A 62,598-nucleotide genomic window follows, 5' to 3' on the forward strand; every position below is an offset into this window, starting at 1 on the left:
GGGTTGCCATGCCTTCTTCCAGAGGATCTTCCCAACCCATGGATCAAACCCAAGTTCCTTATATCTTTTGCATTGACAGACTGGTTCTTTACCACTAGTGCCACCTGGGAAGCCCCCTTGTCTCCTCTCAGTTCAGTTCAGTTCAGTTCAGTCGCTCAGTCGTGTCTGACTCTTTGTGACCCCATGGACCACAGCACACCAGGCCTCCCTGTCCATCACCAACTCCCGGAGTTTACTCAAACTCATGTCCATTGAGTTGGTGATGCCACCCAACCATCTCATCCTCTGTCATCCCCTTCTCCTCCTGCCTTCAATCTTTCCCAGCATCAGGGTCTTTTCCAATGAGTCAGCTCTTCATATGAGGTGGCCCAAGTACTGGAATTTCAGCTTCAACATCAGTCCTTCCAATGAAAACTCAGGACTGATCTCCTTTAGGATGAACTGGTTGTATCTCCTTGCAGTCCAAGGGACTCTCAAGAGTCTTCTCCAACACCACAGTTCAAAAGCATCAATTCTTCAGGCAACCCACTCCAGTACTCTTGCCTGGAAAATCCCATGGACGGAGGAGCCTGGTAGGCTACAGTCCATGAGGTCGCAAAGAGTCAGACACGACCAAGCGACTTCACTTTCACTTTTCACTTTCATGCATTGGAGAAGGAAATGGCAACCCATTCCAGTGTTCTTGCCTGGAGAATCCCAGGGACGGGGGAGACTGGTAGGCTCCCGTCTATGGGGTCACACAGAGTTGGACACAACTGAAGTGACTTAGCAGCAGCAACAGCAGCTTTCTGTACAGTCCAACTCTCACATCCATACATGACTACTAGAAAAACCATAGCCTTGACGAGACGGACCTTTGTTGGCACAGTAATGTCTCTGCTTTTTAAATATGCTGTCTAGGTTGGTCATAACTTTCCTTCCAAGCAGTAACCGTCTTTAATTTCATGGCTGCAGTCACCATCTGCAGTGATTTTGGAACCCAAAAAGTCAGCCACTGTTTCCACTGTTTCCCCATCTATTTCTCATGAAGTGATGGGACCAGATGCCATGATCTTAGTTTTCTGAATGTTGAGCTTTAAGCCAACTTTTTCATTCTCCTTTTTCACTTTCATCAAGAGGCTCTTTAGTTCTTCACTTTCTGCCATAAGGGTGATGTTATCTGCATATCTGAGGTTATTGATATTTCTCCCAGCAATCTTGATTCCAGCTTGTGCTTCATCCAGCACAGCATTTCTCATGATGTACTCTGCTGCTGCTGCTAAGTCATTTTAGTCATGTCCAACTCTGTGTGACCCCATAGACGGCAGCCCAACAGGCTCCCCCATGCCTGGGATTCTCCAGGCAAAAACACTGGAATGGGTTGCCATTTCCTTGTCCAATGTATGAAAGTGAAAAGTGAAAGGGAAGTCACTCAGTCATGTCTGACTCTTCGTGACCCCATGGGCTGCAGCCTACCAGGTTCTTCCGTCCATGGGATTTTCCAGGCGAGAGTACTGGAGTGGGGTACCATCGCCTTCTCCAGATGTCCTCTGCATATAAGTTAAATAAGCAGGGTGACAATATACAGCCTTGACGAACTCCTTTCCCGATTTGGAACCAGTCTGTTGTTCCATGTCCAGTTCTAACTGTTGCTTCCTGACCTGCATGCAGATTTCTCAACAGGCAGGTCAGGTGGTCTGGTATTCCCATCTGTTGAAGAATTTCCCACAGTTTGTTGTGATCCGCACAGTCAAAGGCTTTCTCTCCCCTAGGTCCATGAAAAACATTGCTGACATTGACCCAACTGTCATTATAATTCCTTTTAATTCCATCCATTTTTCTAACTCTAGCTTCTTTACCCATACTTAGTAACTTTATTCTCCTCTTTTAATTGTTTGAACATGGCTCTTCAGCAACCCTTAAATCTCCTCTTGTCCGTACTGGCTGTAGTGGTGGTGAGAATGAGAAGCAGTAGTGACCGCAGCGGCAGCGGTGATAAGAAGGGAATGGATGGTGTAGCAGGGGCTGTGGCAATGCTCGTGGTGGAACTGTGGTTGGGGGGCCGGGGGGATGGCAGTGGTAGTAGTGGCAAAGCTGCTGAATATGATCTAGGCCGTGGCAGTGGAGGTAGTGACGGTGGGGACGATGAAGGTGACAGAGGCGGTGGAAAGGGTGGTGATGGTGAGAATCGGTGGAGCTGGCAGTGGCAGTGCTTACAGTTGTGGTGGTGTTGGTGGAAGAGGTGAAGGTGATCGGAGTGACAGAGCTAATGGAGGTAGCAGTGGTGATGGTGAGAATGAGCGGAGGTGCCAGTGATAGTACTGGGGATGTGGCAACATGATGCTTTTGTAACAGATGGTAACATATAGTATTTGGCGTTTGATGTCCTATGGAAAAGAACGGCGCTATATACATGGTGGCAGTGGGGCTGGAGATAATGAAAATAGAGGTGTTAGGTTAAAACTAGGCACATTGCAAAAAGCAATCTAGATCTAGGGCTGATTACCCTAGATCCAAAATCCCTCCCCTATTTTTGCTGCAGCCTTTGGGTTAGGACAAGCAGAAGGAAGGGTATGTGAACTGGAATGAGGGCAGCGATTAGGATGATACTTCCCAGACAGGTCTATAGGACTCTATTCATCCCTCCCCAATCACAGCTGTCTGTTCTGGATCTCAGCCTCCCTTGTCTATTGTATTTCTGGTTTGTCCACTATGACAATTTCCCATACGCCTCTGAAAGAAAGAAGAATGGGAAGAAAAATAAAGTAAGTCTGCCAAGGTAGGCCCTTAGAGTCTCTTAGCCCACCCTAGGCAAGCCTTGAACAGACCTATGAGAGCCTGGCCCTGCTAGCTGTTATTTCCTACCTGGAGACGTCAACAAATAGGAGTGTGAGGCCACATTCCAGTGATGGCAGCCAGGCCCCAACAGCCACACCTGTTCAACACCCCCACAGACACTGAGCCCTGCAGAGGGATACTCAGCCTGTTCTGCCACAGATAGCAAGGTGCACAATTAGGGTTGGGAATCAGAAACAATATATTTTAAAGAATAACAAATCACTGTGCCTATAACAGAGTACCTAAACAGAGCCACCATAGCAGCCATGGAATCTCTGGAACTCACTAGCATTTCTGACACTCATTCCAGCAAGACAACAATTACGTTGAACTTGAACCAGTTAATTCCATCTGAAGCATCTCTGTTGTCTCACATTTGAGTCACTGGGAGTTTAGGCATTAGAAAAGCATTTTTTTTTCTAACAATTTTTATTTATTGTATTTTTGGCTGCACTGGATCTTCGTTGCTTTGCTCGGGCTTTCTCTAGTTGCGGGTAGTGGAGGCTACTCTTGACTGCTTTGCAAGGGCTTCTCATTGTGGTGGCTTCTCGTTGCAGAGCACAGTCTCTAGGTGTGCAGCTCTAGAGCTCGGGCTCAGTAGTTGTGGCACACAGGCTTCGTTGCTTAAGCAAGGCTCAGGATGAAGTGTGGCTTCCCTATGTTTTTCTGTAGCCAACTCTTAAGTGGTGATGATAATGACGCTGAAGTTAGTGGTGCCCCTAAAGGCTCCCAACCAGCACTGGATGACCTACTCACCAGGACAAGCTCATCTTCTGATGAAATAACATCCTCCTCAGGCCACAAATTGCAAGAATCTCCTAAAATTATTACTCTTTCCTTTTATACTTTATTCTCTCCAAATTCTAATTACCTGCTCCCTGTTGGGTTCAATCACCTTGGTTATGATGTTTCCCTCATTTTATCAACCCCCCTCTACAGGGCACCACTATATGACAGACACTGGGCTAAGTACTGGAGGTTCAAGGATCAAGTTTCAGTTCTACCCTCAAGGAGACCTTAGTCCAACAAGGGAGACAGATATTAACATATAGTGTAAACACAATACAGAAAATGATTTTTTAAATAATAATCATAAGCTCAGAATATTCTAGGGGTTCAGAAAAGGGGCACCTAGTGTTAGAAGAGGCTTTATGGGATGGGTAATATCTGACTTGGCTGAGAACTTCTTTTCCATCCAACCCAAAGCCAGGTTGACTTGGGGTCCGAAGTTCTGGACATCCCCTGCTGGAGGGAGCCACAGTGGTTTCCGTTATCTTATCATGGAAGCTTAATAAGTCAGCCTGAATTCCAGCTTCGAAAGATACTTGTTTTCTGGGATGCTCAGACATCTTGGCCTGAAAGGAGATTTGTGTATGTGTATTTTGTCCCTGTTCAGAGAAATATGAGATAACTGGACAGCTCTCAGGAAATACTAGCTGATGCTAGATGTTGATGCAGAATTGTGTCACACAGGATGGAAGAGTTTGAAAAACTTGAGTTTTGGAGTCAGACAGACCTGCCTACAATCCTGCTCAGTTACTTTGGAGTGTATGACCTTGAGCAAGGCCTTTATGCTCCTCAGACCTCACTTTTGTCATCAGTAGAATGTGGGTAATAGTCTGTCAGGGTGTGGTGAGGTTTAGATTAATAAACACTAGAGTATTTAACATAGTGTTTGTCACGCAGTATGTGCTCAACAAACAGTAGTTGCTATGATTGCTAATAATAGTGTTCAGTACTAAATGAGTGACTCAGAGAAGAACATGGGAGAGAAGTGGACAAAGGGACCAGCTAGTCAAACCTTCAACCCTAAGGAAGGTAAACTCATGGAGAAAATCTGCCAGGAAAAATTTCCCCAGATCTCTTTTCCACTGTCATCCTCTCAAGGACTCCTGACATTTCACCATAAGAGCTTCATCCTTTCCACTATAATTCTGATCCTAATAAACTGTGTGCCCCAGTGAAGACCCATTTAAACTATCAGATGTCTATACTTTGATTTAAATTAATTGTACAATCTTTTCTTGAATTCAACAAGCATCAAATCAAACACTATTTTCTAATAGATTTCCAGAATAATAGATATTTTTTAATCCTCACAACATCCACAAAACACAGGCAGAGCAAAACCAGGTTACCCATGAGGAGATAGACTCGGAGAGATTCAGTCACACTATGTGTGGTCCCACAGCTGGCTAGTGACGACACTGGGAGGCTGCCTCACATTTCCTGACACTGATTCAGTCCCCAGGGTCTCATCACAACCCACTTTTGAGAATGAATTGAAGGCAGAACAGAAGAAGCTGAGGCACAAGACTTAGGACTAGGGTCCCAGAGGATATGCAGCCTGCTTCACGGTGTGTCTGTGTGAAGTGTGTCTTCTCTGGCCTGCCTCCAAAAACAGATGCTCCTGAATCTGCATCTCCCTCAGGTCAAGGAGAGAGAGAGGTGGACTTGCCCTCACACTTCTGACCCTTCCCTCTGTCCTTAACTAAACATGGAGACCAGACTTCTACAGCACAGTCTGCATAACCCAGCACAGTCTGCATAACCCAGGAGGATGTCTGGAACCCTCCAAATGGAGACAGTAGGGTCCACATAGTAGTCTAGGGTTTCTGAAACCTCAGTAATTCACATACCTCCTTCATAGGTTTTCCCATATCCATGCATCATCTGTATTATTAATACTTTTCTCTAGGTTGACTCATTGTGTTTACTTAGCCAAATTTATTGGAAAAGGTATATGGTTGCATATTACTTTCTCTTTCCTCATTCTAAGCAATAATACCCATTGTTGTTGTTCAGTCGCTCAGTTGTGTCCTACTCCTTGTGACCCCATGGACTGCAGCACACCAGGCTACCCTGTCCTTCACCATCTCCCAGAGCATGCTCAAACTCATGTCCACTGAGTCAGTGATCAGTGATACTATCTAACAATCTCATCTTTTGCCACTTACTTCTCCTTTTGCATTCAATCTTTTCTTGGGGCACGTGAGATCTAGTTACCTGTCAGTTCAGCTCAGTTGCTCAGTCGTGTCCAACTCTTTGCAACCCCATGGAATGCAGCACACCAGTCTTCCCTGTCCCTCACCAACTCCCGGACTTTACTCAAACTCATGTCCATCAAGTCAGTGATGCCATTGAACCACTTCATCCTCTGTTGTCCCCTTCTTATCCTGCCCTCAATCTTTCCCAGTATCAGGGTCTTTTCCAATGAGTCAGTTCTTCTCATCAGGTGGCCAAAGTATTGGAGTTTCAGCTTCAGCATCAGTCCTTCCAATGAATATTCAGGACTGATTTCCTTTAGGATAGACTGGTTGGATCTCATTGCAGTCCAAGGGACTCTCAAGAGTCTTCTCCAACAACACAGTTCAAAAGCACCAATTCTTTGGTGCTCAGTTTTCTTTTTGGTCCAACTCTTACATCCATACATGACTACTGGAAAAAACATAGTTTTGACTATATGGATATCCATAATAATATCCACAAAAGTCATAAATCTGTAGTGCTTGTTCTAATACACATTAAAAGTAGTACATAGCTATAAACATTTCTGAAAAATATATCAAGTGTTATAAAATATCACCTTCATGCATTCTATTCATGGCATGAAGAAATGATTAAAATAAAATTTTAGTTTGACAATCTATCCATATTAGCAAATAAGTGAAAATATTAAGCTCAGTAAGATCTTTTTGAAGGTCAGAAATAACATTTAAATGGCATTTTCTTCATTCTCTGCAAATTATCACTCAGTTATATATTTACACCTGTATAGTAAATATTTCCTACCTCTTCCCACAATCTTCAAACATAAGTCACTTTTCCAAGAGAGGGATGGGGATAGGGAGGGAAAGTACCTCTTCTCTTGCTTCTCCTTTGCAAGCACTCAGTTGAGTGGTTTATATTCCCAGATTGAATTTCCTAATCCTCCCTCCCAATTAAGAATGTTCATTCTCATATTTCCTGGAGGAAGATAATTCCAAGTGAAATGTACCATTGACCTCAGGGACTCTGAAATTCAGAAACTGGAGGTAAACGTCCAACTGTGAATGAAAAACTCTCCTATAGACTTGCATAAGGTACTAGGTATTATATAAAGATCTAAAGGAAAATGTTTATAATTTTAAAAAATAAAAATGCACACAGAATTCTACTCAATACTCTGTAATGGCATACATGGGGAAAGCATCTAAAAAGAGTGGTTTAGTCACCAAGTCATATCCGACTCTTGTGACACCATGGACTATAGCCCACCAGACTCCTTTGTCCATGGGATTTTTCCAGGCAAGAATACTGGAATTAGTTGCTATTTCCTTCTCCACTAAAAGACAGTGGATATATGTATATGTGTAACTGGTTTGCTTTGCTGTAAACCTGAAACAGAACAATGTAAATCAATTAAGTGTATGTATGTATGCTCAGTCATGTTTGACTTTACAACCCTATGAACTGTGGCCCGCCAGGCTCCTCTATCCATGGGATTTTACCAAGCAAGAATATTGGAGTGGGTTGCCATTTCCTCCTCCAGAGGAGCTTCCCGACCCAGGGATCCAATCCATGTCTCCTGTGTCTGCTGAATTGCAGGCAGATTCTCTACCACTGAGCCACTGAAGAAGGCTAAGTCGATTATATTCCAATAAAAAGTTTAAAAAATAAAATTCACTCATGGTCTAAGGTTGGAATTTGGCTTTCTCATATGCTAATCCAATAACTGTGAGGTTGAAATTATTTTACATCTTGTTTTAAGGTAAAGTCAAGTGACTTACCTCAAATTCCAAGATTAGTAAGAAAAGAACTCAGTCTCCAAACACACAGTCTAGCACAAACTTCAGTGTTTTCCTAAAAGAAAAAAACTAGTGCATAGCTACTAAAATAAGGAGGCCACGTGATTCAGCAGTGGCAAGCACACCTCACTGTATGTAACTCTTCAGTAATCCACACAGGATCCAGTGGGGATTATGAGGAGTAAAACATCATAATGAATCATAGAGAACAAGTAAATACATGAATAATTTAATCATATATTAATCAGTCACTTCAGTCACTCAGTCGTGTCTGAATCTTTGCGACCCCATGAATTGCAGCACGCCAGGCCTCCCTGTCCATCACCATCTCCCGGAGTTCACTCCATCTCATCCTCTGTCGTCCCCTTCTCCTCCTGCCCCCAAATCCTCCCAGCATCAGAGTCTTTTCCGATGAGTCAACTCTTCACATGAGGTGGCCAAAGTACTGGAGTTTCAGCTTTAGCATCATTCCTTCCAAAGAACACCCAGGGCTGATCTCCTTTAGAATGGACTGGTTGGATCTCCTTGCAGTCCAAGGGACTCTCAAGAGTCTTCTCCAACACCACAGTTCAAAAGCATCAATACTTTGGTGCTCAGCTTTCTTCAGAGTCCAACTCTCGCATCCATACATGACCACTGGAAAAACCATACCTTGACTAGACGGACCTTTGTTGGCAAAGTAATGCCTCTGCTTTTGAATACACTATCTAGGTTGGTCATAAACTGTCTTCCAAGGAGTACACATCTTTTAATTTCATGGCTGCAATCACCATCTGCAGTGATTTTGGAGCCCCAAAAAATAAAGCCTGACACTGTTTCCACTATTTCCCCATCTATTTGCCATGAAGTGATGGGACCAGGTGCCATGATCTTCGTTTTCCGAATGTTGAGCTTTAAGCCAACTTTTTCACTCTCCACTTTCACTTTCATCAAGAGGCTTTTGAGTTCCTCTTCACTTTCTGCCATAAGGGTGGTGTCATCTGCATGTCTGAGGTTATTGATATTTCTCCTGGCCATCTTGATTCCAGCTTGTGCTTCTTCCAGCCCAGCATTTCTCATGATGTACTCTGCATAGAAGTAAAATAAGCAGGGTGACAATATACAGCCTTGATGTACTCCTCTTCCTATTTGGAACCAGTCTGTTGTTCCATGTCCAGTTCTATCTGTTGCTTCCTGACCTGCATACAGATTTCTCAAGAAGCAGGTCAGGTGGTCTGGTATTCCCATCTCTTTCAGAATTTTCCACAGTTGATTGTGATCCACACAGTCAAAGGTTTTGGCATAGTCAATAAAGCAGAAATAGATGTTTTTCTGGAACTCTCTTGCTTTTTCCATGATCCAGCGGATGTTGGAAATTTGATCTCTGGTTCCTCTGCCTTTTCTAAAACCAGCTTGAACATCTGGAAGTTCACAGTTCACATATTGCTGAAGCCTGGCTTGGAGAATTTTGAGCATTTCTTTACTAGCATGAGAGATGACTACAACTGTGCGGTAGTTTGAGCATTCTTTGGCATTGCCTTTCTTTGGGATTGAAATGAAAACTGCCCTTTTCCAGTCCTGTGGCCACTGCTGAGTTTTCCCAATTTGCTGGCATATTGAGTGCAGCACTTTCACAGCATCATCTTTCAGGATTTGAAATAGCTCAACTGGAATTCCATCACCTCCACTAGCTTTGTTCATAGTGATGCTTTCTAAGGCCCACTTGACTTCACATTCCAGGATGTCTGGCTCTAGGCCAGTGATCACACCATCGGGATTATCTGGGTAGTGAAGATCTTTTTTGTACAGTTCTTCTGTGTATTCTTTCCATCTCTTCTTAATATCTTCTGCTTCTGTTAGGTCCATACCATTTCTGTCCTTTATCGAGCCCATCTTTGCATGAAATGTTCCCTTGGTATCTCTAATTTTCTTGAAGAGATCTCTAATCTTTCCCATTCTGTTGTTTTCACCTATTTCTTTGCATTGATCACTGAGGAAGCCTTTCTTATCTTTTCTTGCTATTCTTTGGAACTCTGCATTCAGATGTTTATATCTTTTCTTTTCTCCTTTGTTTTCACTTCTCTTCTTTTCACAGCTATTTGTAAGGCCTCCCCAGACAGCCATTTTGCTTTTTTGCATTTCTTTTCCATGGGGATGGTCTTGATCCCTGTCTCCTGTACAATGTCATGAACCTCCATCCATAGTTCATCAGGCACTCTATCTATCAGATCTAGTCCCTTAAATCTATTTCTCATTTCCACTGTATAATCATAAGGAATTTGATTTAGGTCATACCTGAATGGTCTAGTGGTTTTCCCTACTTTCTTCAATTTAAGTCTGAATTTGGCAATAAGGAGCTCATGATCTGAGCCACAGTCAGCTCCCAGTCTTGTTTTTGCTGACTGTATAAAGCTTCTCCATCTTTGGCTGCAAAGAATATAATCAATCTGATTTCGGTGTTGACCATCTGGTGATGTCCATGTGTAGAGTCTTCTCTTGTGTTGCTGGAAGAGGGTGTTTGCTATGACCAGTGCGTTCTCTTGGCAAAATTCTATTAGCCTTTGCTCTCTTCATTCCATATTTCAAGGCCAAATTTGCCTGTTATTCCAGGTGTTTCTTGACTTCCTACTTTTGCATTCCAGTCCCCTATAATGAAAAGGACATCTTTTTTGGGTGTTAGTTCTAAAAGGTCTTGTAGGTCTTCATAGAACCATTCAACTTCAGTTTCTTCAGCATTACTGGTTGGGGCATAGACTTGGATTACTATGATATTGAATGGTTTGCCTTAGAAATGAACAGCAATCATTCTGTCATTTTTGAGATTGCATCCAAGTACTGCATTTCAGACTCTTTTGTTGACCATGACGGCTACTCCATTTCTTCTAAGGGATACCTGCCCAGAGTAGTCGATAATGGTCATCTGAGTTAAATTCACCCATTCCAGTCCATTTTAGTTTGCTGATTCCTAGAATGTCGACATTCACTCTTGCCATCTCATGTTTGACCACTTCCAATTTGCCTTGATTCATGGACTTGACATTCCAGGTTCCTATGCAATATTGCTCTTTACAGCATCGGACCTTGCTTCTATCACCAGTCACATCCACAGCTGGGTATTGTTTTTGCTTTGGCTCCATCCCTTCATTCTTTCTGGAGTTATTTCTCTACTGATCTCCAGTAACATACTGGGCACCTACCAACCCGGGGAGTTGCCCTTTCAGTATCCTATCATTCTGCCTTTTTATACTGTTCATGGGGTTCTCAAGGCAGGAATACTGAAGTGGTTTGCCATTCCCTTCTCCAGTGGACCACATTCTCTCAGACCTCTCCACCATGACCCGCCCGTCTTGGGTTGCCCCACAGGGCATGGCTCAGGAGCGCTTCGCTGACAGCTCCGCTGGGAACTGGCAGGGGGCTGAGCTGAAACCCCACGTCCAAGGAGCGGTGGCTGTGTGGGCACAGGAGGGCCTAGAGGAGCTACTCCACGTTCAAGGTCAGGAGGGGCAGCGGTGAGGAGATACCCCTCGTCCAAGGTAAGGAGCAGCGGCTGCGCTTTTCTGGAGTAGCCATGAAGAGATACCCCTCATCCAAGCCAAGAAAAATCCAAGTAAGTCGGTAGGTGTTGCAAGAGGGCCTCAGAGGGCAGACACACTGAAACCATACTCACAGATATTAATATATATATATATATTTTTTGACAGTCAAATTTTATATCATTGATTTTATTTTTTTTAATTATTAGTATTTTTTTTACTTTACAATATTGTATTGGTTTTGCCATACATCAACATGCATCTGCCACGGGTGTACACGTGTTCCCCATCCTGAACCCCCCTCCCACCTCCTTCCCCATACCATCCCTCTGGGTCATCCCAGTGCACCAGCCCCAAGCTTCCTGTATCTTGCATCGAACCTGGACTGGCGATTCGTTTCTTATATGATATTATACATTTTTTAATGCCATTCTCCCAAATCATCACCCCCTTCCCCTCCCCCCTGCCGACAGAGTCCAAAAGACTGTTCTATACATCAGTGTCTCTTTTGCTGTCTCGCATACAGGGTTGTCATTACCATCTTTCTAAATTCCATATATATGCGTTAGTTTACTGTATTGGTGTTTTTCTTTCTGGCTTACTTCACTCTGTATAATTGGCTCCAGTTTCATCCACCTCATTAGAACTGATTCAAATGTATTCTTTTTAATGGCTGAGTAATACTCCATTGTGTATATGTACCACAGCTTTCTTATCCATTCATCTGCTGATGGGCATCTAGGTTGCTTCCGTGTCCTGGCTATTATAAACAGTGCTGCGATGAACATTGGGGTACACGTGTCTCTTTCAATTCTGGTTTCCTTGGTGTGTGTGCCCAGCAATGGGATTGCTGGGTTGTATGGCAGTTCTATTTCCAGTTTTTTAAGGAATCTCCACACTGTTCTCCATAGTGGCTGTACTAGTTTGCATTCCCACCAACAGTGTAAGAGGGTTCCCTTTTCTCCACATCCTCTCCAGCATTTATTGCTTGTAGAATTTTATTTTTAATACACTCAGTACAAGGTTAATGTATTTACATAAAAGTATGTAACTCTTAACTGTAAAACTTAATGAATTATCACAGCATGAACATATTTTTGTAATGTAGCCTATAGATCAAAAAGTAAAATATTACCAACATAACAAAAGCTGCTCTCAGGTTTCCATATCACTATCTCCACCCTATCCATCAAAGAGAAAAACTTTTCTTGCAACATCTTAGTTTAGTCATGCCATGAAAACATACAGAATAGACTTTGGTGTCTGGCTTTGTGAATTCCAATGTTTGTCCCTCAAACTCTGTGATAAAGCTCAAAGACTGTTCATCTTCTCAGTCTCCTAGCCACCACTTTCTGATCATATTCTCAGCTGGTGCTTTAATTTCTAAAGTTCCCAGTGGAAAAGTGGCACAGCATGCAGGACTGACTTTGCTTTCTTTCTCTCCATGATCTTGGCTCTAAAATCTTCACTGTCTTGGAAACTCTCCAGTGCCTTCAAACACAAGCCTTTTTATATTTTGGCCACTTTTTCTAGTTGTTCTCAGCTGATTTCAGTCAGGCTAGTTGTTCAGGCCAATCTCAACACTTTATCCTATTGACTAACAATAAGCTAATCTTTTCATCAATATAAGCAGAAATCAAGCAAGTTTTTTCACATTCTTGAATTATTCTTTTAATTCTATTGGCAAATTTTATGGCACAGAAATTGAGCATTCTTGCTTTGACTCATAATCCTGTTAGAATCTCTTTCTTGTTGGTCTATCTCTCCTTCCCCAGGACTCACCTACTTACCACCTCACCTCTTCCCATAGGAAAAATACTACTTTCTTCCACAAAAAGAGATTTTCTTCTGGTGTCTATCTTGCATCCATAGTGCCTTCTGTAATCTTGAGTAACATCTCATACTTCAATCAGATGCTCATTATTCTCTCAACCTTGTTTGGAAAGAGGAAGGGAAGAGAAGGAGAAAGAATTTTAACTCTAAGAGATAAGATGAGTGCTGGTGTTATTGTTCAGTAGCTAAGTGGTGTCCAACTTTTTGCAAAATCATGTCCATTGAGTCAGTGACCCCCTCTAACCATCTCATCCTCTGCTGCCCTCTTCTCCTTTTCCTTCAATCTTTCCCAGCATCAGAATTTTTCCAGTGAGTCGGTTCTTCACATCAAGTGGCCAAAGTATTGGAACTTCAACTTCAGCAACAGCCTTTCCAATAAATATTCAGGGTTGATTTATTTCTTTTAGGATTAAAGATTTGATTTCCTTGCAGTCCAAGGGACTTCCAAGAGTCTTCTCCAACACCACAATTTGAAAGCATCAATTGTTCAGTTCTCAGCCTTCTTTATAGACCAACTCTAACATTCGTACTTATCTCACATCCACACTTGAGTATATTAACCTCTAAGGATGGGTACTTGTAGGTTAATATATATTAACTATATTGACAATGAAATCACATCAGTAATTCAAAAGCCTATCCTGACATTCACTTTAAAACTTCTAAAACTATCTAATCTCAATTATCTCCCCCTTTAGGGGCCTTATGTAATTTCTTGGAGTTGCCAGAATTAGATCAGAGAACTCAAATTTGGATAGAGAGAGAAAGATATTCAGATCAGATACAAACCAGCATTGTTATAAATCCTGAAACAATCCTGTGGTCCCTTCTTTCTCTCTTTTCCTCCATTCTCTACCTCATTCTTTTTCTTTTTTCTCTTCTCTTTTCAATAAACACTGACTCAGAGCCTAGTGCGTCTACAAGCTCCAGGTTTACTAAGAACTACAATGCCATCCCTGACCTGCAGGAGCAAGCAGTCCTGTTGGAGAGATGAAAATAGGACAAAGAGTTAATATCCACCCCACCTAGGCTGAAACAGCTACTATCTAGGTCACTGACAATTCCAGGAGTGGGCAGATGAAGAGCAATTCATTCATTCACCCATCCATTCTACACACATTTCCCTGTGGACTGTGCCAAACACTGTGCTGAATGCTTGATGTGCAGGATAGTGATCAAGATCTGGTAGCCCTTTCAAGAAGACCTCAGTCTAGTGGGAGACAGGGTCCTGTCCTGCAAGGCGAAGTGTTCTCGCCATCAGACTGGGGTGCTGGGGAATGTTTCCTGGAGGAGTGATATGTAATAGGATGTTGAAAGGAAATAGAAGCTTGGCACATTGAGGAAAAGGGGCATTCACAGGTGCAAGGAAAATCTCTGGAAAAAACACAAACCTAGCATGGCTCAGCGGAGGAAAGGGCCTGAATCTCTCTGGAGCAAAATGCTTCTCTAGGGGAATAGTCCCCTGGAGGGGAACATGGCAACCCACTCCAGTATTCTTGCAGGGAAAATCCCATGGTCAAGGAGCCTGGAAGGCTACAGTCCATGGGGTTGCAAAGAGTCGGATATGACTGAAGCGACTGAGTTATGAGTATAAGGGGAACAGTCAGAGTTGAGCAGAAACTGAACCACAAAAGGCCCTTTGAACTAAGAACCCCAGGCTTCATCCTGATGTGGGGACACTGAAGATTTTGAGCAGAAGAATGACATAATAGAGCAAATCCACTGCCATGGCTAGAGAAACAGGTCGTGATGCAAGGTGTGGGTCAGCCACACACACACAACACTGTTGTCACGGACACTGAGAGCAGGTTAACAAGTGAGGGTCGAGAGCAATCTCAGGGCCAAGAAGGAGTGCCCACAATCCTGTCCAAGGAGAGAGGGAACAGGTTCTACCAGAAAGAGTCGGGCACAGGGAGAGGAGACAGACACGAAACAGACTTATGCACACATATCACACGTACACACATACACATGAAGGCAATACGAGACCTGAAGCCTAAATCTGGGGAAACCTATCTATGGTTTTCACTGTTTTCCAATCCTAACACAAAACTCACCTCTTCCAAGAATTTTCCAGCTGCTTCCTTTCTCTGCCTCCCTTGGCCCCCTCAGGCACTCAGCTCCCATTACACTGGTGACTTTTTATCCAAATGCATATCCAAGGGCATATCCTCTGCCCTCCCCACAGCCTCCCCTCCCATATCCTCTCACACACACATTAAAAGACGTTGCTTCCGATCACATGTTCCCAAGGGAATGGTGACCCAGAAGCCTGTGAAGAGAAGATGACATTGAAGGAGACAAGATGAAAACCTCTGGAGGGAAACAATGATATTGTGGAGCTAGACAGAGTCTAGGAAAACTGAGGCACTGGTTCCTGCACAAGGAGAGTCAGGGGAGATGAGAAGTAGAGGGGGAGGATGGCACTCACACAACAAACCTTTCTTCTCCTCAGCTACTGGGCAGCCATCCTACATATAAAGTCCCACCAGCAGCCCATCAGGGAGATAACCAAGACCCAACAAAATTCAGTAATGAGGTCTCAAGGGTTCAGAGGTTCCCCGATAGCTGGAAGGTCTAAGCAGTAAGACTCAGAATGAGCAGTGGAACACAGCCACTAAAACTAGTGGTTAAGAGGCCGTGGAAAAGAGCATAGAAACTCTCCCATCTCCCTGGGTGCCAGCCCCGGGCTCAGATCAGAGGTGTTTTAGGAACACGATGGTATGCGCATGATAACAAAGTCACATGGAAAATCAGCACCCCAAACTGCGAGTTTATATAAAAGGGAAGGATAAATGAAAAAAGAGCAAGATAAAAATAATCACCAAAACCTTAACACCAGTTCTATCTGAATACTGGAATTATAGGTGACTGTTTTTCTTTGCTTTGTTTTCAAATTATTTGTAGTGAGGCTTTTTTCTTTCTTTTTTTTTTTTTTATTTGTATTTTACAGCAGAATAACTCACTACTAGAGGGTAAGAAGGCCAGTTCTACCACCAAGGGATTCACTGCAAAGGAACATTCAGGAGCCAAATTAATCCTTCCTCTGAGACCTAAAAGAATAGATGTTAATTTCAGGAGGTTCTAAAGCATCGCAGTGTTCACATGCCTTTCTTAATCCAGTGTAATTACATCCACCTTGGGTAATGATACACTGCAAATGTGACTCATAACACAGGCCAACTCTCCTCACCCAGCCCTCCTGCTGTCCCCCTTCCTCCTCCTCCATAATTAGCTCAGGGGCCGAAATGCTCTTGGGGGACAAAAGCTCCCAAAATGCCTCTGATTTGAGCCTGAGGCTGGCATCCAGGGAGATATGAGAGTTTCTATGACCAACCTAGATAGTATATTGAAAAGCAGAGACATTACTTTGCCAACAAAGGTCCGTCTAGTCAAGGCTATGGTTTTTCCAGTGGTCATGTATGGATATGAGAGTTGGACTGTGAAGAAAGCTGAGCACCAAAGAATTGATGCTTTTGAACTGTGGTGTTGGAGAAGACTCTTGAGAGTCCCTTGGACTACAAGGAGGTTCAATCAGTCCATTCTAAAGGAGATCAGTCCTGGGTGTTCTTTGGAAGGAATGATGCTAAAGCTGAAACTCCAGTACTTTGGCCACCTCATGCGAAGAGTTGACTCATTGGAAAAGACTCTGTTGCTGGGAGGAATTGGGGGCAGGAGGAAAAGGGGACGACAGAGGATGATATGGCTGGATGGCATCACCGACTCGATGGACGTGAGTCTGAGTGAACTCTGGGAGTTGGTGATGGACAGGGAGGCCTGGCGTGCTGCGATTCATGGAGTCACAAAGAGTCAGACATGACTGAGCAACTGAACTGAACTGAACTGATGCTCTTTTCCAAGAGGCCTGTGTTCTTGTCATTCCATCTAGTTTTTTCCCTATCACTACCTCTGACCCTCCTCATCGTTCCCTCCTCTCTGTCCAAAGAGTGGACTTGGCCAGGGGTGGGGGAAGGAGAGGCTACCCAAAAGGAAACCAGTACAGGACTAAGTCAGATTGACCTTATGGATGAAGAAACAGGTTTGGGGGATAGTGCATGGCCCAGACTCACAAGTCACTGGTGGTTGGTCCAGGTTTAGAGCACAGGTTCTCCCTGACCCCAAGTCAAGTCACTGGTGGTTGGTCCAGTTTAGAGCACAGGTCCTCCCTGACCCCAAGTCAAGTCACTGGTGGTTGGTCCAGGTTTAGAGCACAGGTCCTCCCTGATCCCAAGTCCTCAGAAAAGTTTCTGATCCCTACCCTTCAGAACAGAGCAGAGACTGCAAACCTCACAGGTCACCTGGCGTTGCTTCAGATCCAGCCAGAAAGCTGACCACTGGATCTCAGGTGGTCAGGATCTCTGGAAGTCATAATCCAAGGGAGATTCTGAAAATAAGAAGCAGGAGACAATGAGGACAATGAGGTGCCTTAGATGGAAGATGGGGGATGGGAAGGGAGAGGCATTTGCCATGGCCAATTTATATAAGCTACTTTCCATAGAAAAATAAATCAGATTATAATAGCCCTGGGATCATCTTCTTGGTTGATCAAATATTTATCAAATATTCACACTGAGGCCCAGCCTTGTGGAGATTTGGAGATTTAGGAGGATCTGATCTTGCCTGGACGGTGCTCATAGCGCAGAAGGAAAGGCCCTGGGAACCTACACAGATGTGAACAATGGTCCTATAGTCTCTCACCTTGGGATTCTCTGAGCACATGGATGAAACAAAAGAAAAAGTCACTAGAGACTCTGCAACCAAACTGATCATTTTCTACTCTGCAGGCAGTGAGAAGATTTGCCCCAAGTCATCCACCGAATTTCAACAGGTTCAGCTTTTGAAATTAAGAGTATCATTGGAAGGATGAACAAAAATTAAGAATAGCCAGAAAGTCTGAGGAACAAGCTTTCCTGGCCAAGACAGGGACTGGATCTAGATTCTGATCTTCAGTAGTAAATCCTATGAACAGTCTGTGAGTAAGAGAGAAGTTACACCCAAAGCCCAGGGCAGACGAGGCAATTTCTGAAAGCAGCACATAAGTACCAAAGAGGATTCAAAACCAAAGTGGAGGGAGCACTCACCTTGCCCTGCTTTTCAATGACCCCCAGAAAAGAAGTGCCTTGGCATGGTCACCTAAAGCAGCACATGCCTGAAAAACTGGGATTAAATGAGCAAAGAAGATGTGGTCCGAATATACAAAGGAATATTTCTCAGCCACAAAAAGGAACAAAACTGGGTCATTTGTAGAGACATGGATGGACCTAGAGACCATTATACAGAGTGAAGTAAGTCAGAAAGAGAAAAACATACATCATATATTAACATATGTATGTGGAATCTAGAAAAATGGCATAGACAATTTTATCTGCAAAGCACAAACAGAGACACAGACGTAGAGAATAAATATATGGATTCCAAAGGGTTCGGGGGATGAACTGGAAGATTGGGATTGACTTATATACACTACTGTGTATAAGATAGGTAACTAACGAGAACCTACTGTATAGAAGAGGGAACTCTACTCAGTGTTCTGTGTTGACCTAAAAGGGAAGAAAATCCCAAAAAAAGAGGAGATATATATATCTGATTCACTTTGCTGTACAGTAAGACACTAACACAACATTGTAAAGCAGCTATATTTCAATTAAAAATAATTTAAACAAAGGGAAAAAAACTAGGATTAAACCTTTAGGCCAAAAAGCCTTTAAGGCTATGGATTTGAAATGCTTTTGCTTTTCCCTCTGCGTCATATTGATTTCCAAGATTCCATTTGACTTGGGATTCAGTTAAAACAACCTGGATTATCCACCCACAGACACCAGTGGAGAAGGTGGTCAAAGAGCCAGCGTGCTTGGACCTGCTATCACCACCATGTGTGAAAGTCCTTAGAGGGGTCAAGCGACATTGCCGATTTCAGGGCAGGAGATCGGGCCCGCAGATGCTGCTCACTGCTGCCGTCCATGGGGTTGCGAAGAGTTGGACACGACTGAGCGACTGCACTTTCACTTTTCACTTTCATGCATTGGAGAAGGAAATGGCAACCCACTCCAGTGTTCTTGCCTGGAAAATCCCAGGGACGGCGGAGCCTCGTGGGCTGCCATCTATGGGGTCGCACAGAGTCGGACACAACTGAAGTGACGCAGCAGCAGCAGCTGCTCCTCCCTTCTATAAACTTTATGTGTAAGCCCGGGAAGTAGGCCCTGAGCCCTCAGGCTACAGAGCAGCTGCCCACCTGTGAAAGGGCTTCTAGACATCAGCAGTTAACTTCCAGGCCCAGAGGCTAGAGCACGCAGGTCCAGCAGCTTCCTTGAGTGAGTCTGCTCAGCTCTGAAAGACTTTTACTGTCATTCTAACAACTCTCTGGTCTGACTGCCGACACCTGGAGGTACTCTTGTCAGGAGAAAGCAGACTGTCACCTCTTGGGTCTGCAGTAGGAGTACTGAGCGGGGAGGAGAGACCCAGGTTCTGCTCTCGGCCCTTCTGTGTGGCCTTGGGAAGTGCGTTAGCCTCTCTGGGCTTTGGGTTTGTCGTCTACCTCTACAAATGACAGAAACTGATTGGGTGACCTCCACTGTCCTTCCAGCTGCTGCCATCCACCAATGCATACAAGAGTCCCTGGGGAGCTAGGAGAGCCCATATAAGGTTCCTCTGTCCCCTACTTCCCAGAGGGCACAAGCCTGGGCCTGACTTGAAAGGAGAGGGGGTGCAATCCCTTTGTTCTGCCTACATCAATCCAAAAGAAGAGGTATGCAGTGCTTACAAAGAACACAAGGTTTAGAATCAAAAGAACTGAGTCCAAATCCTGGCTTTGGGAATTTGAGCAATTGCATTGGCCTCCATGAGGCACTTCCTCAGCTGGGGAATGAAGATAAGATATCCCCGAGCACACAGGACCATTGTGAGACATGAATAAGACACGTGACAGCAGTCCATAAACCCAAGCGTCTGTCCAGACAGGAAGTCCGTAGGTACATGGCTCACCCCACATGCTACAAGCTCCCTGGGAATGCAGAACATCTCAGCCACCGTCCTCCTCCTCCCTGCAAGTATGCGCTCCAGGAGCACCTGAGAGAGATACATCTCAAGAGTAAACACATCCTGAGAAGGTCCCAGTGGGCCGTCAAGAACTAAAGGAGACCCTGATCTCAAGGTTTGTCAGTTGTAACTTGACAAAGAGGACAAGGCTTCTGGTTGTGCCGCTAGCAGGCTGTAAAGGTACAATCATTCCTTAAGACCTTTGAAAAGGAAAGTGGCAAGAGAGATGGAAACAATGGTTGGGATGAACCCAGGGAAGCTTCCTGGAGAAGGAATTCCAGCAGCTAGGAGCTGCTATAGTGCTGTCCTTCTGCCTGATCTCTAAGTAACAGAACCTGCTGACCAGGAGGGCTGGAGAGAGGAGACAAATGGCAACCCAGGGGGGTGTCTGGGCCTCTGAGATGCCTCCTGGTCTGTGACTAACAGAAAACTTTTCCCAGTGAATATAAACAACACCAAGGGCTTGCAAGTTCTATGCCTGACCTTCCAGTGCTCCTGAACCCCTGCCCTGTGTCCATTTTATTCTTTACAAGCCATCCATTGCCCTTTTTTCCTCAGGTAGGTTGTCAACACTAGTCATGAGAATGCAAATATGAAGATTTAGGTACTTAAAGATGGTGATGAGCAGGCTTCTATCAGATTGAGGGTTCCTCAGTTCAAGAGCTGTGATGTCCCCTCACACTGGGGATTGCCTGGGGACAGGGACCAGGTCCTGCCTCCTACAGGGCTGTAAGTCAATGAGTCTCAATAATTCCCTTCAATTTACCATCAGTATTTACTGAGCACCTGCTAATGCCTAGCTATGAAAGATTTGCTGTAAGGGCCATCCCCTCTAAGGACACAGTTATAGGCAGGATTAATGACTTCATTTGTGAGGCTACAGAACCCAGATGTACTAGCAAGCACATATGCAGATTCAAGTGTCTAAAAGCTACAAATTTTAGAAATCTGAATGTCAAGTCTTGCAAAACTCCAAATACTTAAGTGTTATAATTCTACAAACTTTCATCATTTCCTCCTTGATAAAGACAATATGTAATCATCAACCACTTCCACACAGATATCCCCCCTACTTCTGGTTGAAAGGGATAAAATGGAGAATCAGATTCATATCTCACACTTGAGGCAAGGTTAACTCAGAGCCACGAGATCGAGCACAGCTGTCAATACCATGTTGCCTCAGCCTCCTCCTCATGTTAACAAAATCCAGTTAGAAAATTTTCCTTACTAAACCTCATGCAGAGTAGCAGAGGCAGGCATGGAGTGCCCCTCCCCCAAATCTACCAAGGGGATCCATGCACAGCTCTAAAAAACTCCTCTGTACTCCTTAGCACACTGCCCAGTACACTGGTGTTGGTATTAGAGAAATTAAATGGAAGTAGTCTTGTTCAGGCTTCAGAGACAAAAAAGCAGAGCAGACCTCTGACCTTGCTTCTGACCTGCCTGGTCAGTGCCATGACTATGTGCCTGCTCATGAGTGCCCCGATTTTTTCTAGTAAAACCAGCAGCAATATAGAAAAGACAGGGAGCAGGTTTTAGAATTCTTGAGCCCCTGGAGGAAGTCTAGCCAACCACACCTGGGGCTTAACAAAACCCTCTGACTCACAAGATAAAACAAACAGTATTGTAAAAAAAAAAGATTAATGTGAAACCAGAGCTGCAATTTGTTCACAAACTGATGACGGTATCAGTTTGTGGCCTGGAATTATAAGCAGGACCCCCCAAAACTGCAATTTTGAAGTCTCACCTGTAGGGTGGATGCGTCGTCCAGTATCTTTTTCCAACTGAGACTCCAGATTGCTGTTACTGGTGGGGTTGGTGGGGCTTTCCAGCACAGTTTGAATCTGGATGCTACTTGGTCCCAGTTGGGTGATGTATGTGCTATTACATTCCTCTACTGTTTCTATTTCTCTCTTCTTTTAATGATTGCATATTGAAAGTAAGTTAGATAATTCTCTATTAAATATTGAAATTATTTATTTGTGTTTAACAAGTAGTTTCTTTTGTTAACAAATCTTTCAAACCTGAAACGAAAGTTGAAGCTTTCGGCAAAACAGTTGGCTGGATTAATGAATAAAGCATTAGGATATTAAATCTGATAGAAAGAAAATATCATATCTTTCTTATAAGAACATAAATGCTCCAAACTAATACAGGCAATTTCAAGATTATTAGCTCTTTGGAGTCCCCTGCACTTGAGGTTCCCAAACTTTAGAATTTCATAAAGAAGTAACATCGCCCTCATAAAAACTGTGATAGCTGAATAATATGATAGCCAAATTCTCATTTTGACAAATAAGGACATGAAAGAAACAACTTGGACCTCTTGTCAACATCACTTTTAAAAGGAACGAAGCCTTAATATACGCCCAAAAAAGGTAAGAGGCTCATGATTTCTGAATTAGACTTTCCTTCTCACAAACCGTCTGCTGGCATCTTTTTACTTACATTTTCCTGAGGACTAGGGTACACACAGGAAGGGGCCAACATGGGTCCACAGATCAGTGTGGGAACCTGGTCCACATCTTTTCGTCTCCAGTGAACCCAACAAAATAAAGCGGTCCTTTATTATGTGTCTTTTATTATACCCACAGCTAGTTGGAGCCTTTTTTTTTTCCCCCTCCAAAACCTCCACGATGCTTCAGCTTCAAGTTGAAACATGCTTTCTCCAGCAGATCCGGACTTCTCCCTCCTGGGTATTCTCTCAGGAGGGGAGCACCTGGGCTCCTCCTGGGCTCACCTGGGTTCATGCTCTCCAAACTGAACTAGTGCCACCAGTTTCTGAAGGCCACAGTCTAATCAGATCGTGCAGATCATTAAAACGCCACCATAATTAACCGTCAGTGTATTATTGGAGCTGTCATTTCAACACGTATCTGGGTGGAACTAACTTCAAATGTGATATCTGAAACAACAGCAGTTGAGCTCCAATGATGAAAGAAGAGGACAAAACGCTGTTTCTCATACACAGAGTTGATGCTACTGGTCCAGGGTCAGCCAGGAATTTCCAAGTTATTTTCCTAGATAAGAGCTTGCCTCACGCCATCTGTGGAGTCCCTCACGGCTTCAGTAAAACAACAGTTACCATTCTTATTTGATAGTCAAGGTAACTGAGTATCAGAAAGTTTGTTCAATAATCAACAAATGCTTACCAAGTGCCCCCGGTGTGTAGGCACTGCATAAGGTACTGTGACTTTACCCAAGGTGATACAGCTGGCAAGTAGCACAGGGAGCACCCAAATCCAGCCACCTAATCTCAAGTCCATTCCATTCCATGGCTGCCTCTTACACTGAGGTCAGTGTTACCACACAAGACAAGACCCCAGAGCTGAATGGCTTTGGTGGGAAGAACCACATGGTCTATCTCTTTAGCTTGTTCTTCTACAAGGAAAGTCAATAGTAAAGATCAGTAGTTTTAGACATTCATTGTCTTCAGGAGTAAATCAAAACTGCGACCAGTGCCCCATTACTTATGGCGCTGTCCATGCTGTGCAACCCAGAAGTGGGTGCTAGGTGCTTACACACTCTCTCTAGACAGGAAGCAAGACAGGAACATCCCAGTGAGGCTCATGTGAAACCCCGGGGGAGAAACTTGGCAAAGAAGAAAGAGCACCTCTCTAAAATTCTAAGAGGTTCCAAGCAATAGGACCAGGAGCCAAAGAGTGGGATGTGAAAATTCCTACTTCTTGGACCAAAGACTAAGAACTCCAGTGGGACTCTCTCAGGTTGCTTGAAGAGTCTGAGACCTATTCCTGAAGCACAGCCCTCTGGTGATGGCATGTGCCCCATGCCAGGAGTTTTACAAACAATGTCTAACATCCACTCTGGCTGACCATCCCTGCTAGCCAGCCTGCTTCACATTTGCATCAGAGAAGGGGCTAGTCATACAGGAGGCTGCCCATCTCAAGAATGCCAAAATCTTCATGAATGGGTCACCCCATGACTACAATCACAGGGAGGTGGGGTGACAGCCAAAGGTCACGTAACTGAGGCCAAACATGAAAGGCTGGTCCAGATCGATAGCTGATGAGTCAGAACTTACAGAGAGTATAAAACCTCAGAAGCTCCAGTGCTCCTCACACAGCCAGCAAGCATCTCCTCTCCTCACTCATCCTTCCTGGTGCTTTGGGTAAGTGTGAGTTCTACTGGCTCTCATCTTCCAAGTCGGTCTCGCCCAGGCTTACATGGGCTAGGTGGACCAGGGGACAGGTGGGCAAGGCCTCTCTCCCCTTTAGGACCTACAGGACCTCTGCTCTTCCAACTGCATCCATGTTCAGAGGGGCTTCAGGCAGGAAAGAGAGCTGAGCTACTGCTGTACAGATGGTGTTTCTGATCTGGCCAAAATGTAAATGCCACAAAGACAAGACTATCTTCCTGTCTCTCTGGCACCCCTATAAGAGACATGGCCTGTCCCTGGCATAGAAGTGCATTCTGCAGAGACTGTCCCAGCAGCCTGTGGATGGGCTGGATGGACTTTGTGGATTTGTAAGGAAGAGAGGTTGAGTGTACTTTCAGAGAACAGGAAGAATGATTCAGAGGATGCTGCAGATGGGGAGATGTTAGCAGTCATAAGAACCCATTGCTTGTTTTACACAAGATGTTCTGAGAGGGAAATGACTTGTGAGATGCTGGACACAATTCCTGCTAGTTTGGTCCCCTCAACCCAGCTTGCCTCCTTGGCAAGCATTGCTTGATATCTCCTAGTCAGAGATGTTGGTCCAAAGGATCACTGGGATCCTTTCTCCTGTTTCCAGACAGGAAAATGGGGAAGACTGCCTTTTCTGGTAACTGGTGGGTGATCCTGGCTGAGGTCAGTGGAACAGACCAAGAGTTTAAACTAATTCTGTTTTGCAAAGAATGGGGTGCAACAGCCCTCTAGCATTGGAACAAACCTCCCTCTGTTGTCCCAGGAGTGGATAAAATCCCCTACCCTAGGTGAGGTTTGTGGTAATTTTCCATTTGCACTCAGTGTTGGGATCAGAGAACAAGGAGTGAAATACTCGACCCATCTCATTTTACAGGAAATGAGGAAACAGAAAATGTGTGGGTCATTTGCCGGGAGATCACACAGCAGAGGCCTGAAGCAAAGCTGGGAAAGAAAGAGAAATGGGTACCACTAAGTGGGCTATTTAAAACTTGGTAAAGACTTTCTCAAGAGAAACACAACCCTTTTCTAAAAGCACTAATCCAGGAGTCCCAGCTGAATGCTCTTCCCAATCCGATCAGAAAGAGCATCAAGCCTGGCGGAGGCAGTGCTGCTCAGAGGATGATGGACGTTTCCATGGATGCAGCTGCCTCTGCCGCCGCATCCTTTTGCAGCTGGCCCACTGATGCTCTCTGCTCTCCTTCCAGGGTTCTGTTCCTCCTTAGACAAGATGTCTCACCAGAAAAAGCAGCCCACCCCTCAGCCCCCAGTGGGCTGTGGGAAAACCTCTGGCGGCAGCGGCGGCGTCTTCTATAGCGGCGGCGGCGGTGGCTCTGGTAGCTGCGGCAGCTCCGGGGGTGGTGGCGGCGGCGGCTGCTCAGGTGGAAGTATCAAGTATTCCGGGGGCGGCGGCAGCTCCGGCTGCGAAGGCTACTCCTCCGGCGGCGGCTCCTCCGGTACCGTCTGCTACCCCAGCGGCGGCGGCTCCTCCGGTACCGTCTGCCACTCCAGCGGCGGCGGCTCCTCTGGTACCGTCTGCTACCCTAGCGGCGGCGTCTCCTCCGGTACCGTCTGCCACTCCAGCGGCGGCGGCTCCTCCGGTACCGTCTGCCACTCCAGCGGCGGCGGTGGCTCCTCCGGCCAGCAGGTCCAGTGCCAGAGCTACGGAGGCGTCTCTAGTGGGGGCGGCTCCGGCTGCGGCGGAGTCTCCTCCGGGGGCGGCTCTGCCTGCGGCGTCATCTCCTCCGGGGACGGCTCCGGCTGCGGCGGCATCTCCTCCGGGGGCGGCTGCGGGGCCATCTCCTCTGGGGGCGGCTCCGGCTGCGGCGGGATCTCCTCCGGGGGTGGCTCCGGATACTTCTCGTCCTCCCAGACCTCCCAGACCCCGTGCTTGCCCCAGCAGAGCTACGGAGGAGGCTCATCCGGCGCCGGCTGCGGCGGCGGTTCCTCCGGGGGCAGCGGCTGCTTTTCCAGCGGTGGCGGCGGTAGTGGATCCGTCTGCCTGGGAGGCTCCTCCGGGGGCGGCGGCGGCTGCATCTCTAGCGGTGGGGGCGGCAGCGGTTCCGGCTGCGGCGGCGGCTCCTCCGGGGGTGCTTCCGGGGGCGGCAAGGGCGTCCCAGTCTGCCATCAGACCCAGCAGAAGCAGGCGCCTACCTGGCCAGGCAAGTAAGGCCCCCCCGGACTCCACGGAGACGAAGAGGCTGGAGGTGTTCTCCGTGGGCGTCGATGGGCTTACCGCTCTCATGATATTGCCCTGAGGTTTCTCAGCCCTTCACATCTGAATCCACCATAAGAAGCCACTGAGCTCTGGAGCTGCGTCTTGTTCTGCAGTTTTCCCTCCCTAGTTTCTGTACAACTACCTCCTAATTCCAGTACCTTCTCAGTCAATAAATTTGCAATTCATGAGAATTTCTGCGTTTCCAGGCATCTTTGCAGCTTCTAAGTTCATTCATTCCATCCCATTCTCCTTTTATCCACTCCATTCATCCATAGGGACGTTCACGCAATATTTATTCTGTTGGGGGAGACTGGGTGGTTAGATGGGAGTCAGCAGGAGAGGGGAGAATGGCTGGCAACCAAGGACCAAAGGCATGAATTATCTGATTTATGGTGTAAAATCATGAGGTGATCCCAAAGCACAAAAATCCTGGGAAGAGACTTCAGTAAACGGTACCCGGTAGGTTCGGTAGCAATCATGGGTCTCTTCTTTGAGCTCAGTGATTTTTTTTTTTTTTTTTTAAGACAAGGCTGCCCTATTCCCAAAGCAACTAGAAAAAGAAGAACAACGAAAATCCTAAAATGGTAGAAGGAAAGAAATTATACAGATCAGAGCAGAAATAAATGAAATAAAAATTTTAAAAAAAGAGAGAAAAGATCAATGAAACTAAAAGCTGGTTCTTTGAAAAGAACAAAATTCATAAACCTTTAACCAAACTCACCAAGAAAAAAAAAGAGAGAGAGAGCCCAAGTCAATAAAATCAGAAATGAAAAAGGAGAAGTTACAACTGACACCACAGAAATACACGACATCACAGGAGGGACTCCCCTAGTGGTCCAGTGGTTAAGACTCTGCCTTGCAATGCGAGGGACTCAGGTCCCATCCCTGGTAGATCCCTCATGCCACATGTGCCACGGCTGAAGACCGAATGCAGCCAAATAAATATATATATTTTTTTTTAAGTAAGGAAAATTTGGGGGCAAAAAGATCATAAGAGACTACTATGGGCAATGATATGCCAATAAAATGGACAACCTCCAGGAAACTGGACAAAGATATAATTTCTGAAGACTGAACCAAGAAGAAGTAGAAAATATCAACAGACCAATTACCAGTACTGAAATTGAATCAGCAATTTTAAAACTCCCAACAAACAGAAGTCCAGGACCAGATATCTTCACAGGTAAATTCTATAAAACATTCAAAGAGTTAACACCTATTCCTCTGAAAAGTGAAAGTCACTCAGTTGTGTCTGACTTTATGTGACCCCATGGTCTATACAATCCATAGAATTCTCCAGGCCAGAATACTGGAGTGGGTAGCCGTTCCCTTCTCCAGGGGATCTTTCCAACCCAGGGGTCGAACCCAGGTCTCCCACATTGCAGGCAGATTCTTTACCAGCTGAGCCACAAGGGAAGCCCATCTATTCCAAAATATTGCAGAGGAAAGAATACTTCCGAACTAATTCTCTGAGGCCACCATCACCTTAATATGAAAACCAAACAAAGATATCACCAAAAAAAAAATTGTAGATCAGTATCACTAATGAACATAGATGCAAAATTCCTCAACAAAATACTACCAAAACAACTCCAACAATATATTAAAAGGATCATATGCCACAATCAAGTGGGATTTATCTCAGGAATGCAAGAATTTTTCAACATCTATAAGTCAAACAATGTGATACACCACATTAACAAATTGAAGAATAAAAACCATATGATCATCTCAATAGATATAGAAAAAGGCTTTTGATAAAATTTAACACGAAAAATCCCATGGACAGAAGAGGCTGGCAGGCCACAGTCCAAAGGGTTGCAAAGAGTTAGCACTATTTACAATAGCTAAGATTTGGAAGCAACCTAAGTGTCCATTGACAGAACAATGGATAAAGAAGATGTAATATATATATCTCATACACACACACACACACACACACACACACACACATATATATATATATATGTGATGGACTATTACTCAGCCATAGAAAAGAATAATTCCATTTACAATGAGCATGCACACAATCTACAACAATGGAGGGAAGAATATACAGTGGAGAAGAGACAGTCTCTTCAACAAGTGTGGTGCTGGGAAAACTGGACAGCTACATGTGAAATAATGAAACCAGAACATTCTCTAACATCATATGCAAAAATAAACTCAAAACTGATTAAAGATCTAAATGTAAGACTGAGTACTCTAAAACTCCTGGGAAAATATAGGCAGAACCCTCTTTGACATAAGTCACAATGATCTTTTTTTGGAACCGTCTCCTCAGTTCAGTTCAGTTGCTCAGTTGTGTCCGACTCTTTGTGACCCCCATGGACTGCAGCATACCAGGCTTCCCTGTCCATCACCAACTCCCAGAGCTTGCTGAAACTCATGTCCATCAAATCAGTGATGCCATCCAACCATCTCATCCTCTGTCATCTCCTTCTCATCCTGCCTTCAGTCTTTTCCAGCATCAGGGTCTTTTCCAGTGAGTCAGTTCTTCACATCAGGTAGCCAAAGTATTGGAGTTTCAGCTTCAGCATCAGTCCTTCCAATGAATATTCAGGACTTACTTCCTTGAGGATTGACTGGTTGGATCTCCTTGCAGTCCAAGAGACTCTCCAACACCACAGTTCAAAGGTATCAATTCTTTGGCACTCAGCTTTCTTTATGGTCCAACTCTCACATTCATACATGACTATTGGAAAAACCATAGTTTTGACTAGACAGACCTTTGTCGGCAAAGTAATGTCTCTGCTTTTTAATATGCTGTCTAGGTTGGTCATAACTTTTCTCCCAAAGAGCAAGCATCTTTTAATTTCATGGCTGCAGTCACCATCTGCAGTGATTTTTAGAGCCCAAGAAAATAGTCTGTCACTGTTTCCATTGTTTTTCCATCTATTTGCCATGAAGTGATGGGACTGGATGCCATGATCTTAGTTTTTTGAATGTTGAGTTTTAACCATCTCCTAGAGTAATGGAAATAAAAACAAATGTAAACAAATGGGACCTAATTGAACTTAAAAGCTTTTGCACAGCAAAGGAAAGCATAAACAAAACAAAAAATAACCTACAGACTGTGAGGAAGTATTTGTAAACTATGCGACCAACAAGGAATTAATTTCCAAAATGTACAAACAGCTCATACAGCTCAATATCAAAAAAAAAAAAAAAAGCCCAATCAAAAATGGACAGAAGATCTAATCAGACATTTCTCCCAAGCAGGCATACTGATGGTCAACAGGCACATGAAAAGGTGCTCAGCATCATTAATTAGTAAAGAAATACAAATCAAAACTACCAGGAGGTAACACCTCATACAGTCAGAAGGGCCATCATCAAAAATTCTACAAATAAATGCTGGGGTCAGTGCAGAAAAATGAACCTTTTTACAGTGTGTGTGGGAATGTAAATTGGTACAGCCACTATGGAGAACAGTATGGAAGCTCCTTTAAAAAGTAAAATTGGAATTACTGCATGATCCAATGATCCCATTCTTGGGACTATATCCAGAGAAAACTATAATTTGAAAAGATACATGCATCCCAGTGTTCATAGCAGCACTATTTGCAATAGCTAAAACTTGGAAGAAACCTAAGTATCCCTTGACAGATGAATCCATAAAGAAGATGTGATATATGTACTTGTCAGAATATTACTGTCATAAAAAAGAATGAAATAATTCCATTTACAGCAACATGAATGGACCTAGAGATTATCATACTAACTGAAATAAGCCGGAAAGAGAAAGACAAATATCATATGATATCACCTATATATGGAATCTTTAAAAACGATACAAATGAACTTATTTACAAAACAGAAATAGACTCACAGACATAGAAAACAAACTTATGGTTACCACAGGGGAAAGAGGGAGATAAATCAGGAATTTTGGATTAAAATATATATACACTACAATATATGGAGTAGACAACCAACAAGGACCTACTGTATAGCACAGGGAATAGATTCAATAGCTTGTAATAACCTATAATGGAAAATAATCTAAACATGAATGTATATATATATACATATAACTGAATCACTTTGCTATACACCTGAAACTAATACAACATTGTATACAAACTATATCTCAATTAAAAAAATTTTTACGGACAGGACTGCCCTGAGAAGATGCCGTCTCTCATAATCTGTAGCCTAGTCTTCAAGGTCTAAAAGTAGGTGTCTGCACATTAGAAGCAACTCAAGTCACCCCGACTCACAGCAGAAAAAGCAGTCCTATCAGATATTTATGAGCCTCTACAGTGTGTAAGACCGTTTACTAAGTACGTGTAGGGGCCGCAGGAAGTAGAGGAGCTATTTCTTGCTCTCATAGAGCTTTAGTCAACTTAAGAAAATATAATGTAAGCATGTGTTACATTATATTAAAATGTTAAATACCAGCACCAGAGAGATCATGAGGAAACACAGGATGCATTCCCATTAACAAGGAAGAAGCTACTGTTGCTCTGTTGATTGTATAGCCCTCAAAAGAGATGTAAAACATCAGTCTGGTCAGGAACTCTGCAGGCCCTATTTCGTATCGTAAGTCTACCAGCTCAAGGCAAAAGCTAACACTGATTTACTCAAAGCAACATATCTGCTGCCTCAAGAAGCCAAGGTATCCTTCCTACCCAGTCACTGCTAGGGACAAAAAGACAGATTATCCCTCTTCAGCTCTTCTATTTATACAGTCACTGTCATGGTCTTTATAGACCAGGACCTGGGGACTGGAGTTGACAAGAAGAGGGATGCAGGGGACTCAAGTCTCGAGTGAAACAAAGGTGCTTTATTTGCAGAAATGCATGTTTATATATCTTCATACAAGGCAGCTTTAGGCAGTAAAAAAAAAAAAAAAAAAAACCAGCAAAAACAAAGCCAAGCAAATAACAGTCTTCAAAGGGCCGGAAAGCATTCCATGTCCTGAGTAAGAGGGGCATAACTGAATAGATTACATTTAAGTAAGGTCACTGAAGGGAGTCATTGAAAGGAATCCAAGCATGTGCCCTCTCTCATGACCTCAGTCCTGAGAATTCCACACAACTCTGCTCGTTCCTGTTTTCAAGGAACTGACAAGGAATAGAGAATCCTTGAGAAACAGCACACAAAAGAAAAGAATAACATATTGGATCCCTTAAAGCTGAACATCCCCTGACAATTCCCTGGTTTTTACTTTTTCACAATTGGGGGTGACTGTAGATACTTTTGTGAAGAAGGCCCTCACCAATTTTAGTTTGAACAATTTTAGTTGAAAGGCATTGGATCAGATCAGATCAGATTAGTTGCTCAGTCGTGTACGACTCTTTGCAACCCCATGAATCGCAGCACACCAGGCCTCCCTGTCCATCACCAACTCCCGGAGTTCACCCAGACTCACGTCCATCGAGTCAGTGATGCCATCCAGCCATCTCATCCTCTGTCGTCCCCTTCTCCTCCTGCCCCCAATCCCTCCCAGCATCAGAGTCTTTTCCAATGAGTCAACTCTTCACATGAGGTGGCCAAAGTACTGGAGTTTCAGCTTTAACATCATTCCTTCCAAAGAAATCCCAGGGCTGATCTCCTTCACAATGGACTGGTTGGATGTCCTGGCAGTCCAAGGGACGCTCAAGAGTCTTCTCCAACACCACACTTCAAAAGCATCAATTCTTCGGCGCTCAGCCTTCTTCACAGTCCAATTCTCACATCCATACATGATCACAGGAAAAACCATAGCCTTGACTAGACGGACCTTTATTGGCAAAGTAATGTCTCTGCTTTTGAATATGCTATCTAGGTTGGTCATAACTTTCCTTCCAAGGAGTAAGCGTCTTTTAATTTCATGGCTGCAGTCACCCTCTGCAGTGATTTTGGAGCCCAGAAAAATAAAGTCTGACACTGTTTCCACTGTTTCCCCATCTATTTGCCATGAAGTGATGGGACCAGATGCCATGATCTTCGTTTTCTGAATGTTGAGCTTTAAGCCAACTTTTTCACTCTCCACTTTCACTTTCATCAAGAGGCTTTTGAGTTCCTCTTCACTTTCTGCCATAAGGGTGGTGTCATCTGCATATCTGAGGTTACTGATATTTCTCCCGGCAATCTTGATTCCAGCTTGTGTTTCTTCCAGTCCAGCGTTTCTCATGATGTACTCTGCATATAAGTTAAATAAGCAGGGTGACAATATACAGCCTTGACGAACACCTTTTCCTATTTGGAACCAGTCTGTTGTTCCATGTCCAGTTCTAACTGTTGCTTCCTGACCTGCATACAAATTTCTCAAGAGGTCTGGTATTCCCATCTCTTTCAGAATTTTCCACAATTGATTGTGATCCACACAGTCAAAGGTTTTGGCATAGTCAATAAAGCAGAAATAGATGATTTTCTGGAACTCTCTTGCTTTTTCCATGATCCAGTGGATGTTGGCAATTTGATCTCTGGTTCCTCTGCCTTTTCTAAAACCAGCTTGAACATCAGGAAGTTCACGGTTCACATATTGCTGAAGCCTGGCTTGGAGAATTTTGAGCATTACTTTACTAGCGTGTGAGATGAGTGCAACTGTGCGGTAGTTTGAGCATTCTTTGGCATTGCCTTTCTTTGGGAGTGGAATGAAAACTGCCCTTTTCCAGTCCTGTGGCCACTGCTGAGTTTTCCCAATTTGCTGGCATATTGAGTGCAGCACTTTCACAGCATCATTTTTCAGGATTTGGAATAGCTCAACTGGAATTCCATCACCTCCACTAGCTTTGTTTGTAGTGATGCTTTCTAAGGCCCACTTGACTTCACATTCCAGGATGTCTGGCTCTAGGTGAGTGATCACACCATCGGGATTATCTTGGTCGTGAAGATCTTTTTGTACAGTTCTTCTGTGTATTCTTTCCATCTCTTCTTAATATCTTCTGCTTTTATTAGGTCCATACCATTTCTGTCCTTTACTGAGCCCGTCTTTGCATGAAATATTCCTTTGGTATCTCTGATTTTCTTGAAAGGCATCAGTATACTACAAATATAATCACCGGGACAATTGTCAGCATTATAGTTTCAGATCCAATACTATGTGTAATGCTTTGAAACCATCCTTGAGGGTCCAGCCCAGATAATTGATCACTTAGCTGTTCAGCTAAGATTTCCAAATAGTTGGAAGAGGGTAGAGTCTTAGAAAAGGTTTCAAAACTTTCCTTTTGCAACAATTGTACATTTAAGGAAGTTTTATTATGTATATCTTGCAGATGAAATATGATTTGTTCCCAATTGTAAGCACTATGGTTGAATCGAACAGGAGTGATACAAAATTGAGTAGAATTCCAATCACAATTTAATAATATTTGTTTTTGTAAATCTATTAATTGGTCTCCAACCCAATGGATATTTTTAATTTCTGAATTTTATCCTGAACTTTATCTATCTGAGCCTGAGTGGCCCACATACTATGAGCATCTGTAGTCCAATTTTGAATAAAGTTTTGTGTTTGAATTGAAGTTTATAAAGCAATGCCTTTGACAGCAGCAGTGGTGCAAATGGCTATTAACCCCAAATGCCAAGAATTAACCATCCAATGAATCGTTTAGATCGTCAGAGTAATTTAGTGAGTAACCGGGAAGCAAGTCCTGCCATGGGACCCTCTTCCCAGGGTCGTTGGAGATCTACTGGTAACCACAGACTACGTCGAGATCAAAGGATCAAAAGGAATTTGTTTTTTAGAGAAATAGAGGAATTAAGACAAGTATACAATATGCAATCTATACAGGTCACACAACGTAAAGTTTATTAAATTGTAAGTTTCCTATGGCTATAACAAAAGGAAGGGGAACACAAGCTTGTATAAAGTATATGACTATAACGGAAGGAATAATTACTATGACTACGACTGGTCTCTCTAAAATATCTAGTCCAAGTTCCAAGTTTTTCAGTACTTGCAGCAAGTTTTCAGATGTCCCGTTGTTCAGGCCCAATTTGTTTACTGAGAATGATTTGAGGGCGAGAAGGTGCCATTTCACCATCAAGCCAGCCAAGGAGTCTTTTGTCATGGAAGTGTTTCATTGAACTGTTGGTAATCTTCTATGCTACTTGAGTAACATAATCACATACAGTACTATTAATGTCATCTGAGCAGTTAGATAGCCATATACCATGTGGTCCCCAATCAACAATGGTGTAATTGGCTACAAACATTTATTTCCCTGATTTAGACTGACATCTATCCCAATAAAGAGGAGTATATTTAAAGTCCTTGTAAGTAAACCCCTTACATTCCAACTTTTGTTCTTTTCCTAGAGTTTTGGTAGTATTGACATGGTTCTTATAAATGGACAAGGCAGTAAACAGTCCAAGCAATGTGCAGAAGTTCTTTTTTGGAGGCAGGACGAAAGCCCATGATTGTCGACTAACATTAATACATAATTCTGCTGGGCCCATGCATAAAGGAAGGAGTTCATAGCCTGCTGCTCCTGCTGCTCAGTCGCTTCAGTCGTGTCCAACTCTGTGCGACCACATAGACTGCAGCCCACCAGGCTCCCCCATCCCTGGGATTCTCCAGGCAAGAACACTAGAGAAATGTTAGTCTTCCTTCTTCCTTAGGATGAGAGGGCCCCTCCAAGCTCCAAGGAGGGAGCATATGTATTGAGTCATTAGTGGATACAACCGGTCCTATATCTGTCCATTCTGCAACCTGCAATAAAGCGGGGGGGGGGGGGGGGGGGAGGGGGGGTAGGTATATAAGCCCAATAAGTGTGATTAATCAAGTCAGCCTGAGTGGAGTAAGCAAAAGCAAGCAAAGCAAGCATAGCGACAAAAATATTTTCAGGATTCCAAGGTATTCCCTATTGAGAAACCAGATTTTCAGCTTGATTAGTAAGGGTTTTTATCTGTCCTCAAGTAGGGAGATCATAAGGTTGATGACGTCGAGTGTGGCGTTTCTTGGAAATTTTTAAAGCCGCCATGGCTTGTACTGGAAACTCCTCCTCCTGGGGATTTTGCTGTTTCTTCTCTATCTTGAATGTCGCTGGCTCCCCTGGGGCGGATTTTCCGAAGAGGGAGCCAACTGATTTCGTTGGATCCATCTGGAGAAATACAAGCATACCCGTTTCCCTGTAATGTTAATTTTCCAGATTTCCATTGTTTGGTCAACCCATCTTGATACCAAATGGGCAGAGGAAGGGAGGCGTCCTTCAATGCCTCAAAATATTTTTCTGCTTTTGTCAAAATATCTCCTTGTGGTAAGTTTAAAAAAATTAAAGCCAATAAAGCTGTATTAACAATAGTTAAAGGCTTAAATGGTGAATGCAGCCATGAAATTAAAAGACACTTACTCCTTGGAAGGAAAGTTATGACCAAACTAGATAGCATATTCAAAAGCAGAGACATTACTTTGCCAACAAAGGTCCATCTAGTCAAGGCTATGGTTTTCCTGTGGTCATGTATGGATGTGAGAGTTGGACTGTGAAGAAAGCTGAATGCCGAAGAATTGATGCTTTTGAACTGTGGTGTTGGAGAAGACTCTTGAGAGTCCCTTGGACTACAAGGAGATCCAACCAGTCCATTCTAAAGGAGATCAGTCCTGGGTGTTCTTTGGAAGGAATGATGCTAAAGCTGAAACTCCAGTACTTTGGCCACCTCATGCGAAGAGTTGATTCATTGGAAAAGACTCTGATGCTGGGAGGGATTGGGAGCAGGAGGAAAAGGGGACAACAGAAGATGAGATGGCTGGATGGCATCACCGACTCGATGGACATGAGTTTGAGTGAACTCTGGGAGTTGGTGACGGACAGGGAGGCCTGGTGTGCTGTGATTCATGGGGTTGCAAAGAGTCGGACACGACTGAGCGACTGAACTGAACTGAATTGAACTGATAGGCTTAAAGAATATATTGCGTTGGAATCTAGTAAAGTCTGCTCTGGATAAGGAAGATAGAAGTGTTCCTGTGTATTCCCCCTTTTTTAAAATTTTTTTATTTGTAGTTTCAGTGTGTGATGTGCTTGTTTAACTATGTCTTGTATTTGTGGATTATAAGGAATGTCTGTAATCTGTCTAATAGAGAATGAATGTAAAATTGTTTGAATTGCCTAGAAATATAGGCAAGGCCATTGTCTTTTGATAGAATTAGGTGTTCCCATTACTGCAAAGCAAGCTATAAAGGTTATAAAATGTCGTGTAGCTTCTTCACCTCAGAGAGGTGTGACCCATATAAAAGAAGAATTTGTATCAATTAAGACATGTAAGAAGGAAGAGGAAGAAAGTTCAAAGCAATGAGTTACATCCATTTGCCATAGTTCATTGGGGGGGTTGTAATCTTTGAGGATTGATATCTTGTGTAATGGGTCGAAGATGTATGGGCCTATAAGTAGAGCAATTATTAATGATTGTTTTAGCATGTCGGTGTGGAATTTTCTAAATTTTATGTAATGAGCCAACATTATTGTTTAATAGAGCATGTTGGTCTTTAGGAGTAGCGAAAGAGACAACTTTATCAGCTTGTTCATTGCCATGGGCCATAGGGCCAGGAAGACAAGAATGTGCTCGAATATGGGTAATATAAATAGGGGAAGTACAGTTGCTAATAATAGATTGTCGTTCAAGAAAAAGGTGTTGGATAATAGATTGATTAGAATTTATGGTAGAAGTTTCTATATTTCTTAATACAAAACTGAATATAAGGAGTCGGAAACTATATCAATAGGATAAGAACGTAGGTGAATAACATGAATGAGAGGATATAATTCATTTTGTTGAGCAGAGTGAAATTTAGTATAAAAGACTTTGTATTCTTTGAGAGACCAGAATGAGGCTTTGGAGTTTTTAGTCCCATCTATATAGAAAATATCAGCTTGAGGTAATGGAGATTGCAGCTATGAAATTAAAAGATGCTTACTCCTTGGAAGGAATGTTATGACCAACCTAGATAGCATATTCAAAAGCAGAGACATTACTTTGCCAATAAAGGTCCGTCTAGTCAAGGCTATGGTTTTCCAGTGGTCATGTATGGATGTGAGAGTTGGACTGTGAAGAAAGCTGAGCGCTGAAGAATTGATGCTTTTGAACTGTGGTGTTGGAGAAGACTCTTGAGAGTCCCTTGGACTGCAAGGAGATCCAACCAGTCCATTCTAAAGGAGATCAGCCCTGGGATTTCTTTGGAAGGAATGATGCTAAAGCTGAAACTCCAGTACTTTGGCCACCTCATGCGAAGAGTTGACTCATTGGAAAAGACTCTGATGCTGGGAGGGATTGGGGGTAGGAGGAGAAGGGGACAGCAGAGGATGAGATGGCTGGATGGCATCACCGACTGGATGCACATGAGTTTGGGTGAACTTCAGGAGTTGGTGATGGACAGGGAGGCCGGGCGTGCTGCAATTCATGGGGTCGAAAAGAGTTGGACATGACTGAGTGACTGAACTGAACTGAACTGAACTGAGGTATAGGTCGTGATGTGACAATGTGAGAGATAATAAATTCAGTATTTTTAAGAAATTCCAGAGTTTGTTAGAAGGATAGTGAAATGAAATTTCTCTAAAATATTCCAGAGAGGCTATTTGGAAATCGCTATAAGTTTGTAATGCATTCTCGAATTGAAATTTATTAATAGATATTACAATTTTATGAGGATAGGAGCCTGTTAGAGTCTTAGCTCTATTTCTTCCATTGATAATGATTAGAGTGATCAAATCAAGATAGGATGTAAGTGATCTTGTCTCTCTAAAATGGGTATAGATCCATTCTATCGGGTATTCTTGTTGGGTAAGAAGTCCTGTGGGAGAATGGAGAGAGGGGAGTATAAATAACTCTAGAGGTAAATCAAGACTAATACGAGTAAGAAACTGCTTTTGCAATTTATTTTGCACCAGAGTTCTTCTCGTGTCTCTTGTGAAAGTGAACAAGGCTATTTAAATCGGGATCTCCTTTTAAAGTGTTAAATAAATTAGTTGATAATTTGCAATGTCTAAAGAGGGTCTAATCCAATTTATGTTATCTAAAAGTTTTTGAAAATCATTTAAGGTTGATAATTTATCAACACGAATCTGTGTTAGTTGGGGAGTGATATGTTGTCTATTAACAATAAATCTCAAGTAATGGTAAGGTGTAGAGGTTTGAAACTTTTCAGGGGCAATGATTAATCTAGAATCTCTTAAGCATTTTTGAGCTACGTCAAACATTTGTTGAGTTTCTAAAACAGATGGAGCCGAAAACAATATATCATCCATGTAATGAATAACAAGAAAGTCAGGAAATTGTTTTCTCACAGGTTCAAGGGCTTTGGCTATATAATATTGACATATGGTGGGAGAATTCATCACTTTTTGAGGCAACACAGTCTGTCGATACCATTTATGAGGCCCGACTGATTAGGATAAAGAAGAGAGAACGAAAATCTCTCTCACTCTAGAGGGTGTAAAGGTATAGTAAACAGCACTCTTTTAAATCTATAATAATAATATGTCAGTTTTGAGGAATAGTCGTAGGTGATGGAATTTCTGGTTATAATGTACCCATAGGTTTCATAGATGTATTAACTTTTTGAAGATCTGTTAAAAGACACCATTTGCTAGATTTCCTTTTTTTTTTTTAATTACAAAAATGGGAGAATTTCAAAGGGAATAAGATTCCTCAATATGTTTTAATTTCAATTGTGTATCTATAAGTTCTTTAGTAGCCTCTAATTTCTCTTTTGTAAGGGGCCACTGCTTTGTCCAAATAGGCTCGTCATTTTTCCAAGTTATTTTAATAGTTGTATCATTTGTTAAATGAGCAGTGGCCCCTAGGGAAAATGTGGAGTATATATTTGAGTTTGCCATTGCATAAGTAAATCTCTTCCTATTAAATTAAAGGATGCATCTATCACATAGGTCATAATGTTGTAGGCTGGCCTTCTGGTCCCTCACGTGGATATATCTGGACACTTTGATAAACCTCTTGTACTTTGGTTTGAGAAACTCCTGCAATTCAGCAATAAATTCTCTATATAGGCCAACATTTGGGCCATAAATGTTTGGAAATAATAGTAATATCAGATCCAGTATCAAGAAGACCAGAAAATCTTTTGTCATTAATTTTGATATTTATATTTGGTCGTACATATTTAGATACTATTGATGTCCATAAGGATTGTTTTTTATTCTGCTGCTGCTAAGTCGCTTCAGTTGTGTCCGACTCTGTGCGACCCCATAAACGCAGCCCACCAGGCTCCCCCGTCCCTGGGATTCTCCAGGCAAGAACACTGGAGTGGGTTGCCATTTCCTTCTCCAATGCATGAAAGTGAAAAGTGAAAGTGAAGTCGCTCAGTCGTGTCCGACTCTTAGCGACTCCATGGACTGCAGCCCACCAGGCTCCTCAGTCCATGGGATTTACCAGGCAAGAGTACTGGAGTGGGGTGCCATTGCCTTCTCCGTGTTTTTTTATTAGTATTACCAAATCCATCTATCTGTATATCATTAGAGGAGTTAATAGAAATGTAAGGTAAAAGAAGTAATTGGGCAATCCTTTTTTAAATGGCTCTTATCCCTACAAACAAAATATCTTTCATTTTTCTTTTTAAAGATAGCAGCCATTGCTTCAGTAACATTTGCATTTTCTAAGTTTTTGATCCTAAATTGTGACAAGCCTTTAAATAATCAATAACATTTCTGGTCTCATGCATTGGAGCGATGGCTCTCTGACATTCCTGATTCGCATTTTCATATGTAAGCAGTTTTTCTAATTGTACTTTTGCTTCCTCTCCGACAACATTATGGGAGATAATAACTCCCAGTCTAGCTAAAAAATCAGCACAGGCTTCATTAGGCCCTTGTAATATCTTTGTGTAGCTATCTTCAGGTTTTCTTTGAGGAGTAATTTGATCCCATGCTTCAAGGGCAATTTCTTTCAATTGTTCACGTAACAAAGGAGGGCACTGTATCTGAGCTTCCATTGAATTAAATTGCCCTGTATCGGTTAACATTTTAAAAGTAATTCAGTTTGGGGGAGTGCCAGCTTGAGCATTAGAACTGGCATGATCTTGGGCTACATCATGAAACCACATTATCTATTGAAGATATTCTCTTGGTTTAAGAAGAGCTTTTATCAAAATTTGCCAATCATAAGGAATAAAATTTTTAATAGAAGATGTCATAGCATTTAGAAGTTCTTTAGTGAAAGGTGACTGAGGGCCATACATAGTTACAGACTTTTTCATTTATTGTATGTGAGAAAAATCAATGTCTCCATATTGAGGTATTAGTTATCTTTGAGCATTAACATTTTTTAACATAGGAAAGGCAAAAAGATCATCTGCCTCAGAGACTTGAGATTGCAAAGGCAGTAAATCAGAAAGCTTTTGTCGTGAAGTGGATCATCTGTCTTCACAAATATGAGTGTGTGTTAGTGGCTTATCATTGTCATCAAAAAAAGTATTGCTGGCTTTAGTGTCAAAGAGAGCATCAGAATAATCATCATCAGATTTATCTTGTCCTCAAATCGAGGGTGCCTTTGATTTCATGCCCATTATAAGAGGAGGAGAAGCGCTTGGGACAGCCGGAGCAGGGATGGTGGGAAAGTTTTGAAACATTTTATGTTGCTCTAATTGGGCTTTTTGTAAAGTCTTATCATTTATGTTTGTATAATGAGCATTCTGCTTATTGACAAATATCAGGGGGGCTAGAATTGCCTTGAAATGGCAAGATCATGGCTTTAATGAGGGCCCACAAGGGCCAGAAATCTATTGGAATATTTTTTCCCTGTCTGTGGCTCTTTTTTTTTTTTAAACCCGGTTCCAAATTTTTAAATCGAAACTGTCTTCATCAGGGAACCAGGAATTATATTCAACCACTGTTTGGAGACAAGCCCTTATCCATTGACGTGAAACCAAAAGTCCTTGAACCTTAAATAAATGATGAAGTAAAGTAGAAAAGTGGTGGGGCTTTCCAGCCATTTGTCCCATAACCCCGCACTTACCAAACTCCGTAGGTCCTAACAGTCACTCCATCCGCTTGCCAAGGGCTTCCACCAGGTCCCTGTTTTGGGTGCCACTTGTCACAGTCTTTGTAGACTGGGACCTGGGGACTAGAGTCAACGAGAAGAGGGACGCAGGGGACCCAAGTCTCGAGTGAAACAAGGGTGCTTTATTTGTAGAAACGCATGTTTACATATCTTCATACACGGCAGCTTTAGGCAGTAAAAAAAACTGAGCAAAAACAAAGCCAAGCAGATAACAATCTTCAAAAGGCCAGAAAGCATTCCATATCCTGAGTAAGAGGGGCATAACTGGATAGATTACATTTAAGTAAGGTCACTGAAGGGAGTCACTGAAAGGAATCCAAGCAGGTGCCCCTTCTCATGATCTCAGTCCCGAGAACTTCATGCAGCTCTGCTTGTTCCTGTTTTCCATGAACTGATAAGGAATAGAGAATCCCTGAGAAATGGCAACAAAAGAAAAGAATATCATATTGGATCCCTTAAAGCTGAACGTCCCCTGACAAGTCACCATCACCTTTACCATTTAAAACAATAACTTACAGAAATCCAAAGAGGGAGCAATTTTCAAGGTTTTATTCTAATGGCATTCCACTCCAGTACTCTTTTTTTTTTTTTTTTAAACTTTACAATATTGTATTAGTTTTGCCAAATATCAAAATGAATCCGCCACAGGTATACCCGCGTTCCCCATCCTGAACCCTCCTCCCTCCTCCCTCCCCTACCCTCCCTCTGGGTCGTCCCAGTGCACCAGCCCCAAGCATCCAGTACCGTGCATCGAACCTGGACTGGCGACTCGTTTCCTACATGATATTTTACATGTTTCAATGCCATTCTCCCAAATCTCCCCACCCTCTCCCTCTCCCACAGAGTCCATAAGACTGTTCTATACATCGGTGTCTCTTTTGCTGTCTCGTACACAGGGTTATTGTTACCATCTTTCTAAATTCCATATATATGCGTTAGTATACTGTATTGGTGTTTTTCTTTCTGGCTTACTTCACTCTGTATAATAGGTTCCAGTTTCATCCACCTCATTAGAACTGATTCAAATGTATTCTTTTTAATGGCTGAGTAATACTCCATTGTGTATATGTACCATGGCTTTCTTATCCATTCATCTGCTGATGGACATCTAGGTTGCTTCCATGTCCTGGCTATTATAAACAGTGCTGCGATGAACATTGGGGTACACGTGTCTCTTTCCCTTCTGGTTTCCTCAGTGTGTATGCCCAGCAGTGGGATTGCTGGATCATAAGGCAGTTCTATTTCCAGTTTTTTAAGGAATCTCCACACTGTTCTCCATAGTGGCTGTACTAGTTTGCATTCCCACCAACAGTGTAAGAGAGTTTCCTCTTCTCCACACCCTCTCCAGCATTTATTGCTTGTAGACTCTTGGATCGCAGCCATTCTGACTGGCGTGAAATGGTACCTCATAGTGGTTTTGATTTGCATTTCTCTGATAATGAGTGATGTTGAGCATCTTTTCATGTGTTTGTTAGCCATCTGTATGTCTTCTTTGGAGAAATGTCTATTTAGTTCTTTGGCCCATTTTTTGATTGGGTCATTTATTTTTCTGGAGTTGAGCTGTAGGAGTTGCTTGTATATTTTTGAGATTAGTTGTTTGTCAGTTGCTTCATTTGCTATTATTTTCTCCCATTCTGAAGGCTGCCTTTTCACCTTGCTAATAGATTCCTTTGTTGTGCAGAAGCTCCACTCCAGCACTCTTGCCTGGAAAATCCCATGGACAGAGGAGCCTGGTAGGCTGCAGTCCATGGGGTCGCTAGGAGTCGGACACGACTAAGCGACTTCAATTTCACTTTTCACTTTCATGCATTGGAGAAGGAAATGGCAACCCACTCCAGTGTTCTTGCCTGGAGAATCCCAAGGATGGGGGAGCCTGGTGGGCTGCTGTCTCTGGGGTCGCACACAGTCGGACACGACTGAAGCAACTTAGCAGCAACAGCAGCATAGTCCATCTACTATATTATTTTTGTTTCTTGTCATGAAAGTAGGACTTTTAGTTTTGTACAGATAGAATAGATGCATTTCACCCTATTGCTCCTGCTTAGCATAACTAAAATATCTAGGCACAATATAGAACCCAAATATAAGCAGAGTCTGAAAGGTGGGGAGAAGAAAGCAGAGTAGCTAGAGTCCTCAGAACTTTAGGACTCGTACTGTGGTAAGTTCCTGACTGGGGAGGTGGGGAGTGGTCTAGAAAGTCTGCAACCAAGAAATGCCAATAGATGCAGGCAGAAAATAACCCCAAGAAAATCTGATTTCTCCATTCAAAGGACTGAATTAGAGGTGACCTCTCACAAAGCAAAAATCTTTTTTGACAATATCCACCCTACTTTAACCAACAATCTCAAAAAAAAAAAAAGATTGGAAATATTAGACTTTAAACTGTACCTAGTAGCAAGGAAATAACACTCCCCCATAACTCACTGATACAGTATTAGCAGAGGAAGGCATGCTATAACAGAAGATTTCAATAAGATCCAGAGTCGTATAGCACAATGCCAAAAATGTCTAGCACACAATAAAAACTGACTCATCATACCAAGAACTAGGAAAAGCTCAACTTGAACAAGAAAAGATACTATTGATACTAACACTGAAATGGTACCAATTGAGGGATTATCTGACAGGGATTTTTGAAAGACATTATGAAAATACTTCAATGGGAAGTTACAAGCACACTTGAAACAAATGAAAAAAATGGAAAGTCTTGCCAAAGAAATAGATAATACCCAATGGCTCAGTGGTAAAGAATTTACCTGCAATGCAGGAGACCCGGGTTTGATCCCTGGGTCAGAAAGACCCTTTGGAGGAGGACAAAGCTACCCACTCCAGTATTCTTGCCTGGAAAATCCTATGGACAGAGGAGCCTGGCGGGCTACAGTCCATAGGGTCGCAAAGAGTTGGACACGAGTGAGCATGCATGCATATGCATACACAGAAATTTTTAGAACTAAAAAAACATAATAACCAATTGTAGAATGAATTTTAGAATTGAAAAATATAAACTTCACTGGATAGGCTCAATAACAAAATGAGATGACAAAGTAAAAGAATCAGTGATTGTTCTCCCTGAGTGTAATGCCTTTCTTTTCTCTGACTGATTTTTAAAATATGTTCTTTTCATCTTTGGTTTTCAGTAATTTTGACTAAAATAGGCTAAATGCCATCTCTTTTGTATTTGTCCTGATTGGCATTCTCTGAGTTTCTTTGGTCTGTGGTTTGATGTGTTTCATTAACTTTTAAATATTTATTAGCCTATCTATCACCTGAAAGGTTTATTCTTCCCCTTATCCTCTGCCTCTTTTCCCTTCTTTCTGGGCCTCGACATATTTGTTGGCTAATCCCACAGGTCTTAAGCACTCTGTTATGTTTTATTCATTCTCTCTCCTTCATCTATTTCAGTTTGAGGAATTTCTATTGATTTTTTTTTTTTTTTTTTTTTTAGTCGCTCAGTCGTGATTACTTTTTGAGACCCTGTGGACTATAGCCTGCCAGGCTCCTCTGCCCATGGAATTTCCAAGGCAAGAATACTGGAGTGGGTAGCCATTTCCTTCTCCTTCTATTGATCTTTAAGTTCCCTGATTCTCCTGCTGAATTCAGTAAAGCTGATCTGCTGGATTTTTTCATTTAAATATTGTACTTTTTATTTTAGAATGTCCATTTCTTTCTTTTGTAAGAAGTCCATCTTACTGCTGAGAATTTACATCTAATTACCTATTTTGACCATTTTTTCCTATCAATTCTTTATCATATTGTTAACTTGTTTTAAAGTCTGCTAACTCTACCTGCTGGTTAATTCTTGATATACTTTTTTAGGGGGCTGTGCATGGAGCTACGTCTAGTAATGTTGGGACTTTTGGTTTTACTTTCTTTCTCTAGAAGACTGTTAATTTTTGCTCTGGCAGGCAATTACATTATTAGCAGATCACCTAAATTTTATGAAGCTGTTTTCCTTGCATTATAGTTATTTTTATGGGGAAAATATGTATTTTTGTTTTCTTTTATAAGAATTGTTAAATGCCTCACATATTTGAGGGGCAGTATTGTGTAGTTACAGTCTTAAAATAATAATGAAACAAATAGCTCAACAATTAAAATCTACTCAACACACATCTTAAGAAATAGATAATAACCAGTAGTTTGGAAACCTGTTGGGTACCTCTTTCCAGTAGCAACCTCTATTTCCACTTCACTTTGAATTTATGAAAATCATTTCAGTAAATATTGACAATATGTGTGATAGCATGTTCAAAAGCAGACACATTACTTTGCCAACAAAGATCCATCTAGTCAAGGCTATGGTTTCTCCAGTGGTCATGTATGGATGTGAGAGTTGGACTGTGAAGAAGGCTGAGCGCTGAAGAATTGATGCTTTTGAACTGTGGTGTTGGAGAAGACTCTTGAGAGTCCCTTGGATTGCAAGGAGATCCAACCAGCCCATTCTGAAGGAGATCAGCCCTGGGATTTCTTTGGAAGGAATGATGCTAAAGCTGAAACTCCAGTACTTTGGCCACCTCATGCGAAGAGTTGACTCATTGGAAAAGACTCTGATGCTGGGAGGGATTGGGGGCAGGAGGAGAAGGGGACGACAGAGGATGAGATGGTTGGATGGCATCACTGGCTCGATGGACGTGAGTTTGAGTGAACTCCAGGAGTTGGTGATGGACAGGGAGGCCTGGCGTGCTGCGATTCATGGGGTCGCAAAGAGTCGGACATGACTGAGTGACTGATCTGATCTGATCTGATGTGTAACATATACCTAAATCATATGTTTCATTTTGACCACATTTTTATGTTTACATAAATGGATTCATACTTTCTTATCTTCTATGATATGCTTATTTCACTCAATATTAAGTTTTGAGATACACCAATTTTAAAGCATAAAACTAATTTTCATTGATTTTCACTGCTGTATAGTATTCTGTGTTGTGCTGTGCTTAGTCACTCAGTCACTCTGCGACCCCATGGACTGTAGCCTGTTAGGCTCCTCTGTCCATGGGGATTCTCCAGGCAAGAACACTGGAGTGAGCTGCCATGCCCTCCTCCAGGGGTTTAATAGTCTACATTTGGCTATAGCACAGTATATTTTATTTATTCACGGTACTGTTGATGATAGTGAATTATTTTCAAGTTTTAGAATGCTACTGTAACATTTTATTATATATTTATTTGTTACATGTGTAAGAGTTTTTCTAGAATTGGCAGAATTGCCAGATTTTAGACTACATACCTCTTCAACTTTATTCTTACCAATGCCATTTGTTCTTCAAAGTGGTTGTTACAATTTAAATCTCCATTAGGAGAAGGAAATGGCAACCCACTCCAGGACTCTTGTCTGGAAAATCTCATGGACGGAGGAGCCTGGTAGGCTACAGTCCATGGGATCATGAAGAGTTGGACACGACTGAGCGACTTCACTTTCACTTTTCACTTTCATGCATTGGAGAAGGAAATGGCAACCCACTCCAGTGTTCTTGCCTGGAGAATCCCAGGGATGGGGGAGCCTGGTGGGCTGCCGTCTATGGGGTTGCACAAAGTCAGACACGACTGAAGCGACTTAGCAGCAGCAGCAGCAGTGCTACATAAGAGTTCCAGTTCTTCCACGTCCTTATCAGTCCTTGATATTGTCAGATATTTTAACTGTTACTAATTTAGGCATGCATGCTAAGTCACTTTAGTCATGTCTGACTCTTTGTAATCCTGTGGACCATGGCCTGCCAAGCTCCCCTGTCCATGGGATTCTCCAGGCAAGAATACTGGAGTGGGTATCCGTGTCCTCCTCCAGGGGATCTTCCTGACCCAGAGATCAAACCTGAGTCTCTTGCAGCTCTTATCTTGGCAGGCAGGCTTCTTTACCACAAGGGCCACCTGGGAAGTCCAATTTATGCATATCTTAAGGTTTTAACTTTAGGTTAATTCTGCTGTTGCTTTTTAGATGTCTCAAATTATATAGTTAGCTGATTATCAGCATAATAACTAATAAGACTAAGTTTCTTCATATATTTATTGGCCAGTGACATTTTCTGTTACAAAATGCCTACTCATATATTTTGCCCATTTTTCTACTAGGTTGACTGCTTTTTCTAGTTGAATCATAAGAGTTCTCTATATTCATGAACAGGGAGTTGTATTCCTGGAGTGAAAGTCAGGTTATTGCATATGATTTTTGTGCACTTAGAATACTAATAATTATCTTTAGGATTTTTGTATCTGTATACAATAAAGAAACTGGCTTTCAGTTTTGTTTTATTGCCTATCTCTGGTTTTGATGTCAAGAATAACCTGGCTTTACAAAATGCATTCACATAAATGCATCACAATAAACTATAAGAATTTTTATACATCTAGAAATTTCTGGAACACCAGTAGAACATGCTAATACTAATACCATACATCTCTTCTGAGGCAATGACCTCTGACTCCATCTATTTTGCCCCCATTCTCTGCTGAAAGGAAAATCTGACTTAATTGACTACAATTAAAAGAGGGTCATGCACACATTCATAATGCTAAAGATTAGCCTTTCTGGTCAGTTTCTTGTCTTTTCTGGATTTATCTATTATGAATGCTTTTACTTCTTTGGCTACTCTTCTCCTGGTCTTTTGCTCCATATTCAGAGCTCTGATTTCATACGCACAACAATGCAATAACAAAGACAAAATGTACAAAGCACTTTCACAGCTATATCCCTCTTTGACTCCTGTGATGTACACAGAGTGGAAACTGTTGCCATTTTATAAATGACACTGAAGTCCAAAGTAGTCTAACTCATTTATCTAAGTTTACTCCTCAAGGCTGCATTTGGACCTAGAGCACTGGCTTGGATGACTTAAGATCCAAATCCCAATGCAAATTCAAGAGAAAGCTGTGTGTGCTTATACAAGTTACTCAGTATCATCTCTGAACCTAAATTTCTCAAGTGTAAAAAAGAAGCGATGAACTAGATCTGCACTTCTAACTCTTTGTGTGCACATAAAACTTTGTTGTTCAGTCACTCAGCCATGTCCTACTCTTTGTGACCCCGTAGATTACAGCATGCCAGGCTTCTCTGTCCATCACCATCTCCCATAGTATGCTCAGACTAATGTCCACTGAGTTGGTGATGCCGTCCAACTGTCTTCATCCTCTGTCATCTCCTTCTCCTCCTGCCTTCAGTCTTTCTCAGCATCAAGGTCTTTTCTAATGAATAAACTCTTCGCATCATGTGGCCAAAGTATAGGTGCTTCAGTTTCAGAATCAGTCCTTCCAATGAATTGTTGATTTCATTTAGGACTGATTGGTTGGATCTCCTTGCAGTCCAAGGGACTCTCAAGAGCTTTCTCCAACACCACAGTTCAAAAGCATCCATTCTTTGGCACTCAGCTTTCTTTATGATCCAATTCTCATGTCCATACATGACTACTGGAAAAATCATAGCTTTGACTATAAGGACTTTTGTCGGCAAAGTAATGTTTCTGCTTCCTAATATGCTGTCTAGGTTTGTCACAGCTTTTCTTCCAAGGAGCAAGCATCTTTTGATTTCATGGTTGCAGTTGATTTCACTAGCTGCAGTGATTTTGGAGCCCAAGAAAGTAAAGTCTATCACTGTTTGCATTGTTTCAAAGTCTGTCATCTATTTGCCATGGAGTGATGGTACCAGATGCCATGATCTTTGTTTTTTGAATGTTGAGTTTTAAGCCAGCTTTTTCCACTCTCCTCTTTCAATTTCATCAAAACTTAACCAAAGTGATAATAATAAACACAGATTTTCAACCTTTACCTCTCAGAGAGTCTGGAGTGGAACTTAGGAATTTAAATTTTAAAGATTACCCACAGTATTGTTGATATGTGTTGACTTAAAACAAATAGAAAGCCAATTATTTGTCCAGGAAAAATGGGTTTATTCAGGATCAGCAAAGAATTGTCATTTGGAGGTTGCAACCACAGCAAGCTACGTGCATGTCCCCACATGAAGAAGAGGAAAATGCTTTTCTAGAGGGGGAAAAGGAATTTGGGGGGGCTGTAGTAGAAAAGAATCCACTGGAGAAACTGAGAGTTAAAAATACAGTGACTTTTCATTGGCTAAGTTATGACAGTCTCTCATTGGCTGAACTCTTGCCAGGCAAGAAGAGGAAGTTTTTCTTTTTCCAGTGGGGTGCCACTGTTGTTGTAAGGCCTAGGAGCTCCCCATTCTGGTCTCATAACTTTAAGTTTCTCTTTATTAATTTTCACACTCAGATGATCCAAGGTGCGTTCTTTAAAAAACACAGTTGATTTTACCTCAGAGTGCCTCCATCTCTGACAATGGCTTGTTCTAAGATTTGACCTTCATAGGGCAGGGATGTTGGTTAATCTAGTGTTTTGTATCTTGGTGGCCAGGGGGTGAGACACAGCAAAAAGTTTTCTCAATGTGGTGTGAGAGAACTGCACTTAATTTCCCCAAAGGTCCTTTTCAATCACAAAATGCAGATAATCACTCATATATAAAGGAAAATATGATATGAAATAATGTAGGTACAAGTACCCAGCTCATTGTTGGTGCTCAAAAAATATTAATTTATCAAAAGAGTTTAAACGTGTGTTTTCACTTCTATTGTGAGCTATCCCTTCCTTTAATCCCAAGTCTTCAGCTTCTCTCAGAAGGCCATCCACACCTTTCACCTGCTTGCCCCATCTCACACTAATCCCACTCACACTCTTTGCTCCCCAATCATGTCAAATGCTACCCATTCCAAGATACTCAATGGTTTTTCTTGATGGTTTCATATGAACCCTTCTCATCCTTCACCTGGTTACTTCCTGTTCTTCTAGGTTGACTTTCTCAATGTCCCAATCCCTCACCTATGTTACCTTAGGGCTTCATATACCTCCATGGTAGCACTTACCAGTCTGCATTGCTTGCCTATTGATATGTTTGCTGTATTCAACAGTCACATATTAGTGTTGGATTATCACTTAGAATAACCCTGACTGACAGATTAGTAAGAGTCCACACTGACCGATACCAGACTTGCCATGAGTGACAAGCCAATCTTTGTTGCATTAAGACTCTGTAATTTGGAGGGCTTTGTTAGCTAGTGATGGAGAAGGCAATGGCACCCCACTCCAGTACTCTTGCCTGGAAAATCCCATGGACAGAGGAGCCTGGTAGGCTGCAGACCATGGGGTCGTGAAGAGTCGGACACGATGGGGCAACTTCACTTTCACTTTTCCCTTTCAACATTGGAGAAGGAAATGGCAACCCACTCCAGTGTTCTTGCCTGGAGAATCCCAGGGATGGGGGAGCCTGGTGCGCTGCCGTCTATGGGGTTGCACAGAGTCAGACATGACTGAAGCGACTTAGCAGCAGTAGCAGCAGTTAGCTAGTGAAGTCTATCCTGACTAATTCAATTTCCAACCAACAGCATAGCAGAAAATGTCCAAACATATATGGTGGAAAGTTCAAATTCATACAAAGAAGAGAAGGGAGTTAATATCTGACATCAATTCTGATGTGTGAGTTTTCCAACACCACCAAGTGATTATCTGACACCAGAGTGTCCTAACAATTCAACTCAATTCTGACACTGAGTGTGTGAAAGTCACTCAATTGTGTCCGACTCTTTGTGACCCAGGCCAGAATACTGGAGTGGGTAGCCATTCCCTTCTCCAGGGGAATCTTTCCAACCCAGGGATTGTACCCAGATATTCCACATTGCAGGCAGATTCTTTACCATCTGAGCCACCAGAGAAGCTTCTGACACCATCTGTCTGGAAATGGCGTCAGAGCTCACTGGTTAAGAGTCAGTCCTACAAGACTGCCATACTACCACCACTTCAGATGCCAATCACACACGCAGATTGTTGCCTACGCTATAGATTGGAGGTTCCAATGACCTCCAGTTGGATTCAATTACTAATATCTTGCTAGAGTGGCTCCCAGAACTCAGAGAAGCATTTTATTTACTAGATTACAGGTTGATTCAAAAAGGTGTAACTCAGAAGAGCCAGATAGAGGAGATGCACAGGGCAAGGTATGGGGAAAGGGTACAGAGCTCCCGTGCGCTCTCCAGGGTGCCACTCTCTGAAATCCCCACATGTTCACCCACCCAGAAGTTCTCCAAAGCCCAGTACTTCTGGGGATTTTATTTTTTTGGAGTATAGTTGATTTACTTCCCTGATGGCTCAATGATAAAGAATCCACCTGGCAATGCAGGAGAGATGGGTTCAACCCCCGGGTCAGAAAGATGACCTTGAGAAGGAAATGGCAACCCACTCCAGTATTCTTAGAATGAGAAAGACTAGAAATCTCTTCAAGAAAATTAGAGATACCCAGGGAACATTTCATGCAAAGATTGGCACAATAAAGGACAGAAATGGTATGGACCTAACAGAGGCAGAAGATATAAAGAAGAGGTGGCAAGAATACACAGAAGAACTACACAAAAGGATCTTAATGACTCAAATAACCACGATGGTGCAATCACTCACCTAGAGCCAGACGTCTCGGAGTGCGAAGGCAAGTGGACTTCAGGAAACATCATTATGAACAAAGATAGTGGAGGTGATGGAATTCCAGTTGAGTATTTAAAATCTTAAAAGATGATGCTGTTAAAGTGCTGCAGTAAATATGTCAGCAAATTTGAAAAACTCAGCAGGAACCACAGGACTAGAAAAGGTCAGTTTTCATTCCATCCCAAAGAAGAGCAATGCCAAAAACTGTTTAAACTACCACACAATTGCACTCATTTCACATGCTAGCAAAGTAATGCTCAAAATTCTCCAAGCCAGGCTTCAACAGTATGTGAATGGAAAACTCCTAGATGTTCAAGCTGGATTTATAAAAGGAAAATGGAACCAGAGATCAAATTCCCAACATCTGTTGGATCATAGAAAAAGCAAGGGAATTCCAGAAAAACATCTACTTCTGCTTCATTGATTATGCCAAAGCCCTTGACTGTGTGGACCACAACAAACTATGGAAAATTCTCCAAGAGATGGGAATACCAGACCACCTTACCTGGCTCTTGAGAAACCTGTGTGCAGGTCAAGAAACAACAGTTAGAACCAGACATGGAACAACAGACTGGTTCCAAATTGGGTAAGAAGTACATCAGGGCGGTATATTGTCACCCTGCTTATTTAATTCATATGCAGAGTACATCATGTGAAATTCTGGGCTGGATGAAGCATAAGCTGGAATCAAGATTGCCAGGAGAAATACGAATAACCTCAGATATGCAGATAACACCACCCTTATGGCAGAAAGTGAAGAGGAATTAAATATCCTCTTGATGAAGGTGAAAGAGGAAATTGAAAAAGCTGGTTTAAAACTCAACATTCAAAAAACAAAGATCATGGTACCTGGTCCTATCACTTCATGGTCAATAGATGGGGAAACAATGGAAACAGTGACAGACTTTATTTTCTTGGACTCCCAAATCGCTGCAGATGGTGACTGCAGCTATGAAATTAAAAGATGCTTGCTTCTTGGAAGAAAAGCTGTGACAAACCTAGACAGTGTATTAAAAAGCAGAGACGTTACTTTGCTGATGATGGTCCACATAGTCAAAGCAATGGTTTTTCCAGTAGTCATGTATGGATGTGAGAGTTGTACCATAAAGAAGGCTGAGCACCAAAAAATTAATGCTTTTGAACTACGGTGTTGGAGAAGACTCTTGAGAGTACCTTGAACTGCAAGGAGATCCTAAAGGAAATCAACCCTAAATGTTCTTTGGAAGGACTGATGCTGATGCTGAACCTCCAATACTCTGGCCACCTGATGCAAAGAGCCGACTCATTAGAAAAGACCCTGATGCTGAGAAAGATTGAAGGTTATAGAAAAAGGGGACAACAGAGGATGAGGTGGTTGGGTGGCACCACGAACTCAATAGACATGAGTTTGAGCAAGCTCCAAGAGATGGTGAAGGACAGGGAAACCTGGCATGCTGCAGTCCATAGGGTCGTAAAGAGTCGGACACAACTGAGCAACTGAACAACAACAACCAATATACTTCCTAGGAAATCCCATGGACAAAGGAGCCTGCTGGGCTATATAGTACATGGGGTTGCAAAAGAGTCAGACGGGACTTAGCAACTTAAGAACAACAATAGGATTGATTTATAGTGCTGTGGTGGTTTTTAGGTGTTCAACAAAGTGATTCAGTTATACATATAGTCATTATTTTTCAGACTCTTTAGCCATGTAGGTTATTATAGAATACTGAGGAGAGTTACCTGTGCTATATAATATGCCCTGGGAGGTTATCTATTTTGTATATAGTGGTGTATGTATGTTAATCTCAAGCTCCTCATTTATTCTTCCCTCTCATGTTTCCCCTTTAGTTCAATTCAGTTCAGTTCAGTCGCTCAGTCGTGTCTGACTCTTTGCGACCCCATGAATCACAGCACGCCAGGCCTCCCTGTCCATCACCATCTTCCGGAGTTCACTCAGACTCACGTCCATCGAGTCAGTGATGCCATCCAGCCATCTCATCCTCTGTCGTCCCCTTCTCCTCCTGCCCCCAATCCCTCCCAGCATCAGTCTTTTCCAATGAGTCAACACTTCACATGAGGTGGCCAAAGTACTGGAGTTTCAGCTTTAGCATCATTCCTTCCAAAGAAATCGCAGGGCTGATCTTCAGAACGGACTGGTTGGATCTCCTTGCAGTCCAAGGGACTCTCAAGAGTCTTCTCCAACACCATAGTTCAAAAGCATCAATTCTTCGGCGCTCAGCCTTCTTCACAGTCCAACTCTCACATCCATACATGACTACTGGAAAAACCATAGCCTTGACTAGATGGACCTTTGTTGGCAAAGTAATGTCTCTGCTTTCAATATGCTATCTAGTTTGGTCATAACTTTCCTTCCAAGGAGTAAGCGTCTTTTTTCCCCTTTATTAACCATAAATCTCTTTTTGTAATCCGTAAGTCTGTTTCTGTTTTGTAAATAAGTCCATCTGTATAATTTTTATTAGATTTCACTCATAAATGATAGCATATATTTGTCTTTGACATGTCACTTAGTATGATAATCTCTAATTCTATCCATGTTGCTGAAAATGACATCATTTCATACTATTTTATGGCTAAGTAATATTATATTATATATATGTACCACATCTTTATCCATTTCTCTGTCAATGGACACTTAGGTTACTTCCATATCTTGGCTATTGTAAATAGTGATGTGTATGTATCAGAGTGCATGTATCTTTCTTAATTATGTTTTCTCTGGATATATACTCAGAAGTGAGATCGGTGGATCTTATGGTAGTTCTATTTTTAGAAATATCAAATGTGTAATGGACACTTTATTACACAGGCTTGGTTGGTTAAACATTAGCCATTGGTGACTGAACTCATTTTCCAGCCCCTCTACCCTCCCTAGAGATGGGGGCAGCACTGAAAGTTTGTTGGTTTTTTTTTTTTTTATGGGGGGGCCTGGGCCCGCCCTCGACCCCGCCCCCTCCTGCTTTAGGTCCCTGTAAAAGGCCAGCACTGAAAGTTTTAACTCTTTAATTACATGGTTTGCTCCACTGGCAAGCAAACCCCAACCTTAGGTGCTTTCTGCAAGTCCCCTAATTAATATAGCAAAAACACTTTTAAAGCTCTCATCACAGGAAATTCTGAAGCTTTTAGGAGCTCTGTGTCAGAATCAGAGATGAAGAACAAACACATATCTTATAAATCACAATGTTACAGAATATAACTTTATACTAATTGGTATCTGAACAGCTGTGGACTTAATTAAGTCCTCCTCTCCAAATTCAAATGTCGAAACCCTAACTCCCAATGTGACAGTATTTGGAGATGGGACCTTTGGGAAATAATTAAGTTTAGATGAGGTCATGAGGATGGGGCCTTTGTGATGGGATTAGTGCCCTTATAAGAAGAGGTGGGCTCTCTCTTCCTCTCTCTACCATGAGAGGACAAAGCAAGAAGGTAGCTGTCTGAAAGCCAGGAAGAGAGTTCTCCCCAGAACCTGATCGTGGTGGCACTGTTAGGGGAAGCACACTGACTGAAACCCACCCACCTTGCCCAGGCACAGTAGTAACCATTTGTGTGAGTTATTCTATTACAGGAGGTCCTGGTAAGGAACACAGAACTAATAAGTCGTCACTAACCAGGAGAGTTCAGGAAAGGTCAAAAGGAGACAGCATGTGTCCAACCACCTCCCAGAATCCTTCTCGCTGGCATCCATCTTGGCTGAGCAATCTGTGCACCACCAGGAAGAACTCTGAGTCAGAATGATTGGTCAAAGATAACCCAGAAACTAATCCCGTTACCATAAAACCCAAGACTGTGAGCCATGTGGCAGAACAGTCCTTCTGGGTTCCTTTACCCTAATGCTCTCCACCTGGGCACCCCTTCCCAATAAAGTCTGTCTCCTTGGACAATTCATTTTTGAGTGTTAGCCCACTCTTGAGCCCTGGAAGGGGTCCCGCCTCCTGCAACAGCACCATTACTTCAGACTTCCAGCCTCCAAAACTGTGAGAAAAAAAAAAAAAATCTGTTGGCTAAGTCACCCAGTCTGTGGTATTTTGTTATGGCAGCCCAAATTGACTAAGACATGGACTTTGTAACTACTTAATAAATATCTCATATTATTTGATAAATGAATAAATAAAACCTTCCCTAAATTCTACAACTATCAGGAGAAGCAACACCAGAAAGTTCCCTACAAAACTGTTCCATCCGCTACTGAAGAAAGCATTTGGAGGTAATAAGCTCCTGATCACTGGGGATGTCAAATAAGGCCACTTCTGTGGTGGATTGTACAGGTAAATGAGTAAGTTGTGTCCAACTCTTTGTGACCCCATGGACTGTAGCCCACCAGACTCCTCTGTCCATGGGATTTCCCAGGCAAGAATACTGGAGTGGGTTGCTATTTCCTACTTCAGGGGATCTTCCTAACCCAGGGATCAAACCCATAACTCTTTACGTCTCCTACATTAGCAGACCAGTTCTTTACCACCAGCACCACTTGTATGTGGAAATGTCATATACACATTTGTAAAATTGTCAGATGTACCAAAGAGCCAGTATGATGTGCCAGAAACAGCCCAAGATGTGCAGCAAAAATTATTCTATTTGGGGACTCAGGATATGCAAGGCTATGTGACCTATGTGACCTATGCAAGGACAGATCACTCAACCTATCTCAGTCTCTGTAACATAGAGCAACAAAGTCCACCTCACATGGCCACTGTGGATCTCGCCTGACCCCTGCTGGTGAATGGCGGTACTGCACATTATTTTCCTCTTGGAGCCTCTGGCGGGCTACACAGTCCATGGGGGTCACAAAAGAGCTAGGTCACTGAAGAAGACCTAGCGACCAAACAACAACCCCAAGTTTGAGGTCTCCTTCCCACTCTAGCAAGTATTTGCCTCATTCAGTCTCAGGGTTGCACAGGCAGCCTCATGGGTGATTAGCATTCTCTGACAAAGGCTCAGTGGGATCAGTCACATTTTCCACACACATAAAAAAAGGGGCTGGGGGGTACAGTGTCCCCTGTGTCCGTAAGACTAGAGGATATTATACTAAGGAAAGTGCACTGGCTTTGAAGTCAGCCAGGCTTGAGTCTGCAGAGCTGTGCCTTTTCCAGCTGAGCCACTTTGGGTTCTTCATTGGCACTTATTGAGAGCCACTTGGTTACCTACTTTCTGAGGCCACTTGGTCTTTTAAGAAAATATCAAAATATTAAGAGAAATAGAAATTCATTAGCTGAGACTTTTGAGTTCAGTGGGAGAAGGAAAGGGTGGGATGATTTGAGAGAATAGCATTGAAAGATAGGTTCAGTTCAGTTCCGTCGCTCAGTAGTGTCCGACTCTTTGCGACCCCATGAATCGCAGCACGCCAGGCCTCCCTGTCCATCACCAACTCCCGGAGTTTACTCAAATTCACGTCCATCGAGTCAGTGATGCCATCCAGCCATCTCATCCTCTGTCGTCCCCTTTTCCTCCTGCCCCCAATCCCTCCCAGCATCAGAGTCTTTTCCAATGAGTCAACTCTTCGCATGAGGTGGCCAAAGTACTGGAGTTTCAGCTTTAGCATCATTCCTTCCAAAGAATACCTAGGACTGATCTTCAGAATGGACTGGTTGGATCTCCTTGCAGTCCAAGGGACTCTCAAGAGTCTTCTCCAACACCACAGTTCAAAAGCATCAATTCTTCAGCGCTCAGCTTTCTTCACAGTCCAACTCTCGCATCCATACATGACCACTGGAAAAACCATAGCCTTGACTAAACGGACCTTTGTTAAAATAGATAACCAGGGGTAGTTTGATGTATGAGCCAGAGCATCCAAAGCTGGTGCTCTGTGACAGCCTAGAGGGAGAGAGGTGGGAGGAGGGTTACAGGATGGAGGGGAACCATGTATGCCTATGACTGATTCATACTGATATATGGCAAAAACCATCACAATATTGTAAAGTAATTATCCTCCAATTAAAATAAATAAATTTTAAGTAAATTATGTGTGTGTGTGTGTGTGTGTGTGTACTAAGACCAAAAAACAATTTCCTTTTGCTAAGAAGGTTGTCACTCCATCATTGTGGAAAACAGAGCAAATTTCTCACAGCCATGTTATAGACACAAATGAAGTTAAGGCCTGGAGAGACTAGCTAAACTATCCGAAATCACCAGGTTTACTTTTATTTCTATTGTTATTGTTGTTAAACTGTGGGCATCACCTTAAACTCAAGGAAAAACCCATAATGTTAGAGGAGGGGATGGTAGGTGCAGAAACAGGAAGCCGAAGGAAAAGCCAGGAAGCTGTTTCCCATAGAAGAAGACAATTCTATTCCAAGGAACCCCCATGAGAGTCTCTAGTTAGGGACTAACACAGACTGAGCCCCCACCCACAAAGTATCAGCCAAGCAGTTTTAGTCTGAGGGTAGCCCTGTGTCTTTATCCATGGTGACATTCAGCTCTCATTTTCCCACTCACTCACACAAGCTAATAAGCAACTATGACATTCAGGAACTCAGCTAGACACGGAAGACACAGAAATGAATGGCGCACAGGTCTTAGCCCTTTCTAAGTTCAGCTTCCAGTGGGAATACAATCAAGTCGACCAACAATGCTTTTAGTTCATTAATCATGCGGCAAATGTTTATTGATCCCTTAAAAATTGAGGCTGTATTATGAAATATAACAGAATGTAGTCTGTCCTCAAAAGCTCACAGGGAAATTAGAGAAATAAGTCAAAATCCAACACAACTCAAAAAACAATAGCTCCCAGGGTGTCAGATGAGGGAATTTCTGTCTTGGATGACTGAGGAGGGATGAACAGAAGACGTGATGTTTGTGCTGGATTTTTAAGAACATTTATGTTACCAGGCAGAAGAGCAACGGGAAGAACGCCCAAAGAGACAGAACAGCACATGCAAAGCACAATTAAAGGCACTGACCTGAAGGGTCTGGTAAGTTCAGGGAACAGCTATGTTGGCTGAGTCAGGAGAGAAACAAGGGAATGAGGAAGGGAGTAGATGGGACTAGGGGAGCTGAGCATGCAGAGAGAAGGGCCTGGTGTGCCAGAACAAGAAGTTTCGACTGTATCCTGTGGGTAGAAGGAAACAGCAAGGCCTGACAGAGAGTTTTTTGTTCCTTTGCTTTCCTTTTGTTTTTAAGAAAGGTTATATCATCCGTAGGATGAGAAATGAATAGCCAATAATATGACTCATGAAGTACTTGGGTGAGCAATGATGACATTAACTCAGGCCTTGGCATGAGAAAGAAAGGGAGTAGAATGAGGGGATGTTTCTGAGCTCAAAACCAGAAGACTTCCAGCTCATTGCTTGTAAATAATAGTTCATATTTGCTGAGGCTTCTTATGCTCTTGGTTGATATTAGCACTCCATCTGCATTATCCCATTCAGTCCTCACAGTAGCTTAGACGTCGTGCACTAGTATATTCTATTTTGCAGATCTGGGAACAGAGGCTTAGATTTGGCTCTGTCCAGCGTATAAGTATTGAACCAGTAACAATACTGCCTTCCACAGTGGATGTGGGTGGAAAAGAGGAGGGAAAAGGGATAAGGAGTTTTCCAGCTTGTAAAAGGCTTTTGGGAAGGAAGGTGCATTCACTGTTGGGCATAGGCACCGGGACAGCGGCCACACCGGCCACTGCATGTGTGACATAGGCGCCGGGACAGCAGCCACACCGGCCACTGCATGTGTGCACCTGGGGCTCAGCAAAGAATCGTGGCTGGACCCACAGAATTAGGCTTTCTCAATAGACAAGAGAGTAAAACTATGACAACAGGTGAGCTGGTCTGTGCACCAAGAGAGGAGACCGACAAGAAGGACAAGGACAGAACTCTGGAGAGTGCTGACACTCCAAGCAGCGAGAGGAAAGGGCCCTGTGGGGGAGGATGATCAGAGGCAGTCAGCGAAGCAAGAGGACAGCAGCAGAAGCGCGCCCCCTCACTGGGGCGCCTGTCCCTTTGGGTTTTCTCTGCCAAGGAAGTTTGTTATAATCTGCAAACCTGGATTTCAGAATACAATTCCAACTATCAATCAAGTGAACAAAAAAACACCCATGGCCTGTAAGCCCCTTGATGTTTCTCTGTTACTCCCAAGGTAAAATTTCAATGAAAACATTGAAATTACACCATTGTAGGGCTGATCTCTCAGAAATGCCACCTTTCATACCTCCCCTTTCATAAGAGCTTTGATTTCTGTTCTTAGGACCAACCCCAGCAAATGACAAAAAATAAGTCTCCCCTGATGCCACATTGAGCCGTTGGTGTAGAATGCTGTCAATATGTGCTTCAAAATCAGAAATACAATGTTTTCTTCAAACACAGGAAGAAAAAAAAAAGGTCTGTGTTCACAAATGGTGGGACTGTCTATGTAGAAAATCCCAAAGAATTGACCCAAGAAAATAAATAAATAAGCATAGCATAGTCACAGAATATAAGGTTAATATACAAAAGTTAATTGTTTTCCTATATACCAGAAATGAAATGAAAATTGAATTATACAATTTACAATAGCAGCAAAACTGATAAATCATTTAAATATAAATCTAACTACATAGGCATAGGATGTACATGCAGAAAACTGCACAATTCTGATGAAATAAATCAAAAAATGACCTCAGTAAATGGAGAGATATTCTGTGTTTGTAGATTAAAATTTTGTTAAGATGTCCATTCTTCCCAACTTGATCTATAGATTTAATGCAATCCCAGTCAATATTCAGCAAGCTAATTTAGAAGTATTGCCAAACTGATTCTAAGGTTTAAACAGAAAGGCAGAAGACCCAGAATAGCCAACATAATAGTGAAGACTGTGTGGTACTTGCAAAAGAATGGATACATAGATCAATAGAACAGAAGAGGGGGCCTGGAAATAGACCCACGCAGGTAAAGTCAGCTTACTTTTAACAAAAGAATAAAGACAATTCAATTAACAAGAGATTGTCTTTTAAAGAAATTGGGCTGGAACCATTAGATAGTCTATATGCAAAAAAAAAAAAAAAAACCTAACCTAAATACAGACTTTACACCTTTCACAAAAATAACTCAATATGAATCCTTGACCTAAATGTAAAATGCAAAGCTATAAACCATCTGGAATAAGATAAAGAAAACAATCTATGTGACCTTGGGTTTAGCAATTTATTTAGGCATGACATCCAAAGCACAATTCACAGAAAAAAACTTAAAAACTGGACTACATTAAAATTAAAAATTTCTACTCTAAGAAATGGGCTTCCCAGGTGGCGTTAGTGGTAAAGAACCTGCTTGTCAGTGCAGGAGACCTAAGAGACGAAGGTTCAATCCCTGGGTTGGGAAGATCCCCTGGAGAAGGGCATGGCAACCCACTCCAGTATTCTTGCCTGGAGAATCCCATGGACAGAGAAGCCTGGGGAGCTACAGTCCATACAAAGAGTTGAAAAGACGCTTACTCCTTGGAAGGAAAGTTATGACCAATCTAGATAGCATATTCAAAAGCAGAGACATTACTTTGCCAAGAAAGTTTCATCTAGTCAAGGCTATGGTTTTTCCTGTGGTCATGTACGGATGTGAGAGTTGGACTATGAAGAAGGCTGAGCGCCGAAGAATTGATGCTTTTGAACTGTGGTGTTGGAGAAGACTCTTGAGTGTCCCTTGGACTACAAGGAGATCCAACCAGTCCATTCGGAAGGAGATCAGCCCTGGGATTTCTTTGGAAGGAATGATACTAAAGCTGAAACTCCAGTACTTTGGCCACCTCATGCGAAGAGTTGACTCGTTGGAAAAGACTCTGATGCTGGGAGGGATTGGGGGCAGGAGGAGAAGGGGACGACAGAGGATGAGATGGCTGGATGGCATCACTGACTCGATGGACGTGAGTCTGAGTGAACTCCGGGAGTTGGTGATGGACAGGGAGGCCTGGCGTGCTGCGATTCATGGGGTTGCAAAGAGTCGGACATGACTGAGCGACTGAACTGAACTGAACTGAACTGAGTGTCTTAGCACTCTGTGAATGACAATGATAAGAGAATGAAAAGACAAATCCCACACTGGGAGAAAACATTTGCAAACCATGTATCTAATAAAGGACTTGTACCCAAAATAAGCAAAGAACTCTTAAAACTCAATAAGAAAACAAACAATCCAATTTTCAAATGGACAAAGTACCTAAACAGACATTGCATGCACTAAAAAAGAGATACAGATGATGAATAAGCATATGAAAAGATGCTATCATTTGTCACTAGGGAATGACAAGCTAAAATAATAACAAGATACCATTACACATCTAATGGAATGCCTAGAATCCAAAAAACTAAACTGATGAGGATGTGGAGCAATGGAAACTTTCACTCATTGTTCAATGTATCGGGAACACAAAATGATACAGCTCTTCCGTCACAAAGTCAGGGCTTCCCTTGTGGCTCAGCTGGTAAAGAATCTGCCTGTAATGCGGGAGACTTGGGTTTGATCCCTGGGTTGGGAAGATCCCCTGGAGGAGGAAAAGGCTACCCACTCCAGTATTCTGGCTTGGAGAATTCCATGGACTCTGTAGTCCATGGGGTCGCAAAGAGTTGGACATGACTGAGTGACTTTCACTCACTCACTCACTCACAAAATTAAGCTTGGGCTTACCATATTATCTGGCACTCATTCATCTAGGGATCCAACTGATTTGAAAACATATCCAAACAAAAACTTTCATGGAAATATTTATAGCAGTTTTGCTCGTAATCAGCAAAAACTAGAAGAAACCAAGATATCCTTCAATAGGTGAATAGTTAAACAAAATGTGGTATGTCCATACAATGGAATATTATTCAGCAATTAAAAAGAAATGAGCTATCAAGCCAGGAGAAAACATGAGTGACCCTTAAATGTATAT

At 42.6% G+C, this 62,598-nt stretch overlaps 1 protein-coding gene and 1 long non-coding RNA gene across 2 annotated transcripts; one reads left to right on the forward strand and one right to left on the reverse strand.

Moving 5' to 3' along the window:
• Window positions 1-17,205: 17,205 nt before the first annotated feature.
• LOC147376547 (uncharacterized) lies at window positions 17,206-22,609 on the reverse strand. Its single transcript, XR_015161043.1, has 3 exons — window positions 22,433-22,609; window positions 21,732-21,900; window positions 17,206-17,333 (listed from the first exon to the last, which is right to left on the reverse strand). It is a non-coding gene; the product is annotated as an uncharacterized LOC147376547 (long non-coding RNA).
• A 1,453-nt stretch (window positions 22,610-24,062) lies between these two features.
• On the forward strand, window positions 24,063-26,537 carry LORICRIN (loricrin cornified envelope precursor protein). The gene is made up of 2 exons (XM_086392750.1): window positions 24,063-24,113; window positions 25,337-26,537. The coding sequence occupies exon 2, from the start codon at window positions 25,360-25,362 to the stop codon at window positions 26,296-26,298; it is 939 nt and encodes a 312-aa protein (XP_086248876.1). The 5' UTR covers window positions 24,063-24,113; window positions 25,337-25,359; the 3' UTR covers window positions 26,299-26,537.
• The last annotated feature ends 36,061 nt before the right edge of the window (window positions 26,538-62,598 follow it).

Source organism: Bos grunniens, chromosome 3 (assembly GCF_055505025.1).
Source record: "Bos grunniens cultivar Pamir isolate PY7600 chromosome 3, Bosgru_T2T1.0, whole genome shotgun sequence".
NCBI lineage: Eukaryota > Metazoa > Chordata > Mammalia > Artiodactyla > Bovidae > Bos > Bos grunniens.

Bases quoted from the DNA above. Each gene is read 5' to 3' on its own strand.
- LORICRIN (XM_086392750.1), top strand. From the start codon at position 25,360: ATGTCTCACCAGAAAAAGCAGCCCACCCCTCAGCCCCCAGTGGGCTGT.